Source organism: Vulpes lagopus, chromosome 24 (genome assembly GCF_018345385.1).
Source record: "Vulpes lagopus strain Blue_001 chromosome 24, ASM1834538v1, whole genome shotgun sequence".
Lineage (NCBI taxonomy): Eukaryota > Metazoa > Chordata > Mammalia > Carnivora > Canidae > Vulpes > Vulpes lagopus.
Genome location: NC_054847.1, coordinates 7,746,616 through 7,818,704, shown reverse-complemented (window position 1 = coordinate 7,818,704; position 72,089 = coordinate 7,746,616).

Here is a 72,089-nt window from a genome sequence, read left to right as displayed (position 1 = left end):
CTCCTTTGGCCAAAGCTATTCTGTAATAGCCCTTATGGCCATTAAGTTTATTCCCTTTAAAACACATTAATCATCTCCCTATTAATGGGTAACTTGAAGTCTGATGGATTTAAGATTTTATTTGCATCACGAGGTCTACTGCATGCTGACCTAGTAAAACATTGCAAATAACTCATGTACTATACCCAAGCTATCACCAACCAATTATCACACCTTCCCACAGAATCTTCTTGAACCACTTCTTTAGGAAACTTCAACCATGAGATTTCATATATTAGAAGAGACATCAGAGAAAAACCGTTCTTGAATCATTTTGGAAGAACATATCATGTTCTGTTAACAATCACAGCAGTGTACTCCAGGGAGTCAATCTTTGGGTTCACATTTCACAACCAAGAAGCAATTCAGAGGTGCACACAACAGAATGTACTCCAAAAGAGGCTTTCAAACTGTGGATTCTTAGAAATCTGGTGGGACCTGATCTTCAGAGGAGACTTTTGGGACAAGTATATGCCTTCAGATAGTGGAAGCTCTGCCTAAGAATGTGGGCAGACCTCTGGTCTAATTATTATTATTTTTTTCAATTTTAAAATCTTCATCCATTTATTAGTTTTTATTTATTTTTTTAATAATAAGTTTATTTTTTATTGGTGTTCAATTTGCCAACATACAGAATAACACCCAGTGCTCATCCCGTCAAGTGCCCCCTCAGTGCCCGTCACCCATTCACCCCCACCCCCCGCCCTCCTCCCCTTCCGCCACCCCTAGTTCGTTTCCCAGAGTCAGGAGTCTTTATGTTCTGTCTCCCTTTCTGATATTTCCCACACATTTCTCTGGTCTAATTCTTATTTTGTTTTCTTCTGTTCACTTTGAATCAATCTTCTTATTTTCTCTAGACCCCTGCTTGTTGTCAATCCATACTGGACCTTTTAATGGCTTCTTTCATCTGTGTTGTAACTGTTAATTATGAACCTACTCATATTCTAACATCATCCTTAGTTTATCCCAAATAGCACCCTTGCCTTCAACCTACTGACTGCTGGGTATGCCATCCGTCATAAACTCCCCATGACATAAACTTTTGGGCCATTCTTGTTTCATTAAATAAGACAGTCATAGATAATGTCATTCCCACGTGCACCATAGAAGAAACATCAGAGTTTAACATCACAGTTTAACACTGTGACTTTGCTAGTGTTACTCTCTCCCAGAAAAAGAGCTATTTATTAAAATCTGTTGATCAGACCCAGGAAAATATAAGTTCGAATTAAACCTTGTAGGGTGATAAGCCAAACAGCACCTGAAAGAGGCTCTACTAGAGATCCATGCGTAACCCAGCTCTTGTCAGGCCATGGTTTCAATCTCATACCACAAACAGCTGCTTTTTTCCTGATCTCCATGTGCCCCTACTGGATATTATTTCCTTTACAGCCTGAATGCTTGATTCTGTTTGCCTTTAACACCTCATGTACTTTAAAAATAGTATTATGAGACTTGTTGGTACACAGAGGCCCTATTTCTATAAATCATGAAGGCTAGAAATTCTGACTGTAATGTGAGCTCCAAAACAAAGCCACCCTTGATTGTTCAGGCATTCTACTGGGAGAAATTACTGACCCATTGTTTATATGACTAATCAGAGTGGTATTTCCAATGGGCACTAGCTCTTGTACAGGTTATTAATGATACCACCTCTGCCCTCGCTGGAATACAATTTGGTCTCAACCCATTGGCATGAGTAATAATGGACATTGCTCTAAATGTTTTTGTTGGTTAGTTATGGTGGAGTCTGGGCCATTGCTAATACTTTTTTGCTGAGCTTGGGTCAATGAAACAGACGGGGGGAGCAGGCTGTACATTGCCTTAGGGGAAAAGCTACTTGATTCTGTTCAGGTTGATCCTCATGGCCTATGTGAGATTTGTTCTTGGCTTGTGTTGGGCCGTTGAAATTTCCAGGTCTGAGCATTTTATGGGGACTGTTAACCTATCTTGTTTTTATCATGATGCTTCTACTCAGAGTCTTAAATGCTTCTCCACAGCTGTTCTCTTATCAGATGGTCACCACGATGCTCCGGTCCTAAAAAGGTTAAGAGGATCTCACAATACAGTTGACCTTGGAGAAAACTCTACAATCCAGAAATGGTGACAATCCCGAACTCTAGAGTTCTCTGTGTAGTCCAGCTTCTCCCAAGGGAGAGGCTGACCAAAAGGAAGGGCTGAGACACTGAATTTACAAACGGACAATGGCCAGGCCATATATAACAACAGAATTCTGACCCGCATCAGCAGCAACCAGTCCAGAAAGCCAAACCAGAACCTCTGCAGTAATTGTCCCAGAATGGTCAGGGCTTGATGAATGACAGTTTCCCTAATATTATTCCCATCCCCAACCTGTTTCTAATTTAGGACCAACCAAAGAAAGCCCAGATCTGCTCCACAAACCAAATAAGTCAAATGCCTCCCTTCTAGGTAGCCCACCTCTACTACCCTGTCGCAATAACATCCAGGCAGGGTATCCCTGAAGCCTTGGCTTTTCTTCACTGTACAGCCCCCCTGCTCCCCTGCCTGCCTTCGAGTCTCTGCCAAGCTCAAGTGGCCGTGGCTGACTCCCTGGCCATAGCAAGTTCCGAATAAACAGGCCATTTGTTCTTACTTGCGGAGGCTTTATTTATTTCCACACTTCCCAGCAAAAAAGAATAAGGGGCAATCTCCCTAATTAAGAATAATGTGCATATGGGTATGGGGGAGGAGGAAAGTCTGGGTAGGAGAGGAAAGATAAAGGCAGTTTGATTTAGTGCAAGGATGAGATAGACAATATTTTCCGAGTTGCAATTTTCTTTACTTCCGATAATAACCTGTTTCTAGTCATTGTCTCGCACATGGGGGACAACTAATCTGTGTTTGTCAAATGAATGGGTGGGTGGAAGCTTGTTTTCTGCCTCCTGCATCCCCCACAGCAACACTCTCGGAGCACCTAATGTCTGCAGGATATTATTGATCTGGACAGCTGGCCCAGGGCGGAACCACGCAAGCTGGTTGCACGCTCATCCTTCTGATCTCTCTTCTGGTGCTAAGGTTAGGTTCGACTATTCTAGGACTCCTAAGTTCAAAAAGGTTGCCATTTAACATCAGAGTCCTTTAATTCAAGGGAAATACCCTGGATATTTTCAAGGGCAGCAATGATGTAAGAGTATTTTGTTTTGAGGAAATGATGTAAGGGGTATTTTCAAATTGTTGCGGTCCTCAGATGGTGGTTTTACAGGATGTATGATTTATTCCTGCAGCAAATGATTATAAGCATTTAAGCAAGTTTCAATAAATTGAGCTAAAGTAAAACACTGTGAAAGGTATGACTTTATATTAAAATGTCTCCATGGAGACAGTGCATCCAGTTGGACTAAGCGAGTCATGGCTCCAGGCAGGTATGATGTATGCAAGTTCACCCTCACTTTCTCTAATCTTCTGCTCCTCTTGATAGTCTTATTCTAATCATTCCTCCCTCATTTTTTTTTTCTGTGTGTGACAGTTTTCTCACCAACTGTAAATATGCTTTAAAAAAAATAGATAAATGGAGGACACCTGCCTCAATTTTCCCAACTTTGGTCTCCTTTCTTCCCAGCTAACTTCTCTGATGCTGTGCACCTCTTTCCTATCTCTTGCCCTGGGTGCTATTCTATGCTTATTTTATGATCCTTTGATCTAGGAGAACTATGTCTGGGTTTTTTTTTTTTTTTAAGATTTTATTTATTTATTTGACAGAGAGAGCACACAAGCATGGGGAGCAGCAGAGGGAGAGGGAGAAGCAGAGTCGAACATGAGGCTCGATCCCAGTACCTTCTGATCACCACCTGAGCTGAAGGCAACTGCTTAATTGACGGAGCCACCCAGGTGCCCCCAAACTATGTCTGTTTTGCCCATGGTTTAGCGCAATGCTTGGCTCACTAAATACTCAAGGAATTAGTGGGATAAAAGCATTGAACTTATCTAATTACCTGTTTTTGCATTTCTTTCCTCGATAGGCAATGCTGCTTTCTTAGAATCCAGCGGTGAACTGTTTCATCATGCCACAGTTTGGACACTTAATAAATGTCTGTTGTTGAAATGAAGTAGTTCTGTCTATCCAGTGTCATTATACCATCCCTGAGGGAAGCCTGAACCAAATAAAATACCAACATTGCATGACTGAGGAGAAGCCAATAATAAATTACAAAGGAAAGATGTGGCCACATCAGAGAAGCCTGCTCTATTTATTGCAGAAGATGAGTGATTAAATCAAGGGTTAATATACCTTGAGTGGCACTGGCTTTATTGTCCTTTTGGTTTCTAAGGCTTTTTGATAATTGGATTAACAAGATAGTGAAGGAACTAGGAAATTTTTATTAGAACGTGTGGAAAACTTGGTCTGAGAATCAGACCTGGCTTCTTTTTATTGTCTTTGGCTAATAATGGGCAAAAATATTGTACTCTCTGTGCTGCAATTTTCTCGGCTTAAATGAAGATTCAAGAAGAAAAATCTCTTAAATTTTTAACCTTAAAATCTTCTGCATCTTGGAAAATAAGACAGGGTGTTGTTTGAATTTTCATTTATTTTACTTATTTCAGCCACGCATTCTTGCAAGTTTTGTTTCATATTCTGTAAAAGTTGAGCACTTCCGAAAGAGTATTTAAATGACAGAATGATACTGACTTAAAATATGTCAACAAAGCTTAAATGCAAAAACATTCTCTCTGTATTTTCAGACCCACTTGGTCTTCCCAGGCTCAGTCATCATGATGATTTCTTACTCCTCATGAACACATATGTCAATTAATTGTGCTCTAGCCTAGTTTTCTAATTTATGTACGATGCATTTTATGTGTATAGTAAGAATTCTTTTTTTCTAACCCATGACGGAGACATGGAGTAGTGTATGGGCTTGTAGGTCATACACAAGTGGGTTCAAATCCCAGTTCTGGCACTCAGTAGCTGTTTCATGATAACAATCCATATTACTGGCTTTAATTCCCATTTGTTCCTCTAATGAAGGGTAATGGTGATGATATCTGTACCATATCGTAGTCTTTGTAAGGATTAAATACTGGAATGCAGAGCCTCCAGGAGTCGCTGTGACTGAGTTCTCAATATGTTCCTAGCGTTGTGGCTCACAGTAGGTTCTCAGAGGGCAGGTTCTTCACCTTGTACTGTATTCAGGAAGCTTCTTGAGTCAAGCAACTCTTTCCTCTTTGTAAATGCTACCTGCCTTTAATCAGCAATTGTCAGAGTAGGAGCTTAATATTGGTTGTAGTGAAAGACAGCCTACTACATAGAAAGAATACAGAATTGAACAATGTTTCCTTCAGGTCGGGAATTAGGAGGGGGATCAAACCAATAAAATGTGAATGTCATGGGGAACAAGGAAGACAGGAGACTTCCTACGAAGGGTGACGTACAATAGTGGCTGTGCTCTCAGGGGAGACTGAAAAACAATTCTCCCATTAAAATGCTTCTCCTCTGGCTCATCCTGGCATGGTGGCAGTACTGTAAAACTGTTGTGTATTATTTCCTGGTAAATCACAATGGAAATGCTATGAATTTGTGCAGGAGAACTTAAAGGATTCATCATGGTTTATTCCATTACAATAAACACTAAAGAAAGTAATAATGGTATGCCATTTATTATGGAGTATCGTCAACCTTTTTATATGTTAGACGGGATCTCTACAGGCTTGCTAATGGTATATAGGCCATAAAACCTTTACACAATAATGTTTAACTGTATCTGAAATAGTGCAATCTTCTGGTGGTTGCATAAGTGGTCTGGTTCTTAAATCTTCTCTAGGAGAATATCAGAGATGCAAACAAAGGCCTCTGGGAATTTTTGTTTTTTTCCTTCAGAACAGATGACAACCCATTGATAGATACTTATTGCTTGTGGACGATTTCTAAGGCTTCATTCTGGTCTTGTATGATAGCATGTGGATATGAACAGTCATGATTACAGCAGGCGCTGCAAATTAACAAGCCAAACAGAAAGGAAAATTGAGGTGAAGGGATGCAGACTCCCCAAATATGAACTGAACTTCCTTGTTAGGCTTCATTTTGTTTTGCTTTAACTGGATCTCTAGTCAAATGTACTTTTTAAATTAACTTCCAGGAAACAGGTATTAATGCATGTAGAAGGAAGAGATAGGAACTGTTAAAGTATTTTCAATTATGAATCTGAAATGATTTTGTTACATGGAAGTGACTGTCAGTGGCTTTCTCCCTCCGTACCACCACTTGCACTTCTCTTCCTCCCTTCCTCCTTGGTTTCCTGCTTGCTCCTTCTCACCTCTTCTTTGTCTTCATCTTTTTCTTTCTGCAAGCTTGAGATATATTTTCTCCTTGTCAAATGAATGACTGTTATCATAAAACACAGCAGTCTTTAGGCGGATAGGAATTGTAGGATGTCACAAGATCTAAGTCCATAGTTTCATAGTTAATTGCCCCTGAATGACCCATAGATGATTGATGATCTGGTTCTTAAATCTGATCCCCTCATTCTTAGCAGGAATGGTAATAAGTAAAGGTAAATTTCTATAGGGGAGAATTTCTATGCCTCCAAAATTTACCTTGCTTTATATAGTAGGACCTAGTCCGAGAATTATAGAGAAAGTTTCAGCGCCAACTATCCATGCAAACATGTGGCAATTGGCACATAGAATAGTCTCATGATGCTGTAGGTTAGGCTGTAATACATGGAGTGTTTTATCTAATTATAAATCAAAATTTACCCTCTGTCTCTACTTCTTCCCAACTGGGTGAATACAGATCAGTGTGAAAAAGCTAGTGTTTTCTCCCATTTTAGCAGACCACTGCAGTGTAGAATATGATTCAGAGCGCTTAGTTTCCATGTAAAAATGAAACATGTCCTACTATCCCATGCCTAATACATTAAACTATTCCTGTATCAAATGAAAAATTCTGCTGTGAGTAATGAATAAGAATTTACAAAGAACTTGGCTGAGGAGGCCTTGGACGAAGGAAGACCCAAAGCAAGGAGCTGAAGTTTTCTGTTTGGCCTGTGATCTCTTGCAGTTGTCAATCAAGATGAGTCCAACTGGACCCTGGAAGAGGGGCAATGGGTCATTTAAATCAGTAGAACGGTACAGTAGTTGTGAATGTAGAGTGGGTGTTAAGCACCAGAAACAAGAATTCCTTTTGCTATGCAACGGCAGAATAATCTATTATTTCTGCAAACCCATTGCTCAACTCCATCAGAATAGAAGGATGCTGTCTGAAGATGGGTCAGGGTTATTCCAATGTAGAGGAATTCCAGAAGGTGGTTTCTGTTGAAGGTGTTGCAAGGAAATTTCTAGGGACCCAATCCAGTGTGACCTGGGTCCCTGCCAGTCCCACTATTTTGGTAGGATTCAGGTACGAGAGATGGAATAGTAGCACATATTCCGGCCCAGAAATAGTTGGCCCAGAAATTAACATTGACCTCTTTTGTTTAAAAAGTGGTAAGGTCTGTATAATTCTTTTTTTTTTTTTTTTCAGATGATAGTGACTTCAGGTTTATTTTTTTTCAGGTCTATTTTATAACTTAAAAAGAACGCATTATATTCCCACGATACTAGACGTTTGTAATGGAGAATGACAAATTGGTGAGGTGAAAGAGAGATCCTTGTTTTCCAAGGGAGGGATGCATGGGCAGTCAAATGAGCTGAGGCTCTGAAGCTGGCAGGACCAGTTGAAAGCCTCACCGTCTCTGGGAGGAGAGGCAAATCATCTACCCTCTCTGAGGGGCAGTGTCCCTAGCTGTTAAGGGAACATGATAAACTCTGCCAGGAGAGATAATGTAGGAGCCCATGGAACAGAGTCGACAGTCAATACATTTCAGCTCTTATAATTAAGAATATGTTTGTCTGATAAATGCAGAATGTCAATTAAATCCCAGGGGAAAGTTAAAACTGCATAAGATATCTCTGTGACACCGTTTATGTGTAATTGCTTTGACCACGTAAATAATACCAATAAATATAGCCTTTTCCCACAACAAATAACTTCCTGAGGCAAAGCTTAACCAAACTCCATCCACATGTATTTGAAAATATTTTGTAGTTCTGAACACTCTTACACATGATCAGGACAGAGAGGTGGTGGAGTGCTATGCCCAGCTGCCTGGCTTTAAATCCCATTTCCCTTAAAAAAAAAAAATTCCCCACTTCTGCTATAACAGTATACTCTGTATTCTCTGGGAATATAGCACAGGCTGTGAGGCCCTAGCTTCCCAATCCGCCCCGAGATTCTTCATCTGAGAAATGACAGAGATCATAGTACCCATATCTAAGATGGCAATTAGGATTAAACACAATCCATGCAGAGCATGTAAAGCTAGAAAGTGCTTAACATATGTTTGTGATTTTAAGTGTTTGAAGTTTGAGTTAGAGATTTGGGCAATAAGAAAATTGGAAGAGTCTACCCTGATAATGTAGCACCATCTTGCGTATTGAGGGTATTTCAGAAGGTAACTGGACAACAAAAGAGATGGACCACGATTAAATTTACCCCTGTAAGTGTCAAAGGTGATTGAGAATTTTCCCCTCCCATATCCTGTGTCTTTAACATTAGGAAAGATTTTGGATGCTTTATCAGATAATGAATAGAGAGCCTAGTTTGGCAATGATTGGAATCTGGAAACCGATTGATTAGAAGAAGCATGAAAGCTTTAGAAGCATAATACCTAAAAAATTAAATTGGCGTCCTATCAAAGGGGGCACTTCAATGAGCCAAAGCTGAGGTCCAAGATGGACTCTTCATGCAGAGAACAGATGGGAAACAATAAGGTCAAAGATGGCAAATGTCTTGCTAACATTCTTGGCTTCTATCATTCTGCTAGAATTGTCAGTTGCTCATGCATACAAGTTGACACTCCCTTGAGGGTTCAGACAGGATGTGTTCTCATTAAAATCAAAGATAAAAAGATTAGTACTCACTGGAGGAGACGTTTTGTGGATATCTTCAATTAAATCTCAGTGGTTTATAACTGTATATTTAATTTCCTCACACAGAACTTAGTAAAGAGCTATAATACCTTGGAGGACCACAAACACTTCGTGACAAAAGTAGCCCATGAGATAAATAAAAAGTGGGAAAACCTACAGAATAGACCGCAGCTTCACTAACATCTTTAATTTTTTAAAAATTGGCTCTGTTCCCATGTTTTAACAATCTAGAATTTTCATAAACCCTGAGAAACCTGAGAATTCTATGAGCAAGAATAGTTAAGAAGAGAGACATTTCACATAAAGGTAAAGATGTAAATATGGCTTGTTTGTTACCATGAATCCTTGGTTCTACCAACTACAGCCACCCGGATGTACTCTGTGTATTCCTGACCTTGACCTTTGTCTGTAATTCTTTTATCCGGGTGGCAGGTGTATTTAGGCCCTGTATCTTCCTTCAGGCCTTTTACTAGCCATCTACCAGAAAAATCTGGCTCCCAAACAATTTTTAGGCTTCTATCCTCTCATTTTTCAAGTTAGACTCATACACCTTGAATTTAAGTGTTTTCTGACCCTGTGCCTGCTTTAGGGTTCAGCTGATGCAAGGCTTGCAAGGAGTTTTCATTCTAGAGTGACTGATATAGATCTACATAGATATATAAAATAGAAGTTTCTTCTATGTCAATGATGGAAGAGATATCTTAATTTTTTCCCTGTGATGGGATTTACCCTGATAACTTTCAAACTGAAGGCCATACCCACAAAATTTGTTATGTGTATTCATGACTTTTTTTTTTTAATTTATTTTTTTTAAATTAATTTTTATTGGTGTTCAATTTACCAACATACAGAAAAACACCCAGTGCTCATATCAGATAAAGGGCTAGTTTCCAAAATCTATAAAGAACTTATTAAACTCAACACCAAAGAAACAAACAATCCAATCATGAAATGGGCAAAAGACATGAAGAGAAATCTCACAGAGGAAGACATGGACATGGCCAACATGCACATGAGAAAATGCTCTGCATCACTTGCCATCAGGGAAATACAAATCAAAACCACAATGAGATCCCACCTCACACCAGTGAGAATGGGGAAAATTAACAAGGCAGGAAACCACAAATGTTGGAGAGGATGCGGAGAAAAGGGAACCCTCTTACACTGTTGGTGGGAATGTGAACTGGTGCAGCCACTCTGGAAAACTGTGTGGAGGTTCCTCAAAGAGTTAAAAATTGACCTGCCCTACGACCCAGCAATTGCATTGCTGGGATTTACCCCAAAGATACAGATGCAATGAAACGCCGGGACACCTGCACCCCGATGTTTCTATCAGCAATGGCCACAATAGCCAAACTGTGGAAGGAGCCTCGGTGTCCATCGAAAGATGATGGATAAAGAAGATGTGGTCTATGTATACAATGGAATATTCCTCAGCCATTAGAAACGATGAATACTCACCATTTGCTTCAACGTGGATGGAACTGGAGGGTATTATGCTGAGTGAAATAAGTCAATTGGAGAGGGACAAACAGTGTATGTTCTCATTCATTTGGGGAATATGAATAATGGTGAAAGGGAATATAAAGGAAGGGAGAAGAAATGTTGGGAAATATCAGGAAGGGAGACAGAACATAAAGACTCCTAACTCGGGGAAACGAACTAGGGGTGGTGGAAGGGGAGGAGGGCAGGTGTATTCATGACTTACAAAAAAAAAAAAAAAAAGCTATTAATGGACACCGCATACTCTTCTTTTGTATTCTCCTCCTTCTTTTACTTTATTTTCTAGAACTCCCTATGGAAATACCTAACAGTAATTGAAAAAAAATGTTTTTTTTTCAAGATAATGAAATTTTAATTTGCTATTGTCAATAAAGGAGAAAATAAGTGTATGAAACAAAGAGCATTAGCATCCCATTTTCAAAGTGTTTTTCTCCCTGTCACATGGTGGATAAGTTTGCTCACACATACACAAAAATGCTGTTAGCTTTGTGATTCTTGTTTTGTTACCATTTTCATAGAGGAAAAACAATAATTTTTAGGAAATTCGATACTGGCTAGATACATCTCTATATATGATCAAACTGGCCATATGTCACTCTAAGGCTTAGAATTTTTATATGTGAAAATAATTCCTGTATGATGAAAGTTTAGCCTTTCTCCAAGTCCAGATCCTGGCCCCACTCACATGATCCCTTGCATTTGGGTCTTGTGAGCACTTCCAGAAATGTTCCTTGCATGAGCACTCACAAAAAGGCACAAGAAAATTTCTATATCCTCTTTTTTGAGGATACATTTATTGTCCTAGGTAGATTGATTATTTTCTAGTAGATTTTATTAAGCTATTAGTAAACATAGATGTACTTCTTGCTTTTTGAAAAATAATTATTTTGGACAAAATATTATATACATATTTATCCTATATACTGTATAACAGAAGTTGGCAAATTCTGGCTACTGACTCACGGCCTGTTTTTAAAAGTTTGATCATAACACAACCACATTCATGTATTTACATGTTGTCCATGGCTGCTTTCCTACAACCAGGGCAAGTTTGGGTAGTTGTGACATAGACCATGTGGTCCTCAAGCCTTGATTATTTACCAACCAGCCTTTTAAGAAACTGCTTTTTGACCCCCGCAATATGATTTGGTATGTATGACAAATAGAAAGATGCACGGATGTGTACAGCTTGATGAATTCTAACAAAATGAACACACCCATGTCACCTATATTCAGATAAAGAACCAGAATATTGCCAGCACTCCCTCATGCTCACTTCTTTTCAATATTGACAGCATTCTTTTGAATTGCCTTGGAATAGTCCATCGTTTGGACAGAATAATTTGTTAAACATTTTCCTATTCATGGGCATGTACATGCTGTTATTTTTGGTTACAGAAAACGCTTCATTTAACATCTTGGAGTCAAAGGAAATGAGCATTTTAAACTATAATAATTGCCATGTAATACTCTAAAGATGTTATACTATTTTGCACCCTATACCAGGGAATCAGAATGCCTTCCACATTCTAAGCTAGCAAATGGGTTAATCTTTGCTTTCTGGTATTTGAAAATTGTATGTCATTTAAAACTTCCTTTTTATTGTTTTAATTTGGAGTGAGATTGCACATCCCTTCATTTGTCAGAAAAAATGCCATTTCTTTTGGAGGCGATTGTTTTATGACACGTTTTTCTAACTTTTCTGTAGCAATTGATCTGTTTAATATTTTGTCTTTTGTCAGTATTAGCTATTTACAGTTTCTTAGATTAACATCCTTTGCAGCCAATTCTGCAAACATTTTTATATAGGAACAAACAAAATCTTTTTTTATGATTTTTTAAATTTCTCTCTGTGTTGGTGATTGTGTCTTAATTCTCATTTTTAGTGCTGTAAGCTTATGCTCTCTGTTTTTCTTTATATACTTTTTTTTTTTTTAAACTTCTAGGTCTATTGTTCGATAGTTTTCTTTTGTTCTGTTATTTAGTTGCTTTAATTTTTCCACGTTATTTTTTATATTTTGCTTTTTAAAATTATTTTTTCTGGGGATGCCTGAGTGGCTCAGCAGTTGAGCCCCTGCCTTTGGCTCAGGAAGTGATCCCGATCTGGGGATGGAGTTCTGTGTTGGGCTCTCCACAGGGACCCTGCTTCTCCCTCTGCCTATCTCTCTGCCTCTCTTTGTCTCTCATGAATAAATAAATAAAATCTTTAAGAAAATCAAAATAATAAAATTGTTTTTCTATTCATTTCTTCAGCTTTTTAATTTTAATGAATAACTCAATATTATTATTACTTTAATTACTTCTTATTTAGCAACTTAGTATTTAAAGCTGTAAGTTTTCCTCCAAATATTGTCCAACTGAAAAATGTACAAACAAAATGTGATATATCCATAAAATGGTATATTATTCAGCCATAAAAGGAAGTGGGGTACAGATACAAGTTATAGAACATACATAAACCTTGAAAAACACTATTATGGTATTTATTGTGTTATTACAAATTATTTGCATTAAATAATGCATATATTTATAACATTAGAATTCTGATAGTACTATCAATATTAATATTTTTCAGATATTGTGCAACTTGACTTTTCCCCCCTTTGAGTCTCATAGTGTCTTTTGCAAGGTATTTAAAGTACTATGGCTTGTGCTGCTTTTGCAAGGTATTTAAAGGAGTATCTTTAGAAAATACTGGTAGTTTGCGCTATTAATTTCCAAACTTTTATATTGTTATCAGAGAGCTCGGAGAATATAGGCTGATTTGTAGGGTATAGTGAAGACTTCTTTGTGGCAAATGTATGGCCATGTAAAAATAATGTTTTTTGGGTGTCTAAAAAGAAGGTATATGCTCTGGTTTCATGACGTAGAGTCTGTATGTCTATTCGATAGAACGTGTTAATCAAGTAGTTTAGATTTGTAATTGTCTAATTTATTTTTTTACTTGTTAAGATTTAGTTATTTATTTGAGAGAGAGAGAGAGAGGAAGAAAGAGCTTGTGAGCAGCAAGGAGGGGCAGAAGGAGAGGCAGAAGCAGACTCCTGGCTGAATGGGGAGCCCAATGCCGGGATCAGTCCCATAACCCTGAGATCATAACCAGAGCTGAAACCAAGAGTTGACCCCTCAACTGACTGAGCCACCCAGGTGCTCTTTACTTTATTTTTGATGGCCAGAAAACAATGAGTAAAAACATCATACTGGCTCCATATTCCATTTGTCTCTCTCTGTTCTTGCTTCGTAAGTGTTTCTGTTTTCTTTGTGTGAAGATTTGCGACAGGCCCTCATGTGGCTTGTCCCTTCTATCATTATGAAGTTCACTTCCTGGTTTCACTGACTGCTTTATGCTTTGCATTCAACTAGGACTAGTATTCATCATTGACTCCTGATTTCTTTTTGCTTCCATTTGCTTGTATATTGTTACCCATCACTTTTCTGTCAACATTTCCACATCTTTGATTTGTGTCTCTTGTTTACAGCATGTGGATGGATTTTATGTTTTCTGTAATCTGAGAAACATTTTCTCCTAAAAGATGAGTTCATCATATTAACATTTATTGATGTGACAGTTTATTTGGTGTGTTCATTTTTGTTTAACCTATGTTTCAGTTTGTTTTCTACATTTTGGTACATAATTTGTGTTTTCATGCCTGGCTCTGTGCTGTGTTCTTTCTGAGAGCCTACTCTGTTTTCAGTTTTTGTCATTAATATTATTGTTTGTTTTTATTTTGTAGTGATTGTTTTACCTGATGGCTTTTAGTAACAGACTTAACCTGATGTTCGTTGGTTTGTGAATCTCTGGCAGTGTCTACTGATGTTCCACTCTGAAAGATGGAGTAACTAGTACAAATATTATGGCTTGTACTGCCTTTTGCAACTTTGACCTCGGGCTTTTGACTTTCTCCTTTTCTGTCTTTTGAAGGCAAGCTTACCCTTTCCTCTCACCTTCCTACCCCTGCCTCTCCTCATGTACTGGGGGTATTATGACCTAATCGTAAAGCTGAATGTGATTGTTTTATTTTTATTTTTTTAGAGAGAGTGTGCAAGTGGAGGGTGGTGCATGGCAGAGAGAGAAGGAGAGAGAGAATCTTAAGCAGATTCATCAGATTCATGCTCAGCATAGAGCTGGAATTAGCACTTGATCTCAAGACCCTGAGACTATGACTTGAGCTGAAACCAAGAATTGGACGCTTAATGAACTGAGCCACTCAGGCTCCCCCATGATTATATCTATAGTTTAAATAATATACTCAAACTTCTATTTCTTGGGTTTTAATATTAAACAGTACCCTCTGAGTCTCTGGTATGAGAAATGAGCTGATAACTAACTGTCCTTTACTTTCTTCCAAAAGCTGTATTGGTAGGAATGACCTTCTGTAGACTCATCCAAATGTCACTGAATTCTTATACCTAGTTTTCACACATTGTGGGGTGGGGCTATAGCAGTTTTGGGGTGGCTATTTCTGTGCATATATGCATTATATACATGCAGTGTATCACTATAAGAATCATATTTTATATAAGTATAAAGCTTGCAATTGTTTTATTTTTTAAAAAAGATTTTATTTATTTTTTCATGAGAGACACACAGAGAGAGAGGCAGAGAAAGAAGCAGAGAGACAAGCAGGCTCCATGTAGGGAGCCCGATGTGGGGCTCGATCCGGAGACTCCAGGATCATGCCCTGGGCTAAAGGCAGATGCTCAACTGCTGAGCCACCCAGGCCTCCCGGCACTGTTTTATATTACATAAATATATATTTTGTTATAGAATATATTTTATATTATATATTGTAAAAACTATTATCTTTCTATTTTTTAGACTATGGTAAAATACACATAACATAAAAATGTGCCATTTTAAAGTGTACAACTTGGGGGTATTTAGTAATTTCATAATGTTGTGCAGTCCTTACTACTATCTAGATCCATTCATCATCCAAAGGAAATCTCTCGGGGCAGCCCTGGTGGCGCAGCGGATTAGCACCGCCTGCAGCCCAGGGCGTGATCCTGGAGACCCGGGATCGAGTCCCACGTCGGGCTCCCTGTGCATGGACCCTGCTTCTCCCTCTGCCTGTGTCTCTGCCTGTCTCGCTCTCTAAATGAATAAATAAATAAATCTTAAAAAAACAGAAACAAAGGAAATCTCTCATCTTTTAAGCAGTTACTCCTTCTTCTCAGTTCCCAGACCCTGGCAACTAATCTGATCTTTCTTTCTTTTCTTTCTTTCTTTCTTTCTTTCTTTCTTTCTTTCTTTCTTTCTTTCTTTCTTTCTTTCTTTCTTTCTTTCTTTCTTTCTTCTCTCTTTATTGCCTTGTCTATTATGGCTATTTCATATAAATGGAATCATTTAATGTGTGGCCTTGTATGTCTGTTTCTTTCACTTGCATAAGACCCAGTAACTTTACTCCTGGGTATGTACACAAAATAACTCATTTTATAAAGCCAACATTATTCTGATACCAAGACCAGAAGAGGATGCTACTGGAAAAGAAAACTGCATGCCAATCCCCTGATGAATATAGATGCAAAAATTCTTAGCAAAATACTAGGAAACTGAATTCAGCAGCACATCAAAAGAATCACTTATCGTGATTAAGTGGGATTTATCTCTGGGACTCAAGGATGGTTCAATGTGCAAAAATCAATCCATGTGATACATCACATTAACTGAATGAAAGAAAAAAATCATACAGTCATCTCAATAGATGCAGAATTAACAAATTAGGCATAGGAAAAACATATCTCAACAGAATAAAGACCATATATGATAAGACTACAATTAACATCATATAGTGAAAAGTTGTAAGATCAGGAACAAGACAAGGGTGCCCATTGCGACCAGTCCTATTAACACAGTACTAGAAATCTTAGCTAGAGCAATCAGGCAAGAAAAATAATAAAGAATTAAAGCTGGAAAGAAAGAAGTGAAGTTGTTTCTATTTGCCAAAGACACAAAACTTGTTTGATTTAATCAACAAATTCAGTAAAGTTGAAGGATATAGCATTAACATGCAAAAATCAGTAGTGTTTTTGTATACTAACAACAAATTTTCTGAAAAAGTAATCAAGAAGTTAGTCCCATTTACAATAGTATCAAAAACAATGAAATACTTAGGAATAAATTTAACTAAGGAGATGAAAATCTGTACTCAGAAAACTGCAACTCTGATGACAGAAATCAATACTGTGAAGCTCCTAGAAGAAAACACAAGAACAGAGCTTCTTGATGTGGACCTTAGTAATGATTTTTGAATATGACACCTAAAGCACACGCAACAAAATAAAAGATAAACAAGTGGGACTACACCAAATGAAAAGGCTTCTGCACAGCAAAAAAATGAAAATCAGTCGGACAGAGAAAGACAATTGCCATATGATCTCACTTACATGTGGAATCTGGACAGAATAAAACAAAACAAAAATCCTTGAACTCATAGAAAAAGAGATCAGACTTGTGGTTACCAAGGATGAAGTGTGGGAAAAAGTGAATTTACAGGAAGGTAGTTCAAAGTTACAAACTTCTAGTTATAAGTAAGGACCAGGGATATAATGTACAACATGGTGACTCTCACTAACTGTACAGTATGATATATTGAAAAGTTGTGTGAGAGCAAATCCTATGAGTTTCATCCTGCACAATTTTTTTCCCTTTCTTCTCTATTTTTTCCTTCTTTTGTATCTATGTGAGAAGATGCATGCTAGCTGAACTTACTATGATAATAATTTCACAACGCATGTAAATCAAACTGTCATGCCATATACCTTAAACTTATTAGAGTGACATATGCCAATTATTTCTCAATAAAACTGGGGGAAAAAACTTGTACACAGATGTTTACAGAAGCTTTATTCACAATAGACAGATGCTGAAAACAACACAAATTTCCATCCACTGATAAAAGGACAAACAAAAATGTAGTATATCCACCCAATGAAATATTTAGTCAGCCATAAAAGGAACTAAAAGACAGATACATGTTACAAATAGATGAGCCTTGAAAAACATATTATTTATTGTGTTATACAAATTATTTACTTATTAATAGAAATTATATTTCTCTCTGTGGGAGACTGTGGCTTTTGTGTTCTAAAACATTAATGCATTACTGAAAATTATTAAGAAAGGCAGATGAGGGGCGCCTAGGTGGCTCAGTCCATTAAGTGACTGACTCTTGATTTCCGCTCGGGTAGTTATCTCAGGGTCATGGGATAGAGACCTCTCCCCTGCCACACCTGTCAGTCTCCTCACTGGGCATGGAGCCTGCTTAAGATTCTTTCGCTCTCCTTCTTCCTCTGTCCCTCCCTCCACTCTCATGTGTGCTCTTTCTTTAAAAAAAAAAAAAAGAAAGAAAGAAAGAAAGAAAGAAAGAGGGAGAGGGAGAAGCGGGCTTCCCACAGAGCAGGTGGTCCAATGTGGAGCTCCATCCCAGGATCCTGGGATCATGACCTGAGGGGAAGGCAGACACTTAACCAACTGAGCCACCCAGGAGCCCCAGAGCATTTCCTTCTGTGGACATGTAAACTTGGCTCTAGATCGCTCCCCTCTGCCTTCCCTGTCTCCCCCATGGACAACAGTCTTACCTCCTTGGTGTTACACAAATCTCTGGAATTTGGACATGGCCTTGGTGGATATTTGAGGGAAAGCAGAAACAACTGAGATTTATTTTCCAGCACTTCACTGGGTGGGTTTTAATTGTTAGAGAAAAACAAAGAGAATGATAATTTCTTTTTAACAGCTGGGTTTGAATACTTGTACTTAACCTCTTCATACATGTGTAAATGGGGATTAGAGTTCTTTCTTCAATTTTCATTTTTTTCTTTTTGTCATTTTCTATTGCTTTCCGAGAGAAATTCAAGCATAAGTGTTTTATTTCGGCATATGTAATTGGAAGCTCCACATTAACTATTTTAAAAATAGAGATTAAAAATAAAACTGATGTAAAAGCTTTTTGGTAATAGTAAAGAAAACATAGTATTACTATGGTCAAGTTCTGGGGTGGTCGAAAGGGTTGTCTTTGAATTTTCTAAACTTTGCCAGCAGACAAAGTTCATTTGGGAAGAGATAAGTAGCTGCATAGATAAGGACTCATCATGTATCATTTGCACATGGAAAAGAACGAAGCCAATCACAGGAAAGGTGTCCTGCTCCTCTGCCTCAGGTCTAGCTGTCCTAGGGTGTCTTGAGGCCAGGCTATACACTATTTGCAAGAAGAGAGTAAAACTCTCCAAAATGCCCCCCCCCTTTTTTTAAGATTTCATTTATTTATTCATGAGAGACACACAGAAAGAGACAGAGACATAGGCAGAGGGAGAGGCAGGCTCCCAGCGGGAAGCTGGATGTGGGGCTCCATCCCCGGACCAATCCCCAGACCAGAATCCAAGATCACGCCCTGAGCCGAAGGCAGACACTCAACCACTGAGCCACTCAAGCGTCCACAAAATGACTTCATTAAAACTCAACATACAAACTGGAAGGAGATATAAGCAGGGATTACAAAAGCCGAACTAGATAAACCTGAAGGAGAATAAATACTTTGACTTCAAAGAAGCAGCCAAAAGGAAGCTGAATTATTTTTGAGGACAAGATGCCCATCTATGGCCCACAGTTGGCAAACCTGCATCATCTGGAAGGGCAGAGTTTGGGTGGGGGTGAACTGATGAGGCCTTTATCATCAAGTCTGAACAAAATGAAACAAAGAAAATCACTCAATGGGGCACACCAGCAGCTTTTCGAGCTGAGTCTGCAATCTGTTTTGGAGATTGGCTTCATCATTAGATGTTACACAGTGGAGTGACATGAGCATTTTTCTCCTTTCTAGTGGTTTGTTTTTGTTTAGACACCCTCTTTGTGTTAGATATAAAATTACCTGACAACGTAAAATGAAATGATGTTATCTTTTTAATAAACGTGTAATGACCATGCTGGTTTCAGCAGTATGATTGAGAAGCCTATGTCTGTGATCCAGAAAAATCATTATAAGTGACATTAACAGTTCTCTTCTTGATGCTTTTGGGAGGGGAGTGCGATAGGATGTCACCAGCAGCTTACTATGCTGTTCTTCTTCTTCTTCTTTTTTTTTTTTTTTTTCCGGATGGCTCCTTAGCTATGCTGTGAGGATTTCCTAAACATTTCCTTCTTTGTGAGGACATTCGGAGATGCCCCAGGGAAGGATTTGCACTCAGTAGTCAGTTGTTCTGCCAAAGAGGGCAGCAGCAAGTTGGACGGTATTTTGACTCACCTGCACGATTGGTGCTCCTGGAGGCATTCCCATGATTCCATAACATCTGCGCAGTCTCTGATGATGCCAAGGAGTTACCTAAGGCTCACACAGGAGGCAGCTGATGTAGTGCAGTGTGCGAAAGCTTGGAGCCAGGCAGGCTCATGTTCAATCAAGTGCTCTAGGACTTTACTACTACTTCTTCTATTTCTTCTTCCTCTCCCTCTCCCTCTCCCTTTCCCTCTCCCTCTTCTTCTTCAGATTTTATTTATTTGAGAGAGAAAGAGTGTGCATGTGTGAGACAGCATGAGAGAGAGAGAGAGTATGGGAAAGAGCATGAGCTGGGGTGAAAAGGGGCAGAAGAAGAGAGAGAAGGAGAAGCAGACTCCCTGCTAAGCAGGGAGCCCAGTGGGGGGCTCAATCTCAGGATCCCGGGAATATGACCTGAGCCAAAGGCAGATGATTAACTGACTGAGCCACCCAGGAGCCCCAGGACTTTACTACTTCTATGGCCTGGAATGAGTTTTGGCATCATCCTGAGCTCTAGATTTCTTAAATGGACTATAAATAAAAACTATATCCCAAATCCTTCAATGGAATCAATACATGTATTGAATACCTATTTTGCACCAGGGTCAATTTGGATAGACACATTTGTTTTTATTTCATTCCATCAATATTTATTGAGAATCTTATTATGTGCCAGGCACTAAAGTGAATGCAAAAAAAAAAAAGAAGTTTCCAGAAAAATGTGTAAATACAGGGATAGAGATGATTAAAGTTTAGTGAGAGCATATAGAAGAGTCCACATGGCTGGTGGGATCAGGGAAGGCTCACAGAAGCAAGTGGCCAGTGCTTAGCTTTTATGAGTCAGAGAACATTCCAAGTGGGAAACTGTCCATGTTCTTCTAGTAATGCAGGGGTAGGGAAAGACTCAGATCTCCATTCAGGGGCTTTGAGTCTCCTAATCTAGTGCTCATTTCCACTTCTGTGTTCTGCATCTTGGTTTAAGCTTTAAATGATTAAACTCTAAATGTGATAGTAAGGGTATTTTAGGAAAGAATGAGTAAAATCACAAATGAATCAGACTCGAAGAATCATTAAAATGCAGGCTTCCATCAGTTACTCATAGCCAGGCTTGACATTCTGATGCTCTCCTGAAAGGATAATGTCCGACATAGGAAAAAAATTAGTATCAAGGCCTAAACTGTGGGGGGTGGGGGATGATGGGGTGGAGAGAACGCATTACATGATAAGAATTATTTAACTCATTGAGATAATAAAACCTTCATTCTTATAACAAGGATGAGATAATGAGATGTTAATCCTTCCAAGATTTAATAGATTTATTATTCTAATGAACTATAGCTGACAGCTTTGAACTGTATATAAAAACTTATTAATCTTTTGACAGACATTGAGGGTTTTCTTTCTCTCTTTCTTTCAGTGTGATGAAAGAGTTATGGCTGAAATTGCTCACTGAAATTTTCCTCATGGCATGGCGTAATATTGAGGATCTCTCTCTGCCATCCTGACTTTATTGAATTAAACTGTGGAAATAAAACTCTGCAAAGTAGAAATTAGAGGAGGAGTAATATGCTTGGGTCCTGTGATAAACAAAACTGAATACAAATAGCGGAGGCTTTTATTAGCCTGCTCAGCAGGACTTGGTCCCGTTAGTTTAACAGCCTTGTTGATTTAACAAAGATGTGCCAAACACCTATTTTGTGCCTGGCACAGTGTTGGTGCCAGGAATGCAAATCAGGGCATGCATACCAGGATACGGTTTCTGTCCTTGAGAATTGCAGCATTGGCATTGAGGGAGCAGCTGGGATGGGTGACCAGCACTCCTAACCAGTGCTCAGGATGAGCACTGAGATGGGGGAAAGATAGGAAAAGGGGTTGAGTTAAGGGGCTGGAGCTCTTGGTGTGGTTGAAGAATTGTCAGAGCCAGGATCCTAGAGAGAGTGGATGGGACCACAGATGGCGGCGATGACAGTGTGAGATGCTTGACCTAGGATTCTAGGAAGGACTACTGGCTATGTTTACAGCAGTGTTTTTCAGACTTTTTGGATCACGGCTTTACAGAAGAAAAATACACTTTATAATTCTACCCAGGAAACGTGTACATAATTGAAACAAAGTTTTATGAAACAATTCCTACCTGGACTACAGAAAATGTACTCTCTGATGTTTCCCATTCTTCTTTATTCTATTTTGTGTAATTTAAAAATTGATGTACTTATTCACTGATAAATTGTCCCTTTGGCTTATAAATCATTGAAATGAGTGGCTGATAAAGGGCAGAAGACAAAGTCATTGGCAGTGAGAAGTCAAGTGTCTGGGTGTTCGATGCTCTGTGCAAGGGTTTGAAGTTGCCAAGCATCAGCATTGGAGTTGTGGGGAGAGAAAGACAGTGGTCCAGGGTATAGACTCTAGTGGGGAAGTGACCAGGGGGAGGAGACAGCTGCAGCAAGGAGCAGGAATGGTGGCTCATAATCTGGAAGAATGTGCTTCAGAGAGGCCTAGAAGAACATGGTATAAAGCAGCTATGAGGAGCAAGAGGGTTCTTGCTTCGTGGGTGTGAGAGAAACACAACTGACCATTGAAACGATGGTGGGAGAAACAGAGTCATCAGGAAGAAACTTCCAGTTAGCTTCCAGGGAAGCTTCCGGTTAAAAAGAGGCATAAGGTTGAGAGGACTTTGCCCTCTGGAACTCATGGCCTGTCATCAGGTTTGGAGGATAGAAGATAGAGGGAAGATGGGAGTTTGGATCAGTTTAGGAGATGAGTCAAGCTTTGAGGGGATGAGCCTCAGGCATGAGTCTCAGGCTTATCTATGATGACTGAAGTTAAGGGAGAGTGTTGCCCCCATGGGCTTCAATGTGGCGCTCTCTGGGCAGAAGCTTGATCATTCTTTATGAGACAAATCTCTCAAAGTGTACAGTGTTAAGTCAGGGAGCATTTTGGGGGTCCTGTCTTATGTCTTCACAAAGAGGAGGGGAGATAAGATACCATATTTATCCTCTACGTGAAAATTTAGGAGTTTGGTCAAATGAGAGACCACAGCAGAATCATAATGCAGCTTGCAGGTGCCAATCTCTATAGGAGAAAAAGAAGAATTAATTCCTCAGAGGAATAGTGGAGGCTTCACAGAGAGGGCAAAATCTAAGTTGAGCCTTGAATAACGACAAGGCCTTTGTCTGGTTATAAGAGCAAACTAGTCCAGGCAGCGACAATAGCTGGTCAGAAAGGACAGAGGTATGACATCGATCAGCAGGTGCAGGACACGGAGGCACGTCCAGGCCTGTGGAAGAGGTCAGTTCAGACTAGTACGCTGCTGTCCTAAGGGCTTTGGTTCCTGTCTCCCGAGGATGTCCAGTCATCTTCTACCAACCTGTGGGCCATTTGCTCACATGGATGCACATGGCTCATGCTGGTGGGCTTCACCCAGTGGTATCTGCAGCTTCCTGTGGGAGAGGACCACGGCCACTTATCTATAGCCCCGTCCCTAGCAAGTGACAACGATAGGCTCAAAGAAGGCAAGAACCATGAACATGGAATTCTTGAATTCCCAGATTAGGAAGAAGATTGTGCAGGATTGGATTCTCTTTGGTAGTTTTTGCCAGGCCATTCATTCACTTGTCATTCATTTGCTTTTTTCTTTCCAACAGCATGCACTGAATAGCAACTAATAAGGAGGAAAAGTGTGTGGTTAGGAAAATCCCCCTGGAGGAGACCTGAGCTGGATCTTGTCTCTGGTTTAGCATAAACTCTGGGTTTTAATTCATGAGTGCATTAAATTAGTTAAACTAAGGGGTCTGTATTATCATCAAAAAAAGCATATAATGCTAGATTAAAAAATATAATGCAATAAGTGAAAATATAAATTTCCTGCAGCTTTTGCATGATGGACCGCTAACATGAATGTTCTTTGTGGAGGTCCATAGTCCTGGTATTAGGAAGTAGAGAGGATGGTGTTCAACTATCACCCCCAAAAGGGATAACTCTGACACCACACTTTGAGGGACCTGGGTGTCATAGTCCCTCCCTGGTCTTTCAGCAGCATCATCCGCAGAGCAAAGGACTGAGTGACCTTTTTATTTTCTCTCAGCCCTAACATCCTCTAATTCTCCGAGTCTCATCCAGGACCATAGCTGCAAAGCTTACAGTAGGCAGAGTGCTGATGTTTATTATTTGACAATGTATTTTATCTGAAGGTTTCTGTCTCATGGGGTCAGAGTATTAAACTCATTATCCTTATTGCTAATATGATAAAGAGTCTTTGAAACCAGAGATTTCATTTCTATAGTCATCACTGATCACTGAGTGATAATTATGTGGTCAAATAATGAGTTGTACTATCAGCTGCATAAATAATGAATCACATAACCAGTTATTTAAAAGCTATATTAAAGTGGAAGAAATTGACTTAATCTCCTAAACCAAGGAGGTATTTCTCAGAGCTCGGTTAATTTTTTTTTTTTTTTTTTTTTTTTGTTAACAGAGTCTCACTACGAGATCACTAAGGAAGTAGGAAATGGTCTGTCTGAGAGGTTTTCAAACATTTGTATTAAGTTGCAGTCCTGTAGAGAAGCGGGAAACTAGATGATACAATATATTTGTTTTTCCCAAAATCCATCTTTCTCTTTCTTCCTGACAGCACATTTATCCGTGTGCCTTTCATGCTGATCTTTCTAAATGACCAGCTTCATTTGCAATTTGCTAGAAGGAGGCAAAATGCAACTTCTGATTTTTGAAAGGAAATATTTTCGTGTAATAGAATGATTGAATGCAAGGTACTACTGATACAGTTTCTAATAACTTTCTGGAGATTAGAGAGAAAGCCATGAATAGAAAACATGGTTATCTCCGAGTTTTCAATGTGTAGTGTTAAAATGAAAGATTTTTTAAATAAACAAGGCTTGATGTAGGCTTAGAAGTTGGGGAAAAATAATAGCCTCGTTCTGCTGTTATCTATTGTGGCTTATCACCAAGGATCAGCTAATGGGTTGCAATACTTTTTTTTTTTTAATAGGATGGGGGTACATCTACATATCTGTGATTGGAATCAAGTTTTTAATGCCAGATTACAAAGCTCTATACTTGTTCTAGGCATTGGAAGATCATAGAAACAGTAACAAATAATGCAGAAAATAGGAATTTGCATTACATGGTTGTTATGAATATGAAAGAAAATACGTGTAAAATTCCTAGCTCAGGGCCTGGCACAAGGTAGGTACACAGCAGGTATTAGCTATTATTTTTCTTAGAGTACTTCTTAGAAAGTAGACTTTGTGACATATATATATATATATATATTTCCACAGATTCCTCTCTGTTTTTCTCTTATTTGGAAATAAGCTGTAGAAAAGTGGCAGGGATAAGAATACATAAAGAATGCCTATATGCCCTACACCTAGATGCATCTGTTGTTTTTTGTGTGTGGACTCTCTCCCCTCCCTCTCTTCCTGCTCCTCTTTCCCCCTTCTCCCTCCCTCCTTCATTCTCCTCTCCCTTCTCCTTCCTCCCTTCCCTTCCCCCGTGGGCTAGAGAGCATTTTGGGGGTCATGGCTGATGTCTACACAAAGTTTTACATAGTTTGTGCCCCCCTCCCCTCCTTTCCCTGTCCTTCCCTCCTTCCCTTTCTCCCGCACCTCCTCCCTTTCTCCCTCCCTCTCTCTTTCTCTGCTTCTTTTTTTTCAAAAGATTTATTTATTTGAGAGAGAAAAAGAGAGAGAGAGAGCACATGAGCGGGGGGGGGGGGGGAAGGAGGAGAGGGAGAGGGAGAAGCAGACTCCCTGCTGAGCAGACCCCTACCTGGGGTTCCATCCCAGGACCTCGAGATCATCAACTGAGCTGAAGGCAGATTGTTAAAGACAGCCACCCAGGCGCCCCTGCCTCTTTTCTGAACCAATAGAGAATAAACTGCACACACCACGGCCCTTGAAATGTACATACTTTAAGTATTGCCTAAAAAATAAAAAATCAGCCATTCTCGGTAAACAAACACAATGCAGTTACCAGCTTTAACAAATTTAACATGGATGCAATGCTTTTATCAGATCTGCTCGTCATATTCTGATTTTGTCAGTTGGCCTGATGATTGTTTTATGGCATTTTTCACCCAGGACCCAGCCAGGATCACGTATTGTATTTAGTTGTCCTGTCTGGGACATTTCCACAGGGTCTTTCTTTCTTTCTTTCTTTCTTTCTTTCTTTCTTTCTTTCTTTCTTTCTTTCTTTCTTTCTTTCTTTCTTTCTTTCTTTTTCTTTCTTTCTGTCTTTTCTGACATGGACATTTCTGAAGAACATACCCCCCTCTATTTTTAGACTGCTTCTCATTTAGGATGTGGGTACATTTTCTTCTAAGTATAATCTGGTTGAGCATCCTCAGCCAGAATCCTGAATCTTGTATCCTTCTCAAGTATCATATCTCAGGGATCTCAGGTATCATATCTGGAGGCACATGATACACACCTGTTCCTCACCTGTGATTACTGGACTCAAGACCAATGCTTGGGGGCTGGGAGCACCCATTGCTATTGGTCAGGGATGGGTCTTGTTGTTTGAGGGCCTACCTAGTTACATATGCATCTATGTACATGTGTGTACACATACACACAAATACACACATATGCACATGTCTGCATGCACGTAAGCACACACATATACACATACATACACGGAAATATTTTAGAATCTAGATATTCATACCCAAACCTTGAAATCCAAACTGTCCCCAAAGGACTTTTTCCTTACTCCCCCAAGCCATCCTGTATTTACATGCCCCTTCTCAACTACATCAACACTTTCTCTAATTAGCTCTATTCCGTAGAACGTCTCCAGTGATTTCAGAAATGCTTTGCCTGTACCTTATAAAAAACCAAATCTACTGAAAAGGAACTTAGTATTTGTTTGCAGTTCTTCTTTTCCATCTTATTTGAGATTGAGGCTTTATGGTCACATTTATAAGTTATTTGGATAAATTTTTTCCCTCTCTCTTTTTGAAGGATATATATATATATATATATATATCATGAACATACATATGTCCAAGATGTCTTTTCCCCATCTTGGGTTTTTCTATTCTGCTGTAAAGTGATTTACTTTGATCACCTTTCTGCAGCCCACACTCTTCATATATATATATTATATATAATATATATATATATTTTTTTTTGAGAGAGAGAGTACACACATGTGTAAGCAGGGAGGGGCAGAGGGAGAAGGAGAGAGTGAATCTTAAGACTCCTTGCTGAGCACAGAGCCCAATGCAGGGCTTGATCCCACGACCCTGAGATCATAGCCTGAGCTGAAACTAAGAGTTGGACACTTAACTGACTGAATCACCCAGGCACCCCAAATTCTTTCTCTCTTTTCATCTTCTTTAGGATGGTCATGGTATCCATTTGAACTACAGTAGGCTTTCTTTGTTCCAGTTGGCTTTCAGTTTTAGGTTCCCCAATGACATTCTTTGTTGATTTCATTCTATTTTTAAGTTTTGATAAACTTTAGAGTGAGTAGGGGGAAGCTAATTCAGAGCAGTCTAATTCTTCTTCTTTAGATTTCTGTGCATTTTCCAGAGTGCTCTTTTAACTCAAGAGGATGTAGACTTATGGGCAGATCCTACCCAGCCATTGCCTTTATTGCCCTCTTGGTCACCATGCTCTCACGTGGGTGACACTGCTCAGTCAGGCAGTGCCGATCCAGTATGGGAGGTCTGAGAATACAGTGGTGTCTTGGGAGCCTTAGGGAGCCCCCAGAGATTTCTAGAAGAGGTGATGTTTGTCTGAGCTAATTTTGGGTAAGAGAATGAGAGGGAACCAGAATAAAGGAATGGAGTTTCAGGCAGAAAGAGCATTCTCTAGTCTGCAAGCATGGCCCAAAGAATGAAACACCAGGACATGTGTGGGTAAAGTGTAGGCACTGGATATTAAACAGGAGGAGGAAGGTATGGTGGGCAGGGAGGTCTTCAGGAGTCCCTTGTCACCTTCTGTCATAGGGAGGGGCACTCACTTCTTTTTAGTCATAACCCACCTACCTGTGCATTGTTTTTAGTTGTTAAAAATCAGGAATAACACAGTACTAGTATAATACTACTAATAGTAAATGGTCCTTTCCTGAGAAAGCACTTGGGCAGAGGGGACCTAGGCATTTGTCACGTCTGGGATAATCCAATGGCTGCACAATATTTGGCCACAGGTCCTGGGTGAGCATTGCTGGACTATAAGCTTAGTTGGATTCATTGTATTCATTATCCTCTTTCAGAAATTGTGCCATGGAGAATAGAGAGTCAAAACAAGCTTGCGCTCTCTACTGAGATGGATCTGGTCTGTGAGTCTTCTACATTGGGCAAGATCTAGCACCCTATCCTTGTTCCAGAAATATCAGAGTGATGGATATGCAGCCAAAAAGTTACTGCGCCCCAGAAAGCTGCTAAGAACATTTTTGTAAGTGATTTGTTGGAGCTATATTACTTAAGTATATTTATCTTTATGTTCTTATTTAATATCGCTTCTAGCAACCTTTGGGACAAGATCAGCGCTTCCCACAGTTACAGTGTTCTTTCCAGGTCTAAAAAAGTGACTTCCAGCTGGCTGAAGTTATAGGATCTGAGTTATCAACAAACTGATTTTTATTTAGAGCATCAGACTTGGCTGTTTCCCTGAAGAATGTAACCTGAGTTACTCATCAACTACTGCAGAGCTTCCTTTTTAAAGATAAACATTTTTTCTTCCAACAACAAAGATGTTTTAAGTGTACTCCTTGCACATTTTTTCTCTCCCCCCCTATACTCCCCCTTCTCTTTCCTTTCCTATCTTTGCTGCAATCTGTTGTTTCTTTCCCAAATTCTGTGCTTTTAGATCTCACTTGGCCTTTGTTACATAACCAGTCCCTCCAGTGTGATAATGGATTAGCCTCATCTAGGAACGTTCTTAAAACTTGTGTGTTCCTTATTATTCTTTTGTTGTAATTGGTAAAGCCTGCCTAGAGCTTTCAAATAGCTGGAGAGGATTGTGTCTGCCTAGGATGGTTCTCTTCATTAGAAAAATTAAAAAAAAAAAGATTTTATTTATTTATTTATTTATTTATTTATTTATTGAGAGAGAGTGTGAATGAGCATGGGTGCTCAGGTGTGGAGGGCGGGGGCAGAGGGAGAGGGAGAAGTAGACTCCCTCTGAGCAGGGAGCCCAATGTGGGGCTGAATCAATCCCAGGACCCTGAGATCAGGACCTGAGCTGATGCTTAACCCACCGAGCCACCCAAGTAGCCCTTCACTAGGAAGTTTTTCAACCTTACAGAAAGTACTGTTGAGCCCTCTCTTCATTTGGTTATTATATGCGATCACTAGAGTGGTGAGCTATTTGAGCCAATTCTGCTTTATTTTGTGCGAGTGACCTTGCTGACCAGGCTTTGCAGCTCTTTTTCTAAGTTTCTAATTCTTCTGGGATTGCTTGGTATATTGCAGCTCCTTGGGTTTGCTCCTTTGGACTCAGGCAGAAAAATATGAAGTGCCACTCTGTAGTCTAGGAGCAAATATATACAGAACGAAGGAAATAAAATACTCACATTAAATGAACATTTATGAAACTCAGTAGCAAATGTATCCCATTAGGATAGAATAATTGTGTGTTACAGACGATGTTGTATATTTTGTGTTTATTTTCACCTAAACCCTGAAGTCAGGGTGTCTAGGAGATTTCCTTGATTTTTATCAGTGGATGTCCATTCTGCCTTGTTGAGCTCAATTTTAGTAATAGATCAAGTGATTCTCTTGAATTTCCTAGCTTGACGATCATATTGCATACTAAGAATGACAAAAGTACTATTTGCTTCCTTATAGCACTGGCTAGGACCATGGTGGAAAGCACAATTTTGAATTAGATGACTGGAAGTGGTTGCTTTTAGTTTCAAATCAAGTTTAAAGTTGGCTATGGGTTTTTGAGAGAGAAAATTTCCAATGTAAAGAAGTTTTCATTTCAACCTAGATAGCTGTCTCTTTAAAAAAAAAAAACAGGAATGAGGGTTGAATTTTATCATTTTTTTTCAGATTCCATTGAAATGATAACATGATTTTTATCCCTTACTCCATCTTAAATATAATGCAATTTCGTGTAGTATAGTATATCAGCCTGAGAAATAATTTGATGTAGAGGCATGATCACACTCCTGAGATGGATTCTATTGTCAGGAGGTTGCCTTGATAGTTACCGTTCTGTGTTTTTTTCCTTTAACTCGACTGTATTCAGTTTGTTAATAGTTTTCTTTCTATTGTCCATTTGTTCTTTGGGCATTTTAGTATTATAATTATGTTAATGGATAAAATGAGTTAGGTTTTTCCTCTTTCTCTGTGTTCTGTAGGAAATCACAGATTTGCCTCTTGAATGTTTGTTACAACTCAGAAAAATGATCTGCTCCTATTCCTAAAGTATCAATTACAACTTTGGTTATTGGATTATTATTTGTATGGGGTTTGTTTCAATAATTTAAAATTTCCTAGAGACATTTTCTTCTAGGTTTTCAGATGTTATTGAAAGGCTGTATATACTATGCTCCTATCACTTTAACATTTTTTTTTCTTCTGCATGTAAAAACTGCTTCCCAATAGTAATAGTGTTCATTACAAATATCTGTTTTTCCTGATTGATCTTTTAATTTTCATCTATTTCAAAATTTTTTCCAAACTATCTTTTTATTTCATTCATCAACTACAGTTGAAAACTTAATTTTTTATAAATTTGTTTTAATCATTATCAATCCTATTCTGCTCATTAAGTGTATTTTTTCTAAGCTTTTGGAATAAGAAAACTGGTTATTTTTCACTTTTAAAATTTTTCAATAAAATTTACATTTTTTTCTCATATTACTGTTTTGGTTAGATTCCTCAGTTTATATGTACACTGTCATTAATATTTCTGTTAAGATTGTAATTTTAGGGCAGCCCCAGTGGCCTACTGGTTTAGCACCACCTTCAGCCCAGGGTGTGATCCTGGAGACCTGGGATCGAATCCCATGGCAGGCTATATACTCCTTCTCCCTCTGCCTGTGTCTCTGCCTCTCTCTCTTTCTGTATCTCTCATACATAAATAAATAAAATCTTAAAAGAAAAAATACTGTGATTTTAACATTGATTTATTCCTTAACCTGCAAATTAATTAGGAGTATGTTTTAATATCTAGGCATATGAGTTTTCTTTGGAAAGCTCTTTGTTGCTTTGCTTGCATTACTGCTCAGGGAAGATGGACGCTTTAGTTTTTACTTTTTAGAATTTGATGAGATTTCCTTTGTGCTCCAGCACATGGTGGATATTGTCAATATTACTTATTTATTTGAAGAGAAAGTGCTGGTTTACTAGAGATATATTTCTATATATGGATAGATACTAGGTCAGGCTTTTAAAAGTTTATTTTATTGAAACATCTTTTAATTTTTCTTTTTTTATAAACTAATTGATCTTTGAGAAAGGTGTATTTAAATCTCCTTCCATGATTTTGGATGTCAAATTTTCTTTTTCTTTCTTTTTTTCTTTCAGTTTTTTCTTTCAATTCTAGTTATGCAACATTTATAACACGTATAACCCCAGTCCCAGCCCCCTCTCCTGCAACCCCCATTTCGTTTGACCTTTAGGTAAATGTGGATGACAAGCTCCTGAGCCTCTGGCTGTCAGGTGCAGGGTGTGCTAGGCTTGCTCTCCAGGGGCCCTGGCTGCCGCCCTGCTTCTCTCATTTGGCCCTCTTCTGTTCACTTCAAGTTGCCAGGAGACAGCGAGACATGCAGTTATTATTAAATAGACTTAATCACTTTTTGGGTTGCTTTGCACTAAAGTTTCTGTGTTTAACAATAAAGTCTATTAACCAGAAAAAATAACAACCCAACCAGGGGGCTGGTTTCAGGTGTAGAATTTAGTGATTTATCACTTACATATAACACCCAGTACTCATCACAAGTGCTCTCCTTAATCCCCATCACTTGTCTGGTCCACTCCCCAAAAGTCAAATCATATTTGTCTTTTTCTGACTGAGAATATCAAATTTTCTTATATTTCCAATAGATTTTGCTTTACATATTTCTAATCTATGTGGCCAGGTACATAAATAAATGTTATTTCCTATTTTTGTTGTGGACTGGATTATTTCTTTTATCAACATGAAATATCTTCCTTTGTCTCTCTTAATGTTTTCTAATTTGAATTCTGTTCACATTTATTGTTAGTATTCTTTTCTTTAAAAATATTCATTTATTTATTTTTAGAGAGAGATAGAAAGTGCATGGGAGTGGGGGTAGGGGAGGAGGGAGAGAGAATCTCAAGGAGACTCTACACTGAGTGTGGAGCCTGACACTGGTCTTGATCTCATGACCCTGAGATCATGACCCGAGCAGAAATCAAGAGGACACTTACCCAACTGAGCCAACCAGGCACCCCTATTGTTATTATTCTAACACTACTTTCTTATTTCTTTGATCAACATTTGCATTTCATATATTTTCCATTTTTTTAAGATTTCTTATTAGAAGTAAGTCTCCTTTAAGCAACATGTAATTGACGTTTATTATTTAATGTTTTTACTTAAGTTTTTAAAATATTAATTACTTTATTGTAGTAAAAAACATAATTTGCAATTTTAGCTATTTGTAACTATACAGTTCTGGAATTAATTATATTCATAATGTGTAACTATCACCACTATTTATTTCCAAAACTTCATCATCCTGAACAGAAACTGTAACCACAGAACAATAATTCCCCCTTCTTTCCTCTCCTTGCCTCTGGAAACCTCTAAAAATGTGTCTGACCTGTTTCTCTTGGCACAATGTTCCAAGGTTCATTTATGTTATAGTATGTGTCAGAACTCCACTCCTTTTCAGGGGCTGAATAGCAGTCCACTGTGTGGATGTGACGTATTGTGTATCCATTTATCAGTACATGGACATTTGGGTTGTTTCCACCTTTTGTCAATTGTGAATTGTGCTGCAATCAATACCAGTACACAAGAAACCTCTTTTCAATTCTTTGGGGATTCTCTTCTCAATTCTACCGAGGAGTAGCATTATTGCATCACACGTGGTCATTGTATGTTTAGCTTTCTGGGGAACTGCCAAACTATTTCCATAGTGGCTGCACTATTCTACATTCCCACTAGCAATATACAAGGGTCTCAATTTCTCCACATCTTTGCTAACACTTACTTTCTGGATATTATTATTATTTTTGTATTGTAGCATCCAGTAAGTGTGAATTGGTATCTTCTTGTAATTTGGATTTCATCTGTCTGACGATTAGTGATTTGAGCAGTTTTTCATGTGCTACTGGCCATTTGTTTATCTTCTTTGGAGAAATGTCTATTCAAGACTTATGTCCATTGAAAAATTGGGTCATTTGTCTTTTCCTTGTTGAATTGTAGTGCTTTATACATTCTGCATATCAAATATTTACTAGATATATGATTTGCAAATATTTTCTTCCATTCTGTAGGTGATGTCTTTTCACATTCTTATAATGTTCTTTGATGCACAGAAGTTTTTAATTTTGAGGAAGTGTAATTTAACCTATTTTTTTTTTACCTTTTTTTTTTGCTCATGCTTTCGGTGTTATAACTAAGACTTGCCAAATCTAAGGTTTTCTTCTAAGAGTTTTCTTGTTTATAGCTCTTCTGTTATGTTGTTTATCCATTTTGCATTACTTTTTATATATAGTGTAGGGATCCTATTTTATTCTTTTGCATGTGGTAATCCAGTTGTTCCAACACCATTTGTCAAAGACACGATCCTTTCCCCATGCCATGAACTTGTCATGTTTGTCAAAAATTAATTTGACATAGAATAGGGGTTTATTTCTGGACTCTTAATTCTGTTCCAATTATATATATATATATATATACACACACACACACACATATACATGTATATATACATATATATACATATCCAATTATATATATAAATATATACATATATATTTTTTTTGTCTTACTGTGGCTTTGTAGTATGACTGAATTTGGGAAGTGTGAGTCCTTCATCTCTGTTCATTTTTAGGGTTGTCTGTTCTATTTGCAATTCCATATGAATTTGAGGATTCCTTTTTCCATTTTTGCAAAAAAGGATGTTGAAATTTTGATACAAATTGCATTGACTCTGTAGATTGCTTTGGTTAGAGTCAAGTTCTTAACAATATTAATCTTCTTAGCCACAAACATGAGGTGTCTTTATTGGTAATTCAGGTTTTCTTTCATTTCTTTCAGCAATGTTTTCTAATTTTCAGAGTACAGATCTTCCTTGATTTGTGATAAGGTTATATCCCAATAAACCCATTGTAAGTTGAGAATATTGTAAGTCAGAAATGCATTTGATATATAAAACCTACTCGGGATCCCTGGGTGGCTCAGCAGTTTAGCACCTGCCTTTGGCCCAGGGCGTGATCCTGGAGTCAGTCCCAGGATCGAGTCCCACGTTGGGCTCCCTTCATGAAGCCCGCTTCTCCCTCTGCCTGTGTCTCTGAACCCCCCCCCCCCCCCCCACTGTGTGTGTCTCTCATGAATGAATAAATAAAAATCTTAAAAAATATATATCTAACCTACTCAACATCACAGCTTAGCCTTACCTACCTTAAATGCATGTAGAACACTTATATTAGCGTACAGCTGGGCAAAACCATCTAACACAAAGCTTAATTTATAATAAAGCATTGAATGTCTTAGGTAATTTATTGACTACTGTACTGAAGGTTAGAAACAGAATGGTTGTATGAGTACAGAATAGTTATAAGTGTATTGGTTGTTTGCACTCATGATCCCATGGCTGACTAGGACCTGCAGCTTCCAGCATCACAAGAGCATTTTTCCTGATATCGCTAGCCCAGGAAAAGATCAATATTCAAATATCAAAGTATGTTTTCTATTGAATATGTGTTGCTTTTGCATTGTAAATTTGAAAAATTAGAAGTTGAACATAAATCGGGGATCATCTGTACAAGTCTCTCCTCCTTGGTTGAATTTATTTTGGGGTATTTTATTCTTTTAGATGCTATTGTAAATGGAATTGCTCTCTTAATTTCCTTTTCAGATTGTTCATTGCAGGTACATAGAAGAAACACAACTGATTCTTTCAATCTGAGTTTCTTTTTATTTCAATTCATGTTTTTCTTTCTTTCTTTCTTTCTTTCTTTCTTTCTTTCTTTCTTTCTTTCTTTCTTCTTTCTTTCTTTCTTTCTTCTTTCTTTCTTTCTTTCTTTCTTTCTTTCTTTCTTTCTTTCTTTCTTTCTTTCTTTCTTTCTTTCTTTCTTTCTTTCTTCTTCCTTCTTTCTTTCTTTTTCTCTTTAAAGATTTTATTTATTTATGAGAGAGAGAGAGAGAGAGAGGCAGAGACATAGGCAGAGGGAGAAGCAGCCTCCCTGTGGGGAGCCTGATGTGGGCTCGATTCTGGAACCCTGGAATCATGCCCTGAGCCAAAGGCAGATGCTCAACCACTGAGCCACCCAGGCATCCCGTCAATTCATGTTTTAATTCATGGTGAATTTAAAATATATTTGATCTTATTTCATCTTTTAGTAGTTTCTATTTAATGTATTTTACTTCCTTTTTCTCCTTTCCTGCTTTTATTGAATTATTTTCAATGATTTTGAAGAATAGATCTGGAAGTAGATTTAAAGAATATCTGTTCTTTGGGGTGCCTGGGTGGCTCAGTAGGTTAAATGTCCGACTCTTGATTTTGGCTCAGGTTAAGATCTCAAAGTCATGTCAGGTTTCATGCTGGGTGTGGAGCCTGTTTGGGATTCTCTCTCTGCCTCTGCCCCTCTCTTCATCTCTCTCCCTCTCTTGAAAAAAAATTCTATTCTTTCTGTTGTTTCTCTTAAATTAAGAGATATGCTATATACTAATACATATATATTTATTTTAAATTAATTTATAGAATTAATCAGAAATTGTCTTTGATTAGAATAAGCAAAAATCATATATTGTTATTTCCTTTCATTTCCCCCTACCTGCTGCCCTTCTTGACATAATGTAGGATTTTAATTATATTACTATTTCTTTTTATTTTTGCCCCTTATTGCACTAGTATTAAGTTATAATCCTTCTTTTTTCTTTTTTTCTTTCTTTTTTGGGGGGTTCTTATTTGTCCTCATCTTTACTTCTACAAATCACTCTTGGATGCACTTCTGTTTTGGTTTTGTAAGAGTGTACTCCTTAGTAGCTGTTCTAGGTAAGATCTATAAAGGGGTAAGTTACTATCTGTTCCAATTCTAAATTTTAAAAAAATCTCTTTTACCTTTTTATTTGAATAATAGATAGATTCAGTAGAGAAGTCTTGATCAAAGATATTTTCCCACAGAATCTTGAAGAAATTATTTCATTGTCTTTCTGCATTTAATGCTGTCAACAGGGAGTCTTATATCAATTTAATTGTAAGTAATCCATCTCTCTTCAGAAGTTTTTGAGTATTGTCTTTTTCTCTAGCATGGTATTGTTTGGGCCCTGTCTGAGATTTCATATACTTTTTTTAAATTTGAAGAAGTTTCTTGTGATACTGATTTATGTATAATTCTCACCTCTAGTTTATGCTTTGGGAATTGCTATTGGAGGGTTATTAGGATATGTGTGTCTTACCTCTCTCTTAACTTTCTACTTTTTTCTTTTTTTTAAGATTTTTATTTATTTATTCATGATAGACAGAGAGAGAGAGAGGCAGAGACACAGGCAGAGGGAGAAGCAAGCCCCATGCTGGGAGCCCGATGCAGGACTCTATCCCGGGACGCCAGGACCGCCCTGGGCCAAAGGCAGGCGCTAAACTGCTGAGCCACCCAGGGATCCCCTAAGGGTTTTTCTTGAACTATTTATCAGATCAACCTTGCAGCTCACTTTTTTATTCCTTTAAAAAATATATTTATCATAGAACATACAACTCAACAACAACAACAACAAAAAAAACAAACAAACAAATAATCTAATTAAAAAATGGTCAGAAGACATGAACAGACATTTCTCCGAAGAAGAAGACATCCAGATGGCCAACAGACACATGAAAAGATGTTCAACATTGCTCCTCATCAGGGAAATGCAAATCAAAACCACAATGAAATATTACCTCACATCTGTCAGAATGGCTAAAATCAACAACATAAAAAATGAGTGTTGGCAAGGATATGGAGAAAAAAGGAACCCATGTGCACTGTTGGCAGGAATGCAAACTGGTGCAGCTACTATGGAAAACAGTATAGAGGTTCCTCAAAAAGTTAAAAATAGAATTACCATATGATCTAGTAAATCCACTGTTGGGTATTTACCCAAAGAAAACAAAAACACTAATTCAAAAAGACATATGAACCCTTATGTTTATTGCAGCGTTATTTACAATAGCTAAATTATGGAAGCAGCCCAAATATCCATTGATAGATGAATAAAGAAAAAGTACACTATTAGTCATAAAAAAAGAATGAAATCTTGTTATTTTGCAAAAACATGGGTGGAGCTAGAGGGTATAACGCTGAGTGAAATAAGTCATCCAGAGGAAGTCAAATACCATATGATTTCACTCATATGTGGAATTTAGGAAACAAAACAAATGAGCAAAAGAAAAAAGAGATAAACCAAAAAACCAGACTCTTAACTATAGAGAATGCTCTGATGGTCACCAGGGAGGAAGTGGGTGGGGGTTGGGTGAAATAGGTGATGGAGATTGAGGAGTGCACTTGCTATGATAAGCACTGGGTGATGTATGGGTGTTGAATCACTATGTTGTACACCTGAAACTAATATAACACTGAATGTTAAATACACTGGAATAAAAATTTTAAAATATATTTATCATAAAAAATTTTAATATATTAGTTACACAGAATAATAAAATAAGCATTTACATACATAAAATCTTATTTAAGGAATAAAATAACATCACAGTATTGAAGTCTCTGGTGTTCCTTCCCCCAATCAGAACCTTTATCTTTAACCAGAGAAATCATAATTTTGCATTTGATGTTTTATCATTTATTACAGGTATTACTGCGCTTTCACTTTTTAATATTCCACGAAGTATTATGTATATATTCTTTGCAACCTTGCTATTTAAAAGCCTTAGCATTATGTTTATGATATTCACTCATGTTTATAGATATAGTTTTACTTCATTCTTTCAAACTGGTGGTTAGTATTAAAATGTGTGATAGACCTCAGTTTACTTCTCCACTGTCCTTTAGGGTATGCATTCAGGCAGTTTCTGGGTTCCTGTAAGTAGAAGTGGCCATACTGTGTACATCATTGTCCCCATCTTTTTTCTTACTGAGCTGTTGATTGTCTAACGTATCTTAGATAGTTATATTTTGAGGGGTTACATACATGTCAAATATTGTCATCCTAGTTGATTCTTTCTGTACTTCTCAAATGGTTTCTTTGAATAGAAGAAAAGCGAAATTTGAAAATTAGTATTTGGTTGAATTTATTGCTTTCTTTAAGATTTGCCTTTGTCGGGGTACCTGGGTGGCTCAGTGGTTGAGTGTCTGCCTTCAGCTCAGGGTGTGATCCATGGGTCCTGGGATTGAGTCCTGCATTGGGCTCCCCTCAGAGAGCCTGCTTCTCGCTCTGTCTATGTCTTTCTGTGTCTCTCATGAATAAATAAATAAAATCTTTAAAAAATAAGACTTGGCCTTGTTATGTAGTATTAAGAAATTTTTTCCTATGTAAGGTCATAAAATATTTTTCACTGTTTTCTACTGACTTCAAGTTTTGATTTTTTTCATATTGAAGTTTTTGATCTGCCTGTGATTGGTTATTGCTTATAGACCAGTGAAGGTATCCAACTTTATTTTAATTTCCATAAGGATAAGCAAATATCCCAGAATAATTGAAGCATTATGCAAATAAGAGCAAGGCAAGATGATAAATGGCTAGTGAAGCTTACCATTTGCAATGTGTCCGTGAATAATTTAGACTCCACTGACATTTTCAAGACTTTGGGAAAGTTTGGTCTCATAGAATTTACTCTTATGAGAGGGGGAAGACCTGAGCTAGGAGTGAGAGGGGATCCTATTGCCCTGGTCCAGAATGTGAGAACCAGAGGAAGGTTCCGGAGGCTTGTGCTCAAGACATTATTGGCAGCCACACAGGACATTCATCCTTCACTCAAATGTGACAGAGGACAGTGGGCCAAATGGCAAACTGATCCAATAAACCTGTACCTGGGAACTGCTTATTTATTTTTATTATTTAAGTTATAGTCATGACCTTGCTATTCTCTAGGTTTTCTATCTTGCGGGTTGTTATTAGAATGCTGTGTGCCTGCTGCTTTGTAATAACTCTCTGATAGAAAGTGGAGGAAGCCCACATCTCAGGATCTGAAATAAGTAAAATAAATATATAATTGGCTGTCATCACTGTCAATCATCACAGGCAGAGGCGAGGAGGCAGAGACTAGGTTGAGTCCACGAAGCATAGTGTGGATTAATTTGCTTTTGTCTGCTTTATTAACACGAGCCTGACAAATTATTACAACATTAAAAACATTATTTATGGTGTATCCTCTATACAGAAATGAAGGGATCTTTAAATAAACCCATCTAACTGATGTGGCTATTTTTTAAAAATTTAATTTATTCGTATGACAGAGAGGGAGAGAGAGCACAGGCAGGGGGAACAGCAGGCAGAGGGAGAAGAAGCAGGTTCCCCGCTGAGGCAAGGAGCCCACTGCCCATGCGGGGCTCGATCCCAGGACTCTGGGAACATGACCCGAGCAGGAGGCAGATGCATAATGGACTGAGCCACCCGGGTGTCCTATCTTTTAAATCTCAGAACCTTAAAAAAATAATGACTTATTAATGATCTTTGTATCTTATAAGAGAAGGAGTCTTTCTGATTAGTAACCTGAAGTTTTCCTTAAATGAATTGTTATCTATGTCATAGCTCTACGACTGTGGTTCAGTTATCTTCCCCACCTGGCAGTGTACCCACCTTCTTCAGCAAATAAACTCCTCTCCACCCTTCAAGAGCTGTGATGTCAACTCCTCCAAGGATTGCATTCTGAGCTAAGTAAGAGTGAGTCTCAGTTAGTGTCTCCATCACAATGCTCAGCATATGTGCCAGGGTGACTTCTTCCTGCATTTTTCTTTCTGCTGAACTGTGAGCTTTTGGAAGGCTTGGGCTTCCTTCAGCAACAAATCCTCTTTTCTTTGTTCTTTGTATACACACACACACACACACACACACACACACACACACACACGAGCTCTCTTTCTCTCTACATTTCTGTTGAACTGAACTGAACTGAACTGAAAGTATCATTACCTGATAACCAGAGAAGCAGAAATACTGGAAAGCCTAAATGCTTGAGGGTCAGAGATAACTGATTCAAAACCTACTGTGGCCACTTATTGCTCAGATGACTTTGGAAAGTTAATCTCTGAGTCTTTGTGGTATAAAATGAGAACCATAACTAGTGTTATATTAGATAAGAGCACTTTAAGCAGTGACTGTCACATGGCAGGACTTATATTTAAATCTACTTTCTCTCTTCAAAAGGGGGCCACTTTTAGATTATTTTCAATTAAAATTGATGACAGTTTAGGGATGCCTGGGTGGCTCAGTGGTTGAGTGTCTGTCTTCGGCTCAGGTGGTGATCTTGGGGTCCTGGGGTCGAGTTGAGCAATCGGGCTCCCCAGAGGGAGCCTGCTTCTTCCTCTGCCTATGTCTTGGCTTCTCTCTTTGTGTCTCTCATGAATAAATAAATAAAATCTTTTTAAAAAATAAATAAAATAAAATTGATGACAATCCCTTATATAAGCAAAGGGTCAAATCATACGTGCTCCTTAATCCTTGGTTATTTGCCATTTCCTTGGGGTGGTTGGTGGGGAATGTAGTCAATGAAGATTGGGAATTGGATTCCAGGGATCAGAAGCACCTGAGCCACTTGGGAGCTTGTGAGAAATGTAGACTCCCAACCGCATTGAGTTGGAAATGTGCATTTCCGGAAGATCTCCAGGAGATTCAAATGCCCATTGAAGTTTGAAGAGAGCTGAGCCAGAGCAGGTGCTGATCTCTGATTTGAATAATTCTAGGGAGTTTATTCTAGCTTTTGTGCTAATGAAAGGGCGCTTGTGGGGTAAGTATGGGCCAGTTGAATAAAACTTCCCTGTGATGAGATGAGGGATAGACTTTAATGACTATGATTGACTATTTCCCTGTTGCATTTTATTTCATGGAGCAGCTGGAGGCTATGTGACAGCTACTGTCCTCAGAGAAACCAGCCTGAATGCCCACCCTGATGTGGAAACAATGGCCTGATCGTCTTTCCTGTGCCATGTCAGCAGAATGTAAAGGCTTGCATCTCCCCAGGGATTTAGGAAACTGAAACAATACTTTCCTTTTCTGTTTTGATGTTTTATTAAAAAAAACAAACCTCCAAAAGCAGGGCTTTAATAAAATATATATTGATCTGAAGTGTTCCTGTCTCATGGAAAACCTATTATTATTTCTTTAAGGTACAACCTTTGCTGACATTTTGAGTCAAGGATATTGGCCTTGTTGACTATTTTTTTCTCTTAAGCATCTGTAATTTGAGATTTGAAGGTGTTCTCATATCAATTTGATATCTATACTCTGAAGATAATCAGTCATGAGTGACTCCAGAGTTTCATCAGTGACAGAAGAATGTAGACTTGCACATTCATCTAGGTGGTGCTTTGTGTCCTGTCTTGTGTGATAACTGAACAAATCTCACTTCTGAGGGTTGCATGGCAACTTAGGAAGTGCTTTTCCAAAGGAAAGATGGCTTCCCTATTTTCGCCAGAAATGTGTTGATCAACAAATATTTCAAACACACCTGCAATACAGTGTTGCTACTCCCATGGGCAGTACTATGGCTGCTTGTATATGACTGTGCCTACAATTCACAATAGATCTGTATATAATTACATGCTTCTGTATTTACAGAAGTGATCTACACAATTTAAGTCTTGATTTTTCACAGGGAGAACTCCATCTTCCTCTACTGTGTTTCAATGGCAAAAGCCAGATATGCCCTACCCTCAAGATGGAATCCAGATCTTAGTGAGCACATTTAGGCAGAGAGAAGTGATCCCTCTTGGTAGTTTTTAAACTCCAGTTGAGGAAGTAGCTCCTAGCTAGGCCAGACTCCTCGAGGAAACTTTTGTTCATTCATTCACTCATTGCACAAGTATTTGTTGATCAACTAACAAATAACAAGATCTGGTGAGATAATTATGGAGAATGAGTTTAGATTCACCTACCCTGTTTCCCCAAGGCATTTCTTAGTGATAGCCACCATCACCTAGATGAGGCAGTATGGAGCTATGAAATACTTCTTATATACACTGGCTTTACCAAAATTAGAGGCAGATGCAATAAATCTATGGTTTCTAGCAAGTTCTGGGAGAACAGATTCAATCCAGCCATTCAGTTCTTCTCTTTATTATCTTATCCTTTGTTTGGAACAGTCCTGGCCTAGATCTTCCTTGGGCCTTCCACCAAAATGCAGCCTGTCTGTGCCATGTGTTACTTTGCCTTGATTACTATTTTGTTAATTTGCATGTGCATTTCCATATAATAATATATTTATCATTAGGCAGGAGCCCCATTGCCAAGGCAACTAAGAGTGGTACAAATACAACTTGTCCTTTACCCCAAATTTAACTCTCTTTAGTCAAATACTGATAATGTTCCTGGCTCTCCTATTTTGTGTTGAAAATTGTAAATCATTCTATAAGTCTTCTGGCTTCTTCCTGTTTTGTCTCTCTGAAAGGTTTAACTGCCTTTTCCCCAATATATATTTTGAAAATTTAATTTTCAAAATAATAGGTGTATGTTCTTGAAAAGTTACATAGTACCAGGAGATCTCCAGGAGATGAGGCAGTATGGAGCTATGAAATACTTCTTATATACACTGGCTTTACCAAAATTAGAGGCAGATGCAATAAATCTATGGTTTCTAGCAAGTTCTGGGAGAACAGATTCAATCCAGCCATTCAGTTCTTCTCTTTATTATCTTATCCTTTGTTTGGAACAGTCCTGGCCTAGTACCAGGAGATCTCCTGGTACTATGTAACTTTTCAAGAACATACACCTATTATTTTGAAAATTAAATTTTAAAATTTAAAAATTTTAAATTTTAAAAATATATATTGGGGAAAACCAGTAATTTTGGTAGAGGGGTGGCTTTGGAAACAGGCATGGAGAGGGCTCAAAGGCTGAGATGTTCAGATTGTGACAGGAGCTATACCAGAGCCCGGGAGACAATGAGAACACACTATAGAGGGATATGGCCCTGGTCAGGGGAGTCAAGAAGGTGTTCCTGGGGAAGACAGGCTCAGAGATGCAACCTGAGGTGTGAAGGAGAAGAAGTGAACCATGTGAGAAGTCGAGGAAGGAAAATAAAAGTTTCAGGAAGAGGGAACAGCATGTGGGAAGACTCCGAGACACCCATGGCATGGCATATGCCAAGATATGAAAAAAGGCCAGAGAATACTGGAAAGTGGTATGGCAGGAAGTCTGAGGGGTGCTCAGGGCCCCTCCCTAGTGAGGCATGCTGGTCTTACTTGCCTGTCCCCAGTGCAATGGAACGTTGCTGAAACGTTTTCAAAAGGAGGGTTTTGTGGTATTGAAATGCATGTGGATGTGTCTGAAGAGCAGGCATGAAGTCATGAGCATGGCTAATGAGAGACAAATTAGGAGGCCTTTGCAGGGGGTCCAGGTGAGAAATGGCAGCAGCTCATTCTGAGCATTTGGGTCAGTGAAGGAATTATGCCACAGAAGCCCTTCATAGAACAAAGGAGCAAGTTCAACAACAGCAGTAAAAGTGTTTTATCTTTGGAAATGAGCACGATCTTGCATTTGACAATATCTCATGTTAATTTATTCCGTGACTAATTGTTCTTTGGAGAAATTGAACTCATTCACCATTAGGTTTGACGTGTTAAATTAATCAGATCTCTTAAAAGGCTTCCAAATTCTGAAAGCATCAGACAGTTCAAAATTGCATCCACATTTATCAACACTGTTTTTGACATGATATGCAAAGAAAAATCGCCTCCTTCATTCCTATCTATACACCAACACACTTCTTGAGGCATAGGGCATTTACTGGGTTACAAATTATTTCCCTGTGTCTCAAGAGGAACTGATTGCCCTAAACTTGACTCTATTATCAATCTATTATTGTTTAATAGAAGCCTTAAAGTGCTGTGTTTTAAAAATTGCAACATACCGTAAATCACATTCCAATTCCTTTAATTTCTCATCACTTCATTTCTGATTTTGATATTGCTTTCAAAAAAGATTTTCTCATCTCTATAATGAGATCCAGTGTCTATAGCACATTGTGTCTTACTCTGCCATTTCTCTTAATGGAACTCCACTCGCAGTATCTATTCTTCGCTTGGAGCAAAATGATTCTTTTGCTGAGCGAGTGCATTAACGATCGCTGTTGTGTTGGTTCTCACTCTTCAAACCCTCTAAGTGATGTACTTGATGGGTCTTCTTCTCAACATCTCACCCATCGTTCTACATTTCTGACAGATCCTAAATATTCTCTGCCCAAATCCAGACTTCATGCCATTCTACCAAGTTCTTCCCTTACATTTTAATGCTTCACTTAAATACAGTTGATCATTGTTGTATTTAAAGATGCGGTTCTTATTTGAGGAGACAAAGTTGCCTAAAAGTAACTTTTACAGAATTTTCAGGTAGACTAAAATGTTCAGGGAGCACTTTTCAGTCTTGAACAAAGATTTAACTACGTCTCTGCAATTTGTAAAGTCTCAACCTGAACAAATGCTCTGGTGGTTTTTAAGAATGTTGAGAAAGTGTTTCACTTTCTTTGAGTGGGAGTGCATTTGTACTCTCTCTCTCTCTCTGTACGTTTCTAGAGTCTCTTGGCCTGCCTTTCTTTGCTTTTCTCTCACATGCATCTTGCTACTGTCCCCCCTGGCTCCTGATAAAAGGCTTATAGTCGTATGCTTTTTCTCCACTATCCATTTTAATACAAAGATTATATTCATCCTTCTCACCAATTCTCTTTCTTTTTACTAGAGCTCTGACAGTCTACACTTGATTTTTTTTTTTTTTTAAAGATTTATTTATTCTTGGGGCGGGGAGCAGAGGCAGTGAGAATCCCAAGCTGACTCTGCTAAGCTCAGAGCCCCATATGGGGCTTGATCTTACCATTCTGAGATCATGACCTGAGTTGAAACCCAAGTGTCAGATGCTTAACTGACTGAGCCACCCAGGCACCCTACACTTGATCTTTTTATCCAATTGTACATTGGCCACACTTTAAAGGTACTAGATTATCAGGCATCTTTGATGGGTTCATTCATTCTTTCCTTTGTTTAGTCAGCTGACAAACATTTATGGTATCCTCACTAGACAGCTGGCATGGTGTTATAGACTAGGAATACAGCCATGAATGAGACAAGTTTCTTGTCCTCAAAAACAGCCATGAGGGAAGGATGTTTTTAAGCCTGGATCCAAAAGGAAAACTATTGGAAGACTTGCTGAGATGGAGTCTGCCCACTTGGAAAGACTAGCATCAATAAGATGCTAAGGGTTTTCTTTGGGTTTTCTATAGTATCTACAAAGGATTTTTGTATTATTAAGTACTTACTGGGAGCCTGGCATTATACAGGCCAATTATAATTATTAATCTCCAAAGCAATCATGGGAGGGAAAACATTATTATCCTGTTTCATTGATGAGAAAAGCAGAACTCAGAAAAATTAGAACTTGCCCAATATCACACAGCTAATAATTAATTTGCCAGGCTGTGTTTCCTTTTTAACCTTTGTAAAATATACAGTGGAGACCAAAAAAATGCCCTGAGCAGACAAAACCATTAAAGCCATGTAAACAAAACTAAATCTAGCTTATTTCATGAACAGAAGTGAAACAACTGGGTTATTTCTTCTAAGTGCCTTTGATAATCATAAAAGAAATGCAAGTTATCTTCCTAAAATGGTGTGAAATAATCACTTTTAGCCAATCCCTGTCATCTGGAAACCCCTACTGTAATCACCGATTATAAGGTCAAGGTCAATCAAGTTTCTCATTTTCACTTTATAAGCCATCCTGTGGTGCTATGCCCCTGAGCTTCGATCAGTCTTGAATTTGAAAGCTTCCAGTTTGTGAACTCTTATAGTCACAATAAACTCTTACGAAATGCTATTTTACTGATCTGGTAGTTTTAATTTTGCTATTTCTAGATTTTGGACATCTTTTATTAGGAGAATTTTTAAACGTGTACTACTTTAGCACCGATAGCCTATCTTCATTGATTATCAGCATCTTGCCATTCTTCTTCCACCCATCATGGTCACCTTTTCCATTTCTTTCTATTTTTGGCAGGAGGGTTTTTTTAGGCAAATCCAAGACATCTCATCACGTTATCTGCATACATTCAGTTTGTGTCCATAATAGATATGAACTAAAAATGTACAAACACAATATTATTATCACAACTAACAAAACTAACCATATTCCTTAATTACTGAATATTCAACTCCTGCTCACTTTCTCCTGATTATCTCAGAATGTCTTTCTGGTTGTTTATTCTATAGAATTTCCCACATTCTGGATCGGGCTGATTACTTTTATTTGATTTTGTTTAACATGTTCCTCTATCCCCCACACTTTCAAAAAACTGGTAGGTCAATCTAGTGGCATCATTAGATTCAGATTGATGTGGGTTTTTTGGGCAAAATTTTATCTTCATAGGTGGTACAGGTGACTTTCTATTGTACGACTTCAGGAAACACATTGTGTCTGGGGTCTCCTTTTTTTAAAAAAAAATTATTTATTTATTCATGAGAGACACAGAGAGAAAGAGGCAGAGACATAAGCAGGTTCCCTGTGTGGAGCCCAATATGGGACTTGATCCCAGGGTCCTGAGATCACATCCTGAGCCAAAGGCAGGCGCTCAACACTGAGCCACCCAGGCGTCCCCAGGGGTGGGGGTGGGGGCTCTCCTTTCTATACAGCTGTTGCAGTTGATAACTGGATTCAGGTGTTGTCATTCAGAGCTGTACTTTGTACTTTGTAAAAATCTCCAGGAATCTTCCAGTCACAGGTTGAAACCATGATGATCATTGTCAAGGTTGATTATTCCATTAGGTGTTGTAAAATCATGATTTCGATAATTCTATCATTCTTATTACATTCATTAGTTAGTATTCCTCTAGAATAAGAATTTTTCCTACATCAATTATGTAGTTATCCTGAAGTAGCATTCATTTCCTAACGGCAGGATAAATGCTTAATTCTGACCGTTTTTTGCCAAGTTTCAGAATAATGAGTTGGTGCATTACAATACAAAGCTGGGAGTCAGGATCATGTGACTCTAAGCCTTTTTAATTTCCTAGTGACTGGAGAGTTTGAAATGCTGTAAGAATAAAAACAAAGTCTGAAAGTCCTAGTGCTTTTTGGCAGGCAAGAAGTTAAGGAGCCAGGATTCCTGAGACTCCCTAATTCTGCTGTTTCAGGAGAAATGCCAGAGGTCACCAGGTGTCATCCAGTCGCATTTCATAGCAGTTAGTGCCCTTTGCAGGCTAATTAACCGTTGTAATCACCACCGGCTCTCAACTCTCAGGTGGGCAACAGTTACGTGTATTTAACAGCTTGTGTCTGAGTCATATCCAATCATCTCCCCCTTCTCCTCTCCTGGCTCTGGGCCGAAGAAGAGCAGAGAGGGTGCTCCGTGCTCACTGTGGCATTTCCGTCTATCTCACTTCCTGCATTGGTCAGACACCTTTGCAAGAAGAGGGGAATTTATGTGGCTAAATGTAGTATTTCCTCTCTAGCCCCAAGGGGGTTGCCTTTGTCAGCATCAGCAGAAAATCATGGATCGGAAGTGACTCGGTATTTCTCCTGAGCTCTGCAGGCATAGCAGCTGGAACCAAACACGTTTTTGCATGCCCATGTGAATACTTGAAAATAATGTGTTTATCCTTGTGTTTTAAATGAAAATGATGTTTTTAAAAACCCTCCAGGAGGCACCAAGGCCATCATGGGAGCTTCAATTAATTGCTCTTGTTGTACCTGCTGCTCTCCTAGGCTGCAGACTGGGAAGGGGTCATCTCCAGCCATCACTGCTCTAGGAAAGGTTGGGTGCTTCTCTAGACTTTGCCCCCACTCCCATAGTTGCAATATTCTCATTAATCCTACGTGGGCAGATGGACCTCCACTCTTGATCTTTTCAAAGGGATGGTATTGGATAAGGGAGATATTTAGAATTGTAATATATGAATTTCTCCCTTCCTTCCATCCCTGGTGGGAACCTTAAAAGGAAGAGAAGATGCCTGCACACAAGTGTCTTGGAGAGGGGCAGAAGGGAGGGTCAGAGGGCAGGAGATTGGGAATGTAGGATCAGGTAGGGGGCTCAGGGAGAGCAGAGAAGTGTAGAAAGGCCCAGGAGTCAGGTGCATCCCCAGGGGAGAGCTCTGAGTTCCTTTCTTGCTCCCAAGTGCCCCAATCCTTCTCTTTACTCTCCAGTGCCCCAGCCGGATAGCTCTTCACAGATGGTCTAGTGTTGAGTCTTTGGGAAAGTGTGAAGCCACAGAGTGGCTGCACTGGGCAGGTGAACCCTCAGATTGTCTCCATGCTCATATTCATGTGGGCTCAGGGCATAGACATCAGGCACAGAAAGATGGGCAATGGTGTCATGATGGCACACTCTGAGGCTAACTGTGCTGTCAGTACCATCCCATGGTCTGAGCCAGTAGCTTCATATTTACTATGAAGGGACAACCTATCTTCCCACTGGTCATGGCTGGAGTAAGAGGAGACCCTTGGTACCAACATTATCTAGACCGGGTGCTCAGAGGACCCTGTACCCACAAACACACACAGGGAACACAGATGCCCTTGCATTAGCTAATTCCAGCTACCTCTGCCCTTTGAAGATTTAATTAATTAACCAGTCAACCAACCAATCAATTAATTAATTAATTTAGAGAGAAAGTGAGTAGGGAGTTGGGGAGGGAGATGGAGAGAATCTCAAGCAGATCCCATACTGAGTGCAGAGCCAACACAGAGCTTGATCTCAGGACCCTGAGATCATGACTTGACCTGAAACCAAGAGTCAGACACTTAAGTGAGTGAGTCACCTGGCTGCTCCACCAATTACCCCCACCCTTTGAAATGTGGCTCCTGCTTTGGAAATTTTATTCTCTAGTCGTGGCTTCTTCTGTTCCAAGAATATTTTGTGAGTGACTATTACCTAAGATACCACAATAAAAAAAAACTGTCTATTTGAAATATAGGGAGAATTTAAGTGAGGTTTGTCAAATGAATGAGTGAAATGAATAAGCAGTCACAACACCAACAACAGGAAGCAATCCCATAAAGGCACTTCAGAAATCAATGAATTAGATCTCAATACTTCTTTTCTGGGGTATTACTATTCTTAGAGCTGCTGGCTTAGATACTAGCAAAAACTCTCATTTGTGAGCCATTCCAGCAAGTCCACTGGCTGTAAGCCTCACTGCAGTCTTGAAGACTGGTGTTACCATAATGCCATGAATGAGAACCCAGAGGCTCAGCGAGCCAAGCACAGCAAGCCAAGTGGGAATGCACCCAGGACTGAGGACCTGATCTGTGTCTGCTCTCCCATGCCACATCCCTTCTTTCCAGGGTAATTCTGGTCTGTGCTGCTCTGCAGGTGGGTGGAAGCTTCAGCCAGCACATGCTCAAGAATGCCACTGAGGAGATGCAGGTTCACTAGGCCAGGCCAGCAGAGGCAGAACCAGCTCTCCCTGGTGGGCGCCTGCAGGACTGTGAGCATGGCTGGGGGTGAGGTAGAGGGGGTGGGGGGTGGGGTTGCAGATTCTTATTCACAAAGACTCAGGATCTGCTGTGCCTCCACCCAGACAGGAAGCATTGTTTTTTGATTTATAAAAGTTGTGTATGTAGGAAGCTCTGTCTCTCTCAAAATTTGTTCTAGAACCAAGAATTTCACGAATACATACCGTCTCCACCTAAACAGTAGACTGAAACTCACATGGTAAATCAAATCATGTCCCTTCTTTGTTTCAATCCCTCCAGAGCCCCATCAGACTCCCAATCAAGTCCAATTGCCTGACCAGGGCCTCCATGCCTCATGAAACCCAGCTGTAGCCTACCCCCAAACCCTTAACCTTCTAGTACCTCTTTACCCTGGCTTACCTCCCCCTGATTCCAGGGGCCAGCAAAGTTCTGTGTCCATCTCTGTTCTTTGAGTCCTTCTGTCCCCCCATCTTGGTGCATTAGGAGTGGTTCTATATACAGCCCTTTATAGAACATGCTAAGCTGGGACACAGGTGACCTATCAACAAAAGACACGGCCAGCCTGCAGGTTTTTATCTGTTCCATCCATCAAATCCTTCTGCAGAAATTGGTCAGAATCTACTTACTGGTGGACACTCTGCTGCCATCCCTGTCTGAGCCACTGAGGACCATAGAGTCAGAGATGGACACTGCCCTGCTCTGAAGAGTTAACAAAGACATTGGGGGTAAGAAGCAAGCATGTGAGAAGCAAGAGTGAATGACACAAGGCAGTGCACACATGAATGCTAAGCCAGCGCTGCTGGAGCACAGTCCCAGGACCTGTATCGGCACCACCTGGAAGCTTGTTAAGGGGTACCTGGCTGAGCGTCTGACTCTTGGTTTTGGCTCATGTCATGATTTCAGGGTCATGGGCTCTATACTCAGCTAGGGGTTTACTTGAGATTCTCTCTGTCTTCCTCTGCCCCTCGCCTGTTCCTGTGAATTCTCTCCTCCTCTCAAATAAGTAATTAAACCTTAAAAAAAAAAAAAGCAAAACCACAGGCCCTATCTTGAGCCCTACTGACTTTTACAAAATAGAATGACTGTTACTGTTTTAAATGGATGGGCATAATTTTATTTACTAAAAAAAATTATTTTTTTATTTGAAAGAGAAAGAGCACAAGCAGGGGGGAGGGGCACAAGGAGGAGAGGATCAAGCAGGCATCCTGCTGAGCAGGGAGCCAGATGCTCTGCTTCATCCTAAGACCCTGAGATGGTGACCTGAGCAGAGGCCAGATGCCTAACTGAGCCACTCAGATGCCCCTAGACTTAAAAAGGCAGGCGCCAAACCGCTGCGCCACCCAGGGATCCCCAGATGCCCCTAGACTTATTTTTTTCAGAACAGTTTTAGTTTTAAAGGAAAATTAGAGCAGAAAGCATGGGTCCCATATAACCCACTTCACCCCTCCCCTTCCCTCAGTTTCCCTATTATTCACATCTCACATTGCTGTGGTGCTTTTGTTTCAATCGATGAGCTAATATTGACATATCATGATTTACTGACGTCTACACCTTACAAAGAATGGGTTCATCCTTTGTGTTGTGAGATTCCTGTGGGTCTTGCCAAGTGCATAAGATCATGTATCCACCATGGTATTATCAAACAATATAGTTTCACTGCCCTAAAACTCCCCTGTCCTCCATCTATCCCTCCCTTTTACTTCTTCCTTCCCCAGCTCCAACTTCTTGCAACCACTGATCTTGGTAGTGTGTCCATAGTTTGCTTTTCCTAGAAAGTCACAAAGTTGGAATCATACATTCTGGAGACTTTTCAAATTGGCTTCTTTCACTCAGCATTTAAGATTTCCTTTTTTTCAGGGCCTGCTAGCTCATTTCTTTTTTGGTGCTAAACGATATTCCATTGTCTGGATGTCTCAATGTTTATTTATCCATTCACCTAGTAAATGGTATTTTGTTGCTTCCAGTTTTTGGCAGTTATGAATAAAGCTGCTATAAACGTTTATGTATAGGTTTTTGTGTGGATGTAAGTTTTCAACTTTTTTGAGTAAATATCTAGCTAGGAGCACAATTGCTGGATCCTATGATAAGACTATGTTTAGCCTTATAAGAAACTGCCAAGCTGTTTCATGAAGAGGCTCTACCAGTTAACATTCCCACCAGCAATGAATGAGAGTGCCTGTTGCTCCACATCCTTGCCAGCACTTTGAAGTAGTATTTTGGATTTTAGCTTTTCTGATATTCATGTGGTGACATCTTACTGTGTTTTAATTTGCATTCTACTGATATTTGATATTGAGCATCTTTTCATATGCTTATTTGTCCTCCAGATACCTTCCCATTATGAAGTACCTGCCCACATTTTTGTTTGTTGGTCTCAATCCATTTATTGCATATTTCCTTTTTTAAAAAAGTTTTTATTTTAATTTCAGTTAGTTAACTAACTGAATATAAACTAACAGTGTTATATTATTTTCAAGTGGACAATGTAGTGATTTGACACTTCCATACATCACCCAGTGTTCATCACAAGTACACTCTTTATTTTTTAAAAAATAAATTTTATCTAAAAAAATAAAAATAATTTATATATTCTTTATTTTTTTAAAAGGATTTTATTTATTTGAGAGAAAGAGAGCACAAGTGCAGGGAGGGGCAGAGGAAAAAGGAGACTACACTGAGCAGGGAGCTCTCTGCAGGACTCCATCCCAGGACTCTGGGATCATGACCAGACTGAGCCATCCAAGTGCCCACAAATGCACTTTTTAATCCCCAACACCTATTTCTCCCATCCCCCCACCTTCCCTGGTAACCATCAATTTGTTATCCATAGATAAGAGTCTGTTTCTTGGTTTGCCTCCCTTTTTTTTTCCTTTGCTTGTTTGTTCTATTTCTTAAATTCCACATATGAGTGAAATCATATGACATTTGTCTCTCTCTAATTTACTTATTTCACTTAGCATAATACTCTCTAGCTCTGTCCATGTCATTGCAAAGGGCAAGGTTTCATTCTTTTTTATGGCTGAATAATATTCCATTGTGTACATATAGCACAGCAACCTATAGAATGTTTGCAAATGACATATTCGATAAAATGTTAAAATCCACAGTATAAAAAGAATTCCTAAAACTCAATATCCCCAAAACCAAATGATCTAATTAAAAATGGGCAGAAGACTTGAACAGACATTTCTCCAAAGAAGACATTCAGATGGCCAACAGACACATGAAAAGGTTCTCATTATCACTTGCCATGAGGAAAAGCAAATTAAAATCACAATATCACCCTACACCTGTCAGGATGACTAAAATCAACAACACAAGGTACTTGCCCACTTTTTAATTGGCTTGTTTGTTTTCTTTAAAAAAAAAAAAGATTTAATTTATTTATTTGAGAGAGAGTGAGCAAGCACAAGCAAGGGGAATGGCAGAGAGAGAGGGAGAAGCAGGCTCCCCACTAAGCAGGGAGACTGATGTGGGGCCCTAACCCGGGACCCTGAGATCATGACTGGAGCCGAAGGCAGATGCTTAACTGACTGAGCCACCCAGGTGCCCCTGTTTGTTTTCTTATTGTCAAGTTTTAAGGGTTATTTGTATATTTCCAATACAAGTTCTTTATCAGATGTGTCTTTTGGAATTCTTTTCTGAGTCTGTGCTTGTCTTTTCATTCTCTTGTAGGCCCTTAAAAGATTCTCTAGGTGTTTAAGCACTAGCTACACTACTGGGTGCTATGGGGCTTCCAAACTGAGGACAGAGTCATCCAAGGTAACTTCACAGAGTTGGTGCTTACAGCCACTTAAAACAGTCGTGGCATTTTGTAAAGCCTACAGAAGTGTTTTTAAGATAAAATAAAATGAGACAAAAAGAAGGACTAAATCAAGGATGTTGCAGGTAGATGGTACTTTATGTGAGTGGCAAAGATGGAGAAGATATTAGGGAGGATGATAGAGAATTCAACCAGTTAAGACAACGTGAGCAAAAGTCACAGCATGAACATAATCCGCGATGTTCTTAGGACAGGAAGGAAGTGATAGTAGAACAGAGAACACTGTTCTTCAAAAGTGAGAAAGAGCTACAGTTGATAACAGAGTAGGAATCAGAGGAGGACCCATTGTATACAGGACAGCATTTTAAACTCCAGATGGCTGTCAAACATGAAAATATTCCTTAATTTTCCTATGTGTTATGCTAACTGTCCTAGTAGTCTTATTGAGATAATTTGCCCCTCTCCCTAAGCCACAAGAGCCATGGAATCCTGGAATTACCAGGGTGACACAGAGAAAACAAAGACTGGAGTGGCTTTTAAAAGCATCACTAGCATCATGAGACCAAAAGATATGTTATTTCAAGTCCTGCTGAAGAAACAAATATTCAGAGTTCTAAAGCCATTACCTCCCACGCAGTATCATTTGTTAGACACGTTCAGCCACTTCTACTCTTATAATAAGCCACATTTTGCTCTACAAAGGGCCATTGTCAAAAGTACCTGAGAGATATTTCTAACGATTCCTTCCAGGCTCCCATCTGGAGCCCATTCATCCTTTCTTGCACTCTTGGCAAATTAAAGTATGTAGAACTGGCTAAAGAACCTGGTCACAGTTCCCAGGTGGATCTTTGCACTTTAAAGATCTTTTGCCACTTAAACGGACATGTGTTTGTGCCAACATCCAACATCCTTATATCTAAAGAAAGTCTGTGCTGAAGTTTTGTAGATAGCTGAGAAAACGTAGGAAAGGTGAAAGACCTCACCCCTAGCTATAGCATATAGAGTTACATAACACTACAAAACACAGGCAAAGGGGGTCAGGTGCCTCCATGATCTGGATGGGGAAAGGCAGGAAGACAAAGAAATCAAAGACTTTCACCTGGATGCAAGGGAGAAGGAAACCCAGGCAGGCTGAACGTGAACTCTGCCTATTACCTGGTGCTTCATAGAGCCCAGTCCAGTTCCATATGAATATTCTCCCCATCACAACCTCTTTGCTGTCAAAAACTGCTGGACATGGAGGAGAAGCAAGGGTGCCTTTCCTGTACTCCGGCGAAGTACACATCATGGTGAGGACATTCATCATGGTATCAAGAACTAAGTTTGGGATCCCTGGGTGGCGCAGCGGTTTAGCGCCTGCCTCTGGCCCAGGGCGCGATCCTCGAGACCTGGGATCGAGTCCCACATCGGGCTCCTGGTGCATGGAGCCTGCTTCTGTCTCTGCCTCTCTCTCTCTCTCTCTCTCTCTGTGACTATAATACATATATAAATAAAAAAAATTTAAAAAAAAGAACTAAGTTTAAGGAGAAGTGAATGTCATGTTCAAGAAATAAAATGCTGATTGTAGCACCTTCCACATTAGTACCAAATGAACATTTTCCATTTCACTCAGCTGTTTGAATTCCGAGCTGGGTGTTCTTTTTAAAATCCATAATTAATCACCTGACAAGGAAGGCAGGGGACGTGGGTGGGAAATGAACAAACTAAGTTGGTAGGAGAACCGTGGCAATGGGATCTGCAAGAAAACATACAATTACAGCTGCCTGAGGGGTTTACACCACAGGCAGTAATTTCCATTTACCCACAGGTCTCCGTTCTTCTGAATGGAAACAGCAGGAAAACAAGCGGATGGACCTATGTGATCGTACACATTTTAAGCACTTTAGGCTGCCCCCTTTCCTGTTGGTCTCTGTTGGCCACACAATTTGGGAGGCTGAAATTGGAGAAAGCACAGTTATGGATTTCAGTTTCCAAATTATGAGACATTTCTCTGCTTCTTGAAAGAGAAACACGTGTGCTCAGAAACAGATGAGCACACCTGGGCACAGCCCAGAGCCATGCCTCTGTCTTATCATTTAGTATCTCATTATCACGTGTCAGTAGGGAATGTGAGCACCTGGAATCATCCCACCCGTCCCCAAACATAAAAACTCCATTTGCTTCTCTCTCTTACTACTTTTCTCTTTTGCCTCTCCCTATGAAGAATGCTTAGATGGGCACGTGTTCAAATGGCCTACTTAGGGAGACAAAAAGGACACTTTCAGATTCCAAGTTCAGTATCTACTAATACAGCTATGTATCTTATGAAGATGTTTTTAAATTTAGAATTCTTTTCTTTCTCCTTTTGTAACCAGCATCAAGTGGGATATATAACCTTTTTTTAAAAAAGTTCCTTTTGCTTGATTTCAATCGATTGGAAAATTAGTTGTTCATCTGCTACTCATTCCATAATATTTTATTAGGTATCTATTGTTTGCAGGTCAGTTTATTAGTTCTGGGATATAAGGGTGAATAAAGCATAATTGCTGTCCTCAAGGAGCTCCAAGTGTTGAGGTATCCCTGATAGCTCACAAGAGAAGCCATGTTGAAGGTTTTAGGTTTGATTCCATAGCCTATTATGACCCCTGCCCCCATAACGTGTAACAAATGAAAATTAAAAATATGATCTCATTCAGGTACTTTATGATGCTCAAAGAGTCATTAATTAAGCTATTAGTTAATTCAACAAATAATTATGGAGCATGTACTGTCAGGAACTCTCATGAAACTTATATTTATGTCAGATAGTCATAAAGGCAATGAAAGTAAAGTAAGGAGATAGAAAGAAGTAGAGTGGGATCCCTGGGTGGCTCAGTGGTTTAGAGCCTGCCTTTGGCCCAGGGTGTGAACCTGGAGTCCTGGGATCAAGTCCCCACGTCAGACTCCCTGCATGGAGCCTGCTTCTCCCTTTGACTGTGTCTCTGCCTCTCTCTCTCTGTGTCTTGTGAATAAATAAATAAAATCTTAAAAAAAAAGAGAAGTAGAATGGTCAGGGTAGGCATCTTTGACATGATGACATTTGAACAACAAAGAAGTGAGACTTATGGGCATCAGTTTCTTACAAGTGCAGGGGGCAAGGGCAGGGATCGGGCATGCTTGAGGGGTATCCAGGAAGCCAGCTTGGCCTTGGCAGAGAAAGGGGAAGTGAGCGATGAGGAAGAGAGGAAGTGAAGGCCACTCACATAAGGATGTGTGGTTGCAGAGGCTTTGGTAAAAATTTTAGATTTCAGAGTGGCTAAGAAGCCTGGACACAGATGAACATACATGTTATTTACTATGATGTAACAGTGCAGTAAAATAATACTATTCTGTTTCCAGACTTTATGGCCACCTTGAATAAAGAAAGAGATGGGCAACTTGTGGTAGGTTTCAAACAGAAGACAGGCATGATCTGGCTTTTTAAGGGGTTCAGAGTATGCCACCCAAAATATATCATGCTGGCATAAGGATTATTTTGAGTTAGAAACACTTGAGAACAAAGAGACACACACAAAACTCTCTGTCCTCACCCTTTATACTAGAAAGGGCAGGTTGTGTTCTTAATCACCCCAGAGACCATTTCAGAAGCTTATCAGCCCACAGATGGAACCAGAGGAACCTACAAAGCACATCTTGATAAAACTGTCCTCTTCTTCCATTCACTTCTGTATTTACCTTCTCATGATCTGCCACCCCTCCAAGCTCAAAGTCTTCTTCCTTTCTCTTGTCCTTTCCCTAGAGTTACTACTCTTTTGTTAAGATGCTGTATAAGCCCAAGTTCTAACCACGCTTCTAATTACTCAGGGCTGAGAGCTCTCATGTATATGTGCAATGCACACATTGGTGCATTTCTGTTTGCTTATACCTCATTAATCTTTTTTTGTCAGTCTCATTGGCAGGGTCCTTGCTGGAGAACATAGGAGGGTAAAAAAGGGTAAGTGGAAAAAGGGGATAAAAGGTAAGTGTTTCCTCCCCTATGCTTTCATTTTACCAAATCATTCTACCTGCTGTGTTGGGAAAAACCTGGAAGGTGACAGGGGTAAAAGCAAGGGAAAGCAGGTAATGGTGGGTCATGGAAATGGTTTTAATGGAATATGTTGATGACTGGACTATAATGGAGATGGTGAGTAGGGCAGATTCAAATATATGTCCAAGAGAGAGCCAACAGGATTTGATGTTTGGTTGGGATGAGGTATGAGACTTAAAAGAAACAAGAACAATCCTAGACTTTTGTCCTAGGAGACTGGAAGCCAGGAGTGGGTGCTTATCAAGATGGGGAAGACTAAGGGAAGAACATGTTTGGGGTAGGTTCTGGGAAAAAATGAGGAATGGGAGGGCTTGGGCTCGTTGTGTAGTAGGAAATGATGAGTGGACACTGGAGGTATGGGTCTGGAGTTTGGGCTTTGGTTGGAGAGACGACTTGGCTGGAGGTTGGGATTTGAGGGTCTCTAGTGTATGGGTGTTATCTACAGGCCCTAGGTTGATCTGAGATCCTCTATGGAGTAACTTTAAGAGAAGAGAGAAGTGAGGGCTGACCTTTGGACCCTGTTCAATGTTGGGAAGACTGAAGAATCTGGAAAGGAGACTGGGAGGGAGTGGATGGTAAGATACAGGAATGCAGAGAGAAGGTGGGCTCCTGAGTGTCAAGTGAAGAAGATATTTCAAGGCATTAACGTTAAACCTGACATAGCTGAGAGTGTGACTTAAGGAGAAGACCCTACTTTCTTTCTTCACCTTTTACCAGCCCTGAAGGTTGGCTTTTATGTCTCCAGGTATTAAGAACTATTGGTAGCTTTTGTCTTTAAATGGTATTTTCAACTCTTCATTAAATATACTATGTGTGATAATTTGAGAATAAAGTAAGGTGGCTTTGTGTTGAGATGAACTGCTTCCCTGAAGTTCTGGCTGTCTCTGTAGGTATGTTGATCTTAAACGTTTGTATTTCATATTTATACCTCAGCAAAGGGGTGATTTTCTGTATATCACTGACCTTTGGGTCTGATAACACATAATTGAAATTGCAAAAATTAAACTCATAAATGCCAAGAACCAACAATGAAGAGTTGCAAGGGTTGTAATAGAAGAACATGTACGATTTGGGCACAAAAAATAGGAATAGTCAATTTTGCTTGCTATGTGGCTTATTTATTTATAACTGGTTTTGTTCTGAACTGTAATCTTGCAGTAGGTAAACTCTGTGTCTAAAATACACATTGTTTGCAGAAGTTTAGATTAAGTGCCTGGGGGTGTAACAAAGAATTAAAAAATATAGAGGCAGGAATCTTCTAGTTGACTCACATTGGTCAATGTGTAGATGCTGTATGCCTCTCAAAGTCTCAGTTTTTCACCCATATGGTCATTTAGATTCTAAGCCCTCAGGTTAAATCCAGGCAATAGGCAAGTTTTCTCTGATGTACACAATGTTGGCTTATATTTTAAATCTGAGATTTTTCACATTGCAGTTTTGTTTTGTTTTGTCTAAACTGGCCCAATAATAGGCTGGAGCTGGGTTGCAACTTCTCCATCTCGACAGGGTATGCGTCCAATCTTCAGCTTGTCAAAATCTACACCATATCTAATTTATTGATTTGAATTACCTGAGTAAGCCTTATAGACAATTGAGTTTGCAATCATTGACCTACATGATTTATTTATCATATAAATCATCACAACTTGAGTCTTTTTTTCTATACAACCCAACATGGCTCACTCATAAACGTTTTTCAAGATGAGAAATTAAGTCTTCATCTATGCATTACATTGTCTGGATGCTAATTTGGATGGTGTAAAATATCATTTAAGAATTATTTTTGATATATCAAAATAAAGTGTGTATGGTTCTGATCCAGTTTTAATACATATTGGCATATTTTCCAGTGTCAAATTATTGTAGAGAACTGACTTACTTAGACAGTCTGTATCTCCCACATTAGATCAACCCTCTGAGCCCATGGTGCTATGATCTCTGAAATGGCTTTCATTAGTTGGTTCATTCATTCATTCATTCATTCAGTTAATCTGTATTGATGCACTTTATGTGCCAGATACTGCAATGAGATTGAGATTAGAAAGGAATAAACTTGTTTCCTCACCATAATGATTCAATGGGAAGAGAAATACAAAAGCAGACAATCAAGATCCAGTGGGATGAATTGTAGGAGAGTGTCTGTACCACGTGCGGTGGAATTACAGAACAGAGAAACCACTGACCTCATTAAATGAAGAGCTCCAGGGAGGATAACTTTCAATTTTTCTTTTGTTCTTAGCTATTGAATGAATATTATGCATCTTATTTAACCTCACTGGAGGTAAGGGGGAAGGGAGGGAAAGAAAGAAGTGGGGAGGAGAGGGAGAAAAGGAGAAAGAGGGGGAAGGAAAAGGAGAGAGGGGGAGAGGTTAACATAACATTGGGGCTCTTTAGCAAGGAGCTTTGCTCTCTTTAGGTTTCCGATATGCCAGAGATGGAGCAAGTCATTCACACTCTCTAACTTCAGCTTGAATATCTATTAATGAAACATTTCTTTAGATAAGCCTTCCTCAACTAGGGCTCCTCATATGAACCACAGAACACAGAAAATGATTGAGATGACTAATGCCTCAATTCTTCCAAGGGTGGAATATAAGTCCTACCATTCTAAAGGCACAGTAGAGAATTTGATTTATTCCATGCAGTGGATACCTTAAGGCATTTGGGCTTATTTTTCTCAAGAACCCAGCTGGGTTCTGCTGCTGCTTTTAATTGGTTCATTGCTGCTCTGTCCTCCACCGCCCAGCAAGCCAGAAGTTCATATTATGAATGAGGAATTTAGGTCACCAGGTGTCAGTATGTATCTCACCTCTCTGTGTGATAGGAGCCTCAGCTAGAGTTAGGGTGTTTGGCCTGTATGGGCTATTACTGCTGAGGACTAGGTTGACATGGTCATAACTTGCATAGATTCTTCTTCCTTGAACATTGAAAACTCAGTGGTTCAGGAAAAGTAAGGGAGGAGAACTCAGGTGATCTAATGTGATTTTAGGAGTAGTCTTCTGATAGAGTGGCCAGTAGTTCCACCCAGTTTACCAAAGAGAATTATGAATTTAAACTCATTCTTGTCTGCCACTGATACCTAGGAATTCATGGTCTCAAGAGAGAGAATTAAAATGGCAGTAACAGTGAAAAAAGGCAGTTACCATGATTGAGTAGTTGTTTTGTACATCACCACATTAGAACTCCTCACAAGAACTCCTGACTTGGTCTTCTAGTTCTCCATGGAACAGATGATGAAACTCAGAGGAGTTGGACTACTTACCCAAGATTCAGGGCTGGTAAGTGGCAGAAGAATGTTGCAAACCAATGTCTGGATAACCTTGACAACTTTACACCTTGCAGGTCTGAATCATGGCTTGGAGGAATTAGGTTATGCTCCTCAAAGAGAGGAAATGGCAGGAACCAAATAAAGACTCCAGGTGTGCTAAAATACTCGAAAGGCTGGACAAGCAAGCATGGCGATAAATTGACTGAAGCTTGGAGGTACAGTGGTAACCGGGGGATAACTCTAGGACCCCAGAACAGCCACCTGAAACTTAAGAGCCCCAGGCCCACACTCTTGCAGTTGGTGGCACCAACTTCAAGGCCACTGCTGCCCTGGTCAGAACTGATAGAGTGACCAGCGGAGAGAGGAACAGAAAGAGGAGATTCCCAACTTGTTTCCAGGTTAGTTGGGCAGGGACTGGTTCTAGTGCTGTTTGTGGATCTAATTGTTGGAGAAGAAAGATATGCTCATGTTTTTGGCTATGAGCATTTGCTTTGAAATATTATAGTGGACTAGGGACTAGGTGGTGATCTGCATGAGTGCATCCTTCGAGATCCATTTCAATGTTTCCATGAAATGCTCCTTCAAATTTGGTGAATTCTTGCCTTATTTCCAGTACCATCATCAGGCAAATGGAATGATTTCTGCGGAGAGCCAGAGTGTCTAAGTTGACATCATTCCAGGGTGGCTCTTCCCAGTGACCTACAGGTGCAAGATACTGGAGGCCTTGCTCCCAAACCTGGACGAGACAGCTCTGGGCATAACTTACACCCCTGGTTTCCCTGCGGAATTGGCTGAAGCTGCTTTTGCAGGATGTCCTTTGCTTGAAAGGACACCTTTACTTGGCTTCTTCTTTTTTTCTGTCTGTCTGCCTGTCTGTCTCTCACTAATTTCTCCTTAATAAATAATTTGCTCATCATCCTCATCATCCTTGTCTCAGAATTGCCTTCTGGGGAAACTCACCTAAGACATACAGTCTTCGCGTTGATATATTGCATATTTAGGTCTGTCATGCCCCAAGATCACAGAGAGGATCGTACCTGGAGGAAAACAGCACAGTGTTTAGAGCCAGATGAGTCTTGCTTAAATACAAACTGCACCAGAGCCCTCAGGCAAGGTACCTCCCTAACATTGCTTGTTCCACAATGTGTGAAGTGTCAATAATGATACTTAAATTGGAGGAGTTGGAATTTAATGGGATAAAGTACTTAAAGCAGCTGGTACTCAATGGTACTGCTTATTATAACCCCAACCAAAATAAGGTTTGAGACATCTACTCCCAGAACAGTCATGAAGACACTGCATTTAAAATATAAATAATTTTCCTTTTATTATATTTTTGCATAGTCTCTCTCATATGAAGAAAGAAAAAAAAATGTCTTACAATGCTGGCCTTCCTAGAGACAGTCAATGCCTGCATGGAGTACTATATTGTTTTTGCCAATTTGTTCTCTCCCTGAGGAGGCACTGTGGTCTGTGGACAGAGAAATAAATATTTCTGTTTGTTTCTTCATTTAGTATACGTCAGTCCTGCATTGATCTTGGCTATTTCCCTCAAAGGGATGCATGTAGAAGCAGTTTTCACAGCACAGATAAATATTAAAGGCATATTTAGCTCCCCGTAGTGAGCTAGGCTGGAGAGACAAATGAGCCCATCAGTGAAGGATGTGTTTGAAGGTATATTAAGGGCTGGCCATCAAAGTGACCCACATGGAAGCCCTAAAAAGTGTGCCTTTCAGAAAACTTGATGACCTGCCATCTTCCTTTGGGCTTTGGTGGTGTACCTTGGACTGAACCCTGCATCATTTCTGTCCCTCAAGCCCCTGAGTACTTCTTGCCTGACTCAGTGTTAACTATTCTGTTCACTGAAGCATGTGGGGGCTTAATCTTTCCTGTCTTTTATAAAGAACTGGGACTCCTTTCTTGGAAGTGGTATGGATTTTGGGTAGGGGCTCTTCTGCCCCAAGAAGGGGCTGAGAAAGCCTTGATGTTTATCCCCTAGGACCCCATCTTTGGTTTAGGATAAGGGACTATGTGTCACCTTCTGGCCATTCCAAACACACCAGGCAGCTTTTTCTTTCTTTGTTTTGGTTCATATTACTTTCTCTTCCATTCCCGCTGTACCTGGCTCCATCTTCCTGGGGGTCAGCTACTCATACTCCAAGATTCAGCTGTAGAGCATTGCCTCTATATAATCCTTCTTGCCTCCTATAATTCTTCTTGTCCCCATCTCCTGCTGCTCCCCTGGCCCTGTGTAGAATTCTACTGCAGCCACTCTACTAGGCTGGTGCCAGGGACTGCGACCTTCCATGAGCAAGGATCAAGGCTTATTCACTCTGGATTCTTCAGTTTGGGGCACATTATATGCACTCAGGGCAAGTTGGCTATTAAAGGAATAGTCATAACACTGGCACAGTGTCAGATCCCAGACAAGGATACTTAGGAAATAAAAATATAACCCTACATTCCAGAATGAGGAGCTCCCACAAATGTCCATACCATGAGGAGGGGGATTTCAGTCTCTTTTGCTCATGCTGATGCGTCCAGTTCCCTGGGACAGTGTCAAACAGTGCCTGGCATGTATTAGACCTTTAATCAGCATGTTATAAATGAAGGAATACATTCCACTTTCTAATAGTTACGACTCTCTCAATGACGGGCCCTGTTTTACATTATAGCATGAGAAACTTTCTGCTTTTGGTTGCCAGATTAGGCATCCTTGTTAAAAAGGCAAACGTCTCGGGGAAAAATGGGATGGAGATATTTTGAATTTTGGCTTAACCAAACAGAAATAAATTAAACCCTTGTTTAAATTTGCTTTTCAAAGGTTCGGCTTCGTTAAAATTGTAAATGGTACCTGGAGGCCAAGAGAAGCTGGTTACGTTGGAGCTCAAGCACTTGCTACACAAGCTACTATTGTGTGTAGGTTCTCATCCATCTAGCCATCAGCAGCTACCGAAAATACATGTGGAGCTGCAGATTGTTTTATCCAATTTAGGGAGTTAAGTAGAAAATGTCTTCCTGATTGGAAGTCATTTCTGCTCTCCCTGGGTTGTTAGGTACTTCATCACAAGGGTGGATTTTTGTCTCCTCTTTCTTTATATAATCTGGAAGGTTTAATAGAGGGCACTAAAACCTTTAGTAAATGGCTTCAATAACAGGCTCTGTCACCGGAGTCATTCCTGAAAGACCCATGGCAGGCATCTCTGTAGGGAGTTCTGATGGCAAAGTGGAATAGTATCCTGATGTCCTAGGATAGTTTTGACTCTAAAAAGAGGTGGTTAAGTTAAAGCATAACTCTGTTCCAAGACCAGAAAATCTCATGAGATTCAAGATAGCTGTGATTGATAGCAGTTAAAGAAGGGGAAAAGCAATAACAAGAATCTAGAAACATTGACCCTATAGGTTTTGTCTTTGAAGACCCTGTTAGGATTCCTCTGTTTGGTGTTATAGAGTTATCTGTTTAGAATTAAATTTGGGGAAAATCAGTTCAGCGCTCTGATTTTAGAAAAGATTAAGCTTCTCAGTTCAAACTAGATAATTAAGATATCATTGCTCCCTAGTGGCAATTTTCTGGAAGAAGGGAAGGGGGGAGGGATTTAGGAGAGGCAATCACTCGGCATATGGGGCCCTGGAGGGAGTGGGAAAAGCACTGATGGAGAAATGGGGCAGAATGGAGAATTTCGGAGTTGCTGAAGAAGGGAAGACAAGTCTTTAGCTGAGTACCTTCTTGTGAGTGCCTGTTGTATAAATTGCAGAATGTATACCAGACCGCTTCTTGCCTCTTCTCTCTTTCAGGACGCCATAAAGGGTCAGTGTTTGTGGGGGGGTGGGGGTAGGGAGGACATGACCAGAATGAAAATTATGATTTAGGGAGTCCAGTGGGAGGGGCTCATGTTACCTAAATGGCTGGTGGAACAAAACAGTCCTATATCTGCATTTCCCAAGTGTCTTTTCTTCCTGACTATCCCTCCAGCTGTCTCTGCCTGCCGCTGAGGTGTGGAGCTGCATCCATTAGGATTTCTGCCCGGGAGGGCTATGCATCACTGTGTGATCCTGGAGATGATGGCTTGCAGTTAAGCTGTCCCTGGGGGCTTTGCAGATTTAGCGATTCACCCTCCTGGAAAGTGTGACTGTATTAATATTGATGCCCCTGGGAGAAGGGTTATTGTAAAAATGGAATCATGGAACAGTCACTTTTACTGCCTCAACCGATTTGCATCCATGCTCTGGAGGGATGCGTAGGTATTTTACTTTTTAGCATTGCTTCTTTGTGAACAAAAGACAAGAAGTTATGTTCCTTGAAATAAGATCTTGATTTTTCAAAGCAGAATCAATAGGCTGCCTCATTTCAGGGAAGAGAGAAGATGCTGCAATTGGTCTGGAAACTGCTAATCAAGCGGCACAGGGGATCCACCTTTATCTTGTGTTCTGTCCTGTGGAGGAAAGCCCAATGTCCTCTCTCACATCTAAACCTTCATTCATCCCTGTCCACAGAGAGGATGAAACCAGAGTACTTGACTTCCCAGCACCTTGACAGGAGCTTTTGTATATTGCTTAACATGAACTCTTAAGAAGTCGTGCTCACTGTCTCCATTTAATTTTATGCCACAGGACTCTTGACTTACAGAGACTTTGGACTCACAGAGAAGTGAGGACTTGAACCTGGGTTTCCTTCCTCAGGAGCCTATAGATTTAGTAAGTAGGTTTTCTTGCCTATTTATTAATTGTTAATTAATAATTGAGAAATCCAGCCAACATTTCTGGTTTTGTATTGTATGAAACAGGACACTGCTGTATTAGTTAGAGTTCTTCAGAGAAACAGACCAACAGTGAAGCAGGAGAGCTTGGTTCTTGTCTCATGGAATTGAAGAATGAATCTCATGGACAAAGGAGAGTGAGTAAAGCCATAGAAGTGTATTAAGCAAGGATACAGAGAAAGCTCTCAGAAGTGAGGGGGTCCCAACAGGGTTGTCACTGGAGACATCATGTAGGGTTGGTCTTTATTGAAAGCCAATTAGGGAACCTAAATCTTTTTAACATGTCTATTGATATTACCGTTGAGTAAGGTCTAGTGATAACATCTTTAATGGCTTACTTCCTTTTTAGGGTCCGGTAATTCTTTGGTGGTCACAAGTAGTAGTGATAACAAGACCCCACCTCTGGCACCTATGACAGCGTGGTCTGGTTTATTAATCTATGGTTTCCTTTCATCTCCCACAGTTTGGGGATTTTTATGAGCCTGATCACATAGCCCCCTATCTATCTCTCCCTGCCTAATCCTGCCTGTCCCTTACTCAGCAGGAGTATACAAACACACACACACACACACACACACACACATATGTGTGTACATATATATGTGTGTATGATATATATGAAATTATATTTTAATTAATATTTACAAACTATATTTTATATCATTCTTAAAATAAACCTCTCGATATATATGTTTATGGGTACATCATATATATATAATATATACACATACACACATATGCATATACACACATATATGCATATGTATATACATATATATGTGTACACACGTATACATATGTATATATACATATATGCATATATACATATATTTATATATATTGTGTGTTTACCAGAATAAACACATATATTGTATGTTTACAAGAATCCCACCATTTGTCATCTGCAAACTGGAGAACCAAAATTGCTGATGGTATAATTCTGTCCAAGTTTGAGGACCTGAGAATGAGACTCAGGGGGCTGATGGTTTAAGTCCCAATCTGAATCTGAGGTTCCAAGAACGAGAAGTGCTGATGTCTGAGGGCAGGGGAAGATGAATGTCCTGGCTCAAGCAAAAAGAACAAATTGGCCTTTCTTCTGCTTTTTTGTCCTATTCAGGTCCTCAGTGGATTGGCTGATGCCCACTTGCATTAGTGAGGGCAATCTGTACTGAATCTGATTCAAATGCTAATGTCTTCCTAAAACACCCTCATAGACACACCCAGAAATAATGTTTCACCAGCTGAGCATCCCTTAGCTTACTCTAATTGACACAGAAAATTAACCATCATGGTTGCAGTTGCAAAAGTTTACTCTTGTAGAAAAATAATCTATGGTAGGATATGTTCTTTGAGAGAGGTCAGCAAAGGATAGCCAGGTTGTGAACAGGGGAAGGATGGTCAGAAAGTGCTTCCCAGCAAAGACACTGCCTATCATTCCCTGGAACACCTGACTACTTTCTTAAGTCTGTGTACTCTTAAGTCTGAGCCTGTGTCACATTTGGTTTACAAAGTAAGAGATGTGTTCTTCCTCATTGGAAATACAGGTGTTCCAGAGTTGTGCTCGTGAATACAGCATCATCCTGTCTCGACTGTCATCCCTCCTTCTGTTTTAGGAGACAGATTTATGTGGTAGAAGAAGAATGGCCTGGGGGTGGAATTCCTGGTCTCCTCTGGGAGTGAAACCAACCTTGGCAAACCCAGGGAGCCAGCTGCTGGGTGGAGGGATGCATGCTGCTTGGGTGTGCGTACTGGCTCTTTTACTACAAATGTGATCTCAGACAGGTTCCTCACCTGCTCCGTGTCTCAGCTTCCTTATCTGTAAAATGGGGATAATAGTGACTATTATGTTATATTTGAACCCATGAAGTTTAGATGAGGTGAGTTTATATGTAACCTACTTTCAAGGATGCCTGGCCCATAATAAGCTCTAGGTAAGTATTCACAGTTTCCTTTATTTTTTCCCTGTCAAAATAAGAATGATAGTGCCTTCCTTAAGGGCTTGATTGAGATTAATTTACATAGTTGATGACTGTGATTTTCACTTGGGGCCAGTTTTGCTCCAGGAGATATTTGACAATATTTGAAAAGACTTTTGATTGTTGGAACTGGGGGGATAGAGTGGTGCTATGGGCATCTAGCAAGCAGAGGCCAGAGATGCTAGTAAATATCCTCTGATGCCCAGCACAGACCCCAAACCAAAGAGTTATGCAGTCCAAATGCCAGCAGTGCTGATACTGGAATCCTGCCTATGGAATGCTGACAGCTCAGCCCTAGGCACATTCCAGGTGTGCAATGTGTGCTGGTGCTTTTCTTTTTCCTGTCATCCTCCACCTAGACCATTGACCATCACCCTCCTTTCTTCACCAGGGTGAGTTTATAGTCAATAAGCTCTACTTGATGCTTTATCCTTCTCTATTCCTTCCTTCAGGAAGATGTCAGCTATTGGGCTTTTGTGGGGATGCTGAAATAATGAGTTACATCAGCAAGTAACTTTTTTTTTTAGTGATCATTCTTTAGAGCTGCCAGAAGATGATGGATGATACAAAGTCAGCTCTGGTTTGGAGTGCAGAACCTGGAATCTACAGTTATTTAGGAATCATTGTTTCCATTCCTAAAATTCTGAGTTGACCAGGGCACACTCTCTGCCAGTAACAGTTTCCTGAGGAGTCATGGTGGAATTTCTGCAAAAAATAGAGCTTTTGGTCAATCATAGGGAGGAGTGTTCATACCACCCTTCTTTCCTTGATGAAGATCCTAGCAATTGGGTATAGTTGGTGTCATGGATGTAAAGAAGGAAATAATGGGCATGCAAAGGATCTTTTTAAAAATCTGGGATTGCTGAGGTACCTGGGTGGCTCGGTCAGTTAAGCATTCAACTTTTGGTTTCAGCTCATGTCACGATTTCAGGGTCATGAGATCGAGCCCTGGGTGGGGCTCTGCACTCAGTGTGGGGGTCTGCTTGAGATTCTTTCCCCCTCTCTAACTCTCTATCTGCTCATGCTTTCTCTCTCTGTCTCTAAAATAAATAAAAATTAAAGTAAATAAATACATACATACATACCTGGGAGAGCTTCCATAGCTACAAGTTAATCTATTATTTGGAGATACATAATTTATCTAAATTATTATGATGACAGTTTTGTTTCCCTACAACCATTCCATAAGGCAGGAGGGTTCTGGACTCTACCCATTTTATGTTGAACAATGAAAAGAGAAATGATCTTGAGCATTATGGTGCTATCCAAAATCTTCTCAGCTGATGTTCTAGTCATTAGATGTGTGTTCAGAGGAAACTTCATTGGAATCAAATATGCTATTATTAATTGCTGAACTCAAATGATGCCTTGCATTTGTCTGAAATGTAATAGAGTATTAATCCTTATTTCTATGTTTCACTGACCATTTTTTCCATTTTCTGAAAGCTCTTTTACTGTCTTTGCTATTTAGAAACTGTCACATTCCTCTCATAGATGACTTATGGTTTTAGAAAGAGTAATATAAACAGGAAGGAATTTTCCTGATACGTTAGCCAGTATTTTATTTTCAGGATTATAGAGTGTTATTGAATATGAATGCAATGTGCCTGTAACCTCTTGGCACCCACATTATATTAAAAAATGTGCATTTGATAAAGCCTCAGATATGAACTATGAGTCAGGGCAATTTTTCAAAGCCATTGTGCAGAGTTCTTATGACAGCAATAAATACCTAAATATCAGTTTAATAATTGGATTCTGACAAGTTTGCAATCGTGGCCACACATCACCAAAACTGTTTATTCAGCACCTCTCAGAAAAAAAAAAAATTCAGAGGATGCTTTTGTGCAAGACATTTTTAAATACAAAAAAAAAAAAAGGCAGAAAACAAACAGAGAAGAAGTGCTAAAAAGCCCAATTCTGAGTCTTTGGCTAAGTATTTTACTTAAGTTCCATTTGAGGAGCAGGATGTGAGGGTGTCTTGTAATGGATTGGCAGTCAGACCCATACTGAAATTTTGAGTCCTCCTTTTAATCCTATGATGACTTTGGATACTTTTTTTTTTTTTTTTTTTACTTTGGATACTTTTAACCTCTGATTTTAAAACTTCTTTTTCATGTTGTAAAAGTGAAACGAGATAGAATATATAGACATCCTTGCACAGGTGACTGTGCATAGACGGCAGTGCCTAAGAAATTGTACCTATAGCTCCTCTGCTGAAGATAACATGTAATTCACAAATACCATTTTGAAATTTTAATCCACTCATTATTTCTTCCTTTTTTTTTTTTTAGGAATCTTTGAAGTTGGGGGAGATGAAAATAAATGTGATGTATGGTCAGTTTCTAGCCCTATCCAGCTCAAATGAACACAGGACATAGATATGGTACTACAGGAATTGAGACTGTCTGAAAACTTTAAGGATGCCATAGCCAGATTTTTCAGGCACATTATGAGCAAGTAGAACTTTGTTGGATTTCTTAAGAAAACAAAGAATGAGTCTACTGGGAAAGAATGAGTCTACTGGGAAGATCATTTGCTCACATGCGTGACCACAACACTTTTCTCTTGTTAATTCAAGTTCAAAGATGAAGAAGGAGCATCATATAGGACATTTCAGCTTTTTTGTGTATGTTTATATTGCTGTCCGAATCCAGTTGAAAGTAAGCTGTTTTCAAGTTGTCTATCACTTAAAACAGTATGATTTGGGCAAGTTATTTAATCTTTCCAAGCTTCAATCCCTCTGTCTATAGAGTGGTACTAATCCAAGTACTGGACCTAAATGGAGCCATGAAGATTAAAAGGAGATAGTGCATATGACATACTTAATAATCATTAGCTTTTAAAAATATATATGTTTATTTAAAATTTATTTATTTATTTGAAAGAGAAATAGAGGGAGAGAGCAGGGCAGAGGGGCTGGGGGAGAAGGAACAAAAGAATCTTTAGCAGGCTCCACTCCCAGTGCAGTCCCGCATGGGGCTTGATCTAATGATCCTGAGATCACAACCTGGGCCAAAACCAAGAGTAAGACACTCAACTGACTGGGCCACGAGGATGCCTCAATAATCATGAGCTCTTATTACTATCCTTCTCCCAGAATTCTTTTCCGTTTGCTCTGGCTCTTCTGGTCAGGTGTCCCCATGGAGGAGGGGAGGGTTTGAACCACAGGTGAGTCTGTGGGCCTCTAAGAGCTGCTGCTACAACATCTGACATCTTAGGTTCAGGAATGCTGCTGGTTGTAGTGATGACCTTGGAGCCTGGTAAGAAAATGAAAGTGTGACATTGACAGGAGTGGAGGCATCTGTAATTAAGCACCTTGTCTTTGAGCACTTGATTGCATCTATCTATAGATGTATATATGGGTATATATTTATTTATAAAGTATAATTAAGTTAAATGTTTCTGGTGAGATTTTTAACCCTTCCATGACATTTTCTATGGCCATCTTTACTGCAATTGTTTCCAGAACAAAACTTTGTTGGGAGACTTTCTAAGAAATTTCAAAACTATGCATATTTTAGCTTTTGCTTCACATTTAAAAAAAGGTTGTACAATGGAAATATTCAATATGATTTACAACAAAATGAAAACTTCAGGACTTATAGTTGCTTTCATCCTGGGATAACATTTGCTGTTTGCTGGGAATGAATATCAGCCATAAAAAATAGATGGGAGCTGCTTATTTAGTGTTTTCATTTGTTGTAGCAAATCTATCTATCAGGCGAATTTGACAACAAGATGAGCATCCCCAGTTTGATTCACACAGGAGGAGAAGGGGGGCTCTGCAGAGATTGGACTTAGACCTGGTGTATGAGGAAAATACAGGTTAATAAGGAAATCCGAATAAACCCCACAGCCAACAAACTTAGCGGGACAGCACTTTGAGCCTTCAGGCAACTAATAATGACATGCATTTTAGAACACCAGGGTACCCCTCTTCCAACTTGGATTTTAGGTTACAAATTCCTTGTACATTACCCTGACAGCTTAGTTTCTTCATAGAGTTCCTTACAGGCAAAGACCAGTATGGAGCATGGTTATTCATTTGTTCTGTAGGACTACTTAAATACCTACTATGTTCTAAGTACATGTCAGTGGCTGGGAAAGGAATCAGATACAGTTGCTTGCTCCAGAGGTTGAGGACCTGGAGGCAGAGTCAACTCACCTACAAACAAGCAAATGCTATAAAATAATATCTTTTGGGGCAGAAGTAATATCTTATGGGGCAAAAAAGAGATTTGTCATTTACACTTATGGCTAGAAATCGTCTATATTGGAAAAGGTTTCAGAGAGGAGATGAGGCTCAGGTGAAACTTGGAACATTAGCAGGTAGTTGTCAGGGAAAATATGGGAAAGGGGTTTCAGGAAAAGTCATCATTTGAGCAAAGGTACAGGGATGTGCAATCCTTGAGCCAAATAGGAGGATCCCATTTAACTTCATGTGGGGACTCTGATCATGCCCAGTAGCTAAAAAAATGTGGAAACTGTGTGAGATGCCCTCTTTTAAAATGCACTGAAAATAGATTAGGAGTGGCTTGCTTTGCCTTGTGTAGAAATATCTTATTTACCCCTTCCCTGAATTCCATTGATTGGAAGCTGCTCCATTAACTTTATGATAGCATCCAGGAGTGGAAGTAGGGTGGGGAGCTACAGCATTTGATTGATTGTAGATTAGTTGTGAGGCGTATACGGATTTCAGATACATTCAAATGTGAATAGAAATGTATGTTCTAGAATTGAGAAAAGTGCAGTCTCTTGAACCTCCCCAAACCACCTACTCCAAGTGGATGTTTTATCAGTGGGGCTGGTTTCATGAGTGACCCAGATAACTGGGTC